Source organism: Eriocheir sinensis, chromosome 69 (genome assembly GCF_024679095.1).
Source record: "Eriocheir sinensis breed Jianghai 21 chromosome 69, ASM2467909v1, whole genome shotgun sequence".
Taxonomy (NCBI): Eukaryota; Metazoa; Arthropoda; class Malacostraca; order Decapoda; family Varunidae; genus Eriocheir; species Eriocheir sinensis.
The window spans coordinates 3,948,946-4,021,034 of NC_066577.1; the positions used below are offsets into that span (position 1 = coordinate 3,948,946).

The 72,089-nt window shown below is 44.5% G+C and overlaps 2 protein-coding genes and 2 long non-coding RNA genes across 10 annotated transcripts in view; 3 read left to right on the forward strand and 1 right to left on the reverse strand.

Annotated features, from left to right (window-relative positions):
* Nucleotides 1–34,209: 34,209 nt before the first annotated feature.
* LOC126988407 (uncharacterized) lies at nt 34,210–43,759 on the reverse strand. The gene is made up of 5 exons (XM_050846466.1): nt 43,669–43,759; nt 40,624–40,699; nt 37,246–37,429; nt 36,539–36,571; nt 34,210–35,390 (listed from the first exon to the last, which is right to left on the reverse strand). Exons 2-5 carry the CDS (start codon nt 40,678–40,680, stop codon nt 35,275–35,277), a joined length of 390 nt encoding a protein of 129 aa, XP_050702423.1. The 5' UTR covers nt 40,681–40,699; nt 43,669–43,759; the 3' UTR covers nt 34,210–35,274.
* LOC126988408 (uncharacterized) lies at nt 35,388–36,443 on the forward strand. Its single transcript, XR_007741909.1, has 2 exons — nt 35,388–35,533; nt 35,689–36,443. It is a non-coding gene; the product is annotated as an uncharacterized LOC126988408 (long non-coding RNA).
* A 220-nt stretch (nt 43,760–43,979) lies between the features above and the next one.
* On the forward strand, nt 43,980–45,876 carry LOC126988305 (uncharacterized). Its single transcript, XR_007741824.1, has 3 exons — nt 43,980–44,584; nt 44,837–44,906; nt 44,977–45,876. It is a non-coding gene; the product is annotated as an uncharacterized LOC126988305 (long non-coding RNA).
* Nucleotides 45,877–60,812: 14,936 nt separating this feature from the next.
* Nucleotides 60,813–72,089, forward strand: part of LOC126988409 (partitioning defective 6 homolog gamma-like) — an 18,207-nt gene continuing 6,930 nt past the window's right edge. For all 7 annotated transcript variants that reach the window (XR_007741911.1, XR_007741914.1, XR_007741910.1 and 4 more), the window contains exons 1-4: nt 60,813–61,219; nt 66,406–66,631; nt 67,704–67,828; nt 71,815–72,081. Coding sequence is in view for 1 of the 7 variants with exons in the window: in XM_050846468.1 (XP_050702425.1) it covers nt 61,157–61,219; nt 66,406–66,631; nt 67,704–67,828; nt 71,815–72,081 (681 nt within the window). In the remaining 6 variants the exon portion in view is untranslated. The remainder of the gene's footprint in view (nt 61,220–66,405; nt 66,632–67,703; nt 67,829–71,814; nt 72,082–72,089) is intronic.

Consider the following 72,089-nt stretch of genomic DNA (forward strand, 5'->3'; position numbering starts at 1 on the left):
ATCAACAGTGATGACGAGGATGACCTGTTTGTCGATGGTGATGAATGTTGAAGTAACAGCCTATGTGGTCAGTTATTTACATTATTAATCCACCCATCATATACTCGCTATCTATTTTTGTTTGCTATGACTTTTCAACATGTCTACATGAACACAGCGTATGGCAGTCTTTTCCTAACATCAGAATAAATTATTCATAATTTCTCCAATTTCGTTTCACGTTTTTACTCTGCAATGAATTCCCGCTTCAATCCACCCCTATTCCATTCCGTCTCTTACGCGATTTCTTATAAATAATCAAGCGTCAGCTACGTGCTTCATCCCATCATACGCTCAACGTAACCTGTGGGAAGGAGGGTCATATACTCGTACAACTTTCAATGGGTGTACAATTGCCAAACAAACCTCACACAGCACTTAAGCAACATTCAGTTACGCTGGAGCAGGAATCAAGGTCGTGTGCATAAAACACCCTATCATACTTATCCTATAGTTTCGAGTTATCCGCCATTATAGACAAGTTATATGTGTGCAACGCTTCACATCGCATGTATACCAAGAGAGAGAGAGAGGGGGGGGGGGGGGGAGAAAGAGGGCGGTGGGAGAGAGTGCGGGGAGGAGGAGGGAGGGAAATGGAGGGATGGGAGTAGGGGAAGCCAGGGGTGGAGGTAGGTGGTGGATACACGTCACAAATACGTCACGCCTCACCTGTTCGAATGTGTTAGTGGCTCACGCAAGTTTTGCCATCACAGTCAGGAGTAAACGCCATAATTAACCGCATCTGGCATTGCACAATAGCGTCAAAAATTAGCGGAGTGTGTGAAATAATCTGTGCCAAAGTCTCATGCTGATCCGAGTCATCGTTTGAAAGATATTTGCGAAAAACGGTGTGTCATCGGGTCTGATATGGATAGTAGTTGGCCGAATGTCGTGCTAACCCTCACGACTCCAGACTCCCGTCACGACGTCGGCGCAGCAATCGGCAACAGTCTCAAGACCTCTTTCAAGACATGCCCGACCCTTTCACATCAACACCCAAGACCTCGTGTACCCTAGAGTCGTGGGTTGTCGTGGCCCAGAGTCGGCACAGTGTGAACGGGGCTTAAGGGTCATGTTCTTAATGACAAGGCTGGGGCAAGTGTCCGTTCCATAGTATAGGGTTCATTGCATATGGTAATGATAATAATAAGAAGGATGCAAAAGGATATGAAGGAAAATACCAATAATTATATAGAGAACTCAAATGCATGCAACGTACCTGTTCAAACCTGTGGGGAAAAATAATATATAACACTAAAACAACAGATATATGATGCATGACATAACAGGAATAACATATGATGATAATGATAAAATGAAGAATAGGAAGTAGGTGAATGAAATAATAATAAGGGGAAGAATTAGAGAAGCAGAACAAATAGTAGTGGGCTAGAAGAAATAGTAGTAGTAGAAGTAGGTTATTCCAAGTAATAGTAGTAGTAGTAGTAGTAGTAGTAGTAGTAGTAGTAGTAGCAGTAGTAGTAGTAGTAGTAGCAGTGGTAGTAGTAGAAGTAGTAGTAGTAGTAATAGTAGTAGTAGTAGTAGTAGTAGAAAAAAGAAGAAAAAGAAACAATAAAACACAAACAATTCTTCAATTAGCACTTACTGTTCGTTGTCTTCGTGGTGGTGATGGTGGTGGTGACGACCCGCAACACACACAGCACGCAGGAAGCTCGTGAGGAGATCCCTGAACGCCCTCACACACACACACACACACACACACACACACACACACCAATTACTATTCCTACATACCTTACATAAATAAAATGGTGCAATATACTCTCATTATTATTCTTTGTCTCGGTTTTCCTGTTTAATGTGAAAAAAAGGAGTTACCATGTCTGCATTTGCCGAGAGAGAGAGAGAGAGAGAGAGAGAGAGAGAGAGAGAGAGAGAGAGAGAGAGAGAGAGAATCATTATCATCACCATATCCTCCTCCTCATCATTTATACATATTCTCCACTTCCATCTCCTTCACCACCATCATCACCACACTCACTCAATATTAAGCCACCATCACCATACCTTCACCATCTACACCATCGTCACCACATTCTCACTATTCAACCATCACCATATCCTCAACACACACACACACTCGCTCGGTGGTGTGTGAGGGCTTAAAACAGACCCCACGCTTCATCCCTTGCTGTGTGTGAGGCGGGCGATGGACTAGCCTAGCCTACTAATCCTGGCCCTAGCCCTGTGTCCTCTTCCTCTTCCTTCCTTTTCTTTCTGGTTACTGTGTCCGCTTCCTCTTTCTCTTCTTGCTTCCTCTTCTTTCTGGCTTACACACTCATTTCGTCTTCTTACTCCTCCTTTGTTTTCAGTATTTTTTATTTATATTTGCGTTATTATTATTTTTTTCCATGTTTGTCTTATCATGCATGTCTCACTTTATTTCCTTTCACTTTCTTCACTGTCGACACTTTCCCTGCAGTTTTTCCATCGACATTTCCTTCACTATCTATTCACTTGTTCTTTGCACTTATTCACTCCCTCCACGACATCTATTCACTTATCCTTGAACATATCCATTCATTTATATTTTCCACTTTTTCACTTCACGGTATCTAATTCTCTTATCCTTTGCACTTTATTTATTCACCTCAATTAATCTATCACTGCTTCGATCGTTTTCACGGCTTACACTAACTTTCAAATAGCCTCGTCTGATTCACACACACACACACACACACACACACACACAGTTTTAAGCCCCGTTCACACTGTGCCGACTCTGGGCCACGACAACCCAGCGACTTCGGAAACACGAGGTCTTGGGTGTGAAATGTTGATATGAAAGGGTCGCACATACTTTCCAACCATATGCGAACCTTCCACCTCAAGATTTCACACCCAAGACCTGGTATACATCGAGTCGCTGGGTTGTCGTGGCCCAGAGTCGGTAGTCGGTACAAAGTCCAATTGACGTACGAAGTGATAGACAATGGCATCACCTCTGATATATCTTAACGAAACGTACTATTATACATTAAAAACACTAATGGTCCATATTTTCTTCTCGTTATAGGAAAAAAAAACTGATGTATGCAGTAAAACACCACGGAAATATAAAACACAAGCAACTGGTATAGGGAACAAAACGTCCTTAAAAGAGAAAAGAAACCAATATAATTCTGTCCAGTCTGAACCACAATCAACGAAAATCTATATAATTACATGATCTTAAATATAAACATAATGAAGTATAAAAGATGTAAATTATGCGTGAATAAAGACGAAAACTATAAATGACCACACACACACACACACACACACACACATCTAAACTTCCTTCCTCTAATTTAACTCGAAATCCTTCCGCCGCCATAACAACCCGACGCTCGCCGCCCCGCCCCTCTTCTCCCCGCCGCCACCCTCACCTCCTCCTCGCCTTTTCCACGCTTCTTCAGTGCTACAAGCCTCGCCTTCGCCAGCGCCGTGACCTCCGCGGCGCAACACAAACACCAGAAATAAAAACTGCGCGGCCCCGCCATCAGCAGCCACGGCAGAGGCGACGCGGCGGGGCCACGGTTTCCCGCGTGGCCGCTCCGCCTTGGGACGATGAACACTGAGGGAATCGTCAACTCAAGTAGCGAACTTATCATATTTTTAGTGTTGTTTTATATATTATTTTTATTTATTTATATGTTGGTTGTCAGCAAAAAATGTTATATATCACGTGAATAAGAGAGAGAAGGGGGTAGCGAGCTCCTCAGAGGAGATGATGGGGTGATGTGGCAGAGCGCGGCGCAGGGGAGCCGTGCCTAAAGGCTCAAGTTAGATTCGACAGACTATAGTTAAAGGATATCAGGAGATAATTAAAAACAAATTATAATACGGAAGACAAGTAGAGCCATTTAATTGCCACACATATATAACATTATTAACCTTTGAAGCATAATGAAGAAACTCAAATTCTTACAAAACATAACTGATAGGAAAATTGTATAGGAATAAAAAAAATAATCTAATTGCCATAAACCTAAAATGAAAAACATTAACAAACAATAATTAACCCAAATTCTACGTAAATGAACACGTGAGGGAACCATCGCCCCGCCGCGGTGCATGGCGGTGTTGTGAGAAATAGCTCCTTGCAAAAATGAGTCGCTCCGCTGTCCAGCACGCATGCGCACTGGGGAACACAGAGCAGAAAAACACATTGATATGCCTGCTTTTGTTCTAGTTTGTGATCTTTATGGTGGTTGACATTGCCGCCAGAAGACAACACACCAGACCAATATGCCAAACAAGCCATAACTGAGTGACCATCAACGTGGGGTAATTCTTTCTATAATATTTTCCTTATTTGTTTGTTATAAAGCCCTCTCTTGATTAAAATCTGATGTTTGTGCTGTGTATTGGAGACGGAACAAGACAAGTAAACGATGGCGGTGAGGGAAATTCAGAAAAAGTAAGCAAGCTGAACCTCTCTCTGCGAGCTATTTTGCGGCTGCGAGTTGACTCCTATAACACAGTCGCCTCTGCCGTGGCTGCTGATGGCGGCGCGGCGCAGTTTTTGTCTTTGGTGTTTGTGTTGCGCCGCGGAGGTCATGGTGCTGGTGAAGGCGAGGCTTGAAGGACTGTAGCGTGGAGAAAGCGAGGAGGAGGTGAGGGTGGCGGCGGGGAGCGGGGAGAGGCAGTGTTGGGAGGGGAAGAGTGGCTGGGCGGGGAGCGTTGGGGTGGGATGGCGGCGGGAGGGGGTAATATTGAAGAGAGGGTATGCAGCCACTTCTTGCGAAGTTAATTCTTACACTATGGATTCTTTATTGGTCCTTGAAGGCTGTGCAGTAACAAACGACTTCCGGAAAATATAAGGGGGGTCGAGAGGGAGGAAGCCACCCATTGGGGGGTCCTGGGGCGCGAAGCCCCTCCGTTAAGGCGACCCCCGCTAGGCAGGTTAGGTTAGGTTTGTTAAATTTATTCGGCCTGCGATGTGGGGTGGCGGAAAAATACGCAACGCGGCCCACAGGACGAGACGAGGCGGCGGCGGGGATGGTCCATTCAAAAGTTTGGGTCCACCATTACGCTGGCTGGTGGTAACGGGTTTGAGCGGGGCGGCGCGGGTGTGCACTTCAGGCATTGAAGTCAAATTATTTAGTGATTTCCGGAAAAAAAATGTTATCTCCCTAGTAAAGAGCATCATATTTTGTCCAGAAATAAAGTCAATGTATCGAAATTAGTAGGCTACCCTCTCTTTAATAATTCCCGCGGAAGGATTTTTTTTTTTTTATCAATTTAAAGTAAAGGAAGGAGGTTAACATGTGTGTGTGTGTGTGTGTAATCCCCCACTGCTTGATGACGAGCTGGCCTCGTCATCGCCAGCAAGTACCTACCTCCCGAAAATAGCAAGGCTCATCTCATTATGATCTGTGGGCACCGTCGGGACCTGCACACGCCACACACCCCTTGGTCCCCTGTGCTGTAGGGGGGACAGTAACCACTCCTTGGCAGCAGATGATATCTCGCCCTGAGCGGGGCTCGAAGTCTCGAACCCCATGCCGCCAGGCTGGAGGCTGACGGGGCAGAGCCGTTTCTGAATCGGCAGAAGTGCGCGGAGATGGCCAAGATGCCCCCTGCCTGGTCAGCTCTTTGCACCATGGCGGGGGAACGCGGGGCCCAAGAGGCCCAGTGTGACACGGCTGTGTTTGTGTGTGTGTGTGTGTGAGAGAGAGAGAGAGAGAGAGAGAGAGAGAGAGAGAGAATTAGACGATTAGGCTTTTTGAAAATGAGTGTTAACAGTGAAAGTGATCGAAGTTCGAAGAGGTGATAGATAAAATCTAGTGAATCAATAAAGTGCAAAGAACAAGTGAATAGATCAAGTGAAGTGTCGATGGAAAAACTGCAGTGAAAATGTCGATAGAAAAGAAAGTGAGAGTAAGGAAAAAAAAGTTAGACATGCATGAAAAGACGAACATTGGAAAAAAATAACGTTAATATAAATAGCCTGAAAAAAGAAAAAAAATAAGAGGAGCGAGAAGACGAAGTGCGTGTGTAAGACAGAAAGAATAGAAAGGAAGAAGAGGAAGATGAAGAGGACATTGCTCAGAAAGAAGAGGAAGAAGAGAAAGAGGAGGACACAGGGCTAGGGCCAGGGTTAGTAGGCTAAGCTAGTCCATCGCCCGCGTCACACACAGCAAGGGATGAAGCGTGGGGTCTGTTTTAAGCCCTCACACACCACCGAGCGAGTGTGTGTGTGTGTTGAGAATATGGTGATGGTTGAATAGTGAGAATGTGGTGACGATGGTGGAGGTGGTGAAGGTATGGTGATAATGGCTGAATAGTAAGAATGTGGTGATGGTGGTGGTGAAGGAGGTGGAGAATACGTATCAGTTATGATGATAATGGTGGGGGTATGGTGTTGATAGTGATTTTCTCTTTCTCTATTTCAATTTTTTTAATTAACAGAAAACAACAAGAAGACAAATGCAGACATGGGTACTTTTTTTAAATTTTTTTTTTTAACAGGAAAACCGAGATGAAGAAGAATTAGAGTATATTGTAGGCTACTATTTTATGTATGTAGGAATATAAATTGTTATGTGTGTGTGTGTGTGTGTGTGTGTGTGTGTGTGTGAGGGCGTTCAGGGATCTCCTCACGAGCTTCCTGTGTGCTGTGTGTGTTGCGGGTCGTCACCACCACCATCACCACCACGAAGACAACGAACAGTAAGTGCAAGTTGAAGAATTGGTTGTATTTCATTGTTTTCTTCTTCTACTACTACTAGTTTTTGTTCTGCTTCTCATTTTTCATCTTGTTATTTCTTTCACCTACTTCCTATTCTTCATTTTATCATTATCATGTTATTCCCATTATATCATGTATCATGTTTCTGTTGTTTTAGTTATTTTTCCCAACAGGTTTGAACAGGTACGTTGCATGCAATTGACTTATTTATATTATTATCGTTATTTTCTTTCACATCCTTCCTATTCTTTTCTTTATTATCATTACCATGTGTTATTGTGCAATTGTTTCGATGTTATTTTCTTTCCCGAGAGGTTTGATTAAGCAGGAGTGTTTAATTGATTGATTAACCTTTACACGGTTATGACGTTAATGATTAATGTTCACACAAAAAAACCAGGACCACGATTGGTATGACGTTAATTAACGTCATGTTCATATTTCTAAACTGAGTACAATACTATCGCTATTAGATGATTTTTTAAAACTTCCTTCGTACGGAGACCTCTGTCAGTCACTCACAGCTCGGATATAATCATACTCTCTACTGGATTAAAATCCCTCCCTTCCCCGGGTGATGTGCGGGCGGCAAATGTTACGGTGCGCTTGTTTCCCGCGCGACGCGCTCATCAAAACACATGTATACGTCACCGTGGCCACCTCTGCCTCGCACTCTCTCCACTTTCTTAATTTTCGCCATGGAGGAGGAAGATCACGCAATGGAGGAATGCTTGTTTTCTCCCTCAACCCTTGAAGACTCCGATGAAGACCCTGACTACACCCTGTTGTCACAAGAGATGGACACATCGAGCGACGAAGATGAGCTATTGCAAATGAAGCGAGGCTGCCGGGATGGTGATGATGAGGGGATGGAGGATGACAGTGAAGCATCAAGTGAATTTGAAGTAGTACCAACCTGGCTGCTTCCTGCAAAGAGACAACGCGCTACCACATCTACACAGTCTGGGTCAGCAGCATAAGCGTGGTGCAACAGACACAACAGGTTAGTGTTTGCAGTTGGGCGTTTCCTCCTTTACATTGTGACATAATGTTTCCTTTGTGTTCAGACAAGTGTGGACTTAGGTGTCCTATTAGTTTTCTGTTAGCCAATCGAACTGTTCTGATAGATTGCCATGTTTGGGGAATTCCACAAAAGTTCACAAAACTAATAGGGATTCATAGAGTACAGTGGAGCACAAGATCAGGCAATTTATGAATTAATAATTATTTTCCTATAAATGTGCAAGTCTTCCAAATGTCTTGCACAAAATGATTATATACTAAATACAAGAGAGAGAGAGAGAGAGAGAGAGAGAGAGAGAGAGAGAGAGAGAGAGAGAGAGAGAGAGAGACACACACACACACACACACACACACACACATAGAACCTATTGGGAAAATTGTCATCGCCATGCTGTGGCGTCGCGTGGTGCCACAAAAAAATGCCCGTGTTAATGCGTCCTTAGTTTCGAATTTCTTCTGCATACGTTTATTGAATGAAACTAAGCTGTTATAGTTGTAGCATTTTACTCCTGCTAAGAACTTGCCACATAAATTACTCTACTATACTCCACCTCCAAAATGTCTGCTGAAAACTCGCTAAAGCTAATGTCATAGTGGCAGGTTAAGCAGGATCGTTTTCACCAATTGCCATCACTGCTGCACACTCGTTTGTCCAGGATCTGCTATGGTCTTCCCCCCGCAGCCCCGTGCCGCCCACATCACACACTGCCAACGGTGCCTCCCGCAGCCCCGTGCCACCCACACCCCACACTGCCAACGGTGCCTCCCGCAGCCCTGTGCCGCCCACACCCCACACTGCCAACGGTGCCTCCCTCAGCGCCGTGTCGCCCACATCGCACCTTGTCAATGGTGCCTCCCGCAGCCCCGTGTCGCCCACATCGCACCTTGCCAATGGTGCCTCCTGCAGCCCCGTGTCGCACACATCGCACACTACCAACGGTGCCTCATGCAGCCCGCACCTCCGGCACCGCACCCTGCCAACGATGCCTCCCGCACCCCATCAAACGCTCCTTCCACCGCCTCGGATACATCCTTTGTCACACCTTCACCACTAGCCTCGCCTGACCCCCCCGCTCTTTAATGCTGTACGTCGACCAGATTCTACCAATACTCTTGTCACCCTTCACGATCGTGTTGACCTGAGTAATTATGACCTTGACAGTGAAGACAGCGACAATGACAGTAACAGTGGAGAAGCTGACGACTCCGCGGTAGTTTATCATAGAAGCGTGGAACAGGAGCAGCATAGCAGCCAGCCTGCCGTCAAACGTCACCAGCAAGAAGACAAATGCCTCAAGACAGCGACAGTGATATGCATGACGAGCCCCGAATGCAGCAGCAGCAGCAGCAACCTGAACGCTTTTTCACTCAGACATTTTGTTGCACGCTTGCCTGCAAAGATTGCTGGCAAGCAGTCACAGCTTCGTTGCTACGTGTACAGCAACACCGGAGCGCTGCCGGGACACCAGCTACATATGTGAGGCTTGTGGCGTACCGCCGTGTTTGTTAGATTGTTTCAAAGACTATCACACACAACTTCAATTAAAAAAAAATTATTGCATATGAATGATGGACAGTGACAGAATCTTTCTCTTATTTTTTGTTTGCTCTTTGCTTCATTTCTATATACGGTACTTTTTTTTATCGAAGGTGGATAGTATATTTGTGGAAGGCATGTTAATTCATCTGTAAATACTTTCTGATACTCCTATCCCATAACTAACAAATATTACACGGTAGACTGGAAGATTATTGGTCTCCATAGGGATATTTTATCTCGAACTCTAGATTATTAGCAAATAAGGTTTCTTTTTCTCTGAACTTTTTTGTATCATTTTTATCAAATGTACTTACCCCCAGTAAATAATCTAAATGCTTTGTAAAGAAATCTCTCTCTCTCTCTCTCTCTCTCTCTCTCTCTCTCTCTCTCTCTCTCTCTCTCTCTCTCTCTCTCTCTCTCTCTCTCTCTCTCTCTCCTGGATCATGCTTCCAGCTTCACATCACACTTTTTTCTTTACTATTATCTACTTTTATACACTCTCCTTGTACACGTTGTTCTACTGTAATCTAACAGGGATTATTGTTCCATGAGGGAGGCAGCATGAATCATAACTAGGTACAGAAAAAAGTGATGATAAAAAAATGCACTGTGACATTAGCTTGTCTGGCAACAAGCGCAACAAACCACCACCTATTTCCTCTAGACTACAACATCTGCTAGTGGTTTCATGCTTAATTAATGTTACTTTTACAATATATATTTATTACTATTGTGTTCTTCCCAGCATTACATGTGTCTCTCTTGTTAGCATCATCATTGTTCTCAGGCTGAATACATATCATTCTTTATCACCATCATCATCATCATCACCATCAACAACTTGTCATTTTTCCATAGGGAGGAAGGAAGAGGAGAAAGAGAAAAAAGGGACACAAAGGACACAAAGGAAGAACAAACAACAGCAGACCTGCTGGTCCTTACGAGGCTGTTTGTGACAAGCTACACTAACTATCTAATCAAAGGTGGAAGATGAAGGACTGCAAAGGCGAAGGCTCCTCCCCACCCCCCCATCCCTCCAGCCAAAGCTGGCAGGAAAGGAAAAAGAACCATGCAGCATGGAAAAACTGCATGGAAATTATGTAGGAAAGAGGAAAGAACTACCAATACTGCTACCACTAACCGGGCGATAAAAGCGGACAAGGACACCAGTATTCGAAAGAACTTAACGTTATTACGACAATGAGTAAAATCTTAGTTGCTGGTTGGATTCAAAACACTTGTCTAATCTATTCTTGAAGGCCGTAACTGTTGCACTATCAACGACATCACAGGGTAGAGAGTTCCAATCATTAACAACTCGATTGAAGAAGAAGTGTTTAGCTTCTTGCGACGAGAATCTTTTACCACTTATCTTCAAATTGTGATTTCTTCTTGTTCTATTTGATCGATCAATTGTAAAGTAATCTTCCGCATTAATATCACTGAATCCTTTAATTAAACATTTTAAACACTTCTATTAGATCGCCTCGCATTCTTCGTTTTGATAGACTGAATAAATTTACTTCTTTAAGCCTTTGTTCATATGATAAATTTCTCAACCTAGGAATCATCTTTGTTACTCTTCGTTGGACCCGTTCCAACTTTTCTATGTCTTTTCTGTAATAGGGAGACCAAAACTGTACACAGCACTCTAGACGGGGTCGAACCGACGAATTATACAGTTTTAATATTACTTTTTCCGATTTATTATTAAAGACTCGTCCGATGAAGCCAACCAATTTGTTTCCAGTTTTAACTACCTCTGAACAATGCTGACCGGGCTTTAAATCGCTTGATATAGTGATTCCAAGATCCTTTTCTTTACTTACTGCAGAAAGTTGTTGGCCATTCATTACGTACCGAAGAGGAAGAGGAAGGGAGTGAGGTAGGAAGAGGAGGGAGTGAGGGAGGAAGAGGAGGGAGGAAGGGAAGAAAAGGAGGGAAGAAGAGGAAGGAATATGAGAGGAAGAGGGGGGAGTGAGGGAGGAAGAGGAGGGAGGAAGGGAAGAAGAGGAAGGAATGTGAGAGGAAAAGGGGGGAGTGAGGGAAGAAGAGGAGTGAGGAAGAGTAGTGAGTGAGTGAGGAAGGGGAGGGAGTGAGGGAGGAAGAGGAGGGAGGGAGGGAGGGAGAGGAGGGAGTGAGGGAGGAAGAGGAGGGAGGGAGGGAGGAAGAGGAGGAGGAAGTGAGGGAGGAAGGGGAGGGAGTTAGGGAGGAAGAGGAGGAGGAGGAGGGAGGAAGAGGAGGAGGAAGGGGAGGAAGGGAGGAAGAGGAGGAGGAAGGGAGGGAGGAGGAGGAAGGGAGGAGGGAGGAGGGAGGAAGAGAGAGAGAGAGAGAGAGAGAGAGAGAGAGAGAGAGAGAGAGAGAGAGAGAGAGAGAGAGAGAGGATCAGACACCGCTTCAAAAGGAATCGAATACGCTCAATTTCACCTCCTTGCCCATCCCTTACCTTCCCTTATCCACCCCATTCGGAGTCGCAACCTCAAAATTTCCTGGTGTCGGAGTCGGAACCTCAAAATATCCTGAAGTCGGAGTCGGAACCTCAAAATTTCCTGAAGTCGGAGTCGGAACCTCAAAATTTCCTGAAGTCGGAGTCGGAACCTCAAAATATCCTGAAGTCGGAGTCGGAACCTCAAAATATCCTGAAGTCGGAGTCGGAACCTCAAAATATCCTGAAGTCGGAGTCGGAACCTCAAAATATCCTGAAGTAGGAGTCGGAACCTCAAAATATCCTGGATTCAGATTCGAAGTCGGAACTTTCTCGATCCGACTCCACACTCCTGGTTACTAGTCATTACTTTCACCCCTAGCCAGCCAGCTACAAAGAACAAAGAACGGGATGCCAGAAGAGAGGTCAGTTTCACATTAGTACTTAGATAATAAAAAGATTTCCTGTGTGGTTTCCTAAAATTTCCTTTCTTTATCAACGCCAAACACTATACAAGGAATTTTCGTCGTATTTTGTGTTTGGTTGGCGAGGTGACAAACTTGATGTATTGGACTGTTGAGCCGGCCCTTAGGGTGCGGCCACACTGCACTCGGTTTGGTGGGAGGGTAGAGGGTAGGGGGACGCCTAGCGGGTCAGAGGCAAGAACAAACACATGTTATCTAATACGAGTGGCAATACAGGACGCGGGTAGCGGGTTCCCTCCAAGCTTACCCGCTACCCGCGTCCTGTATGGCCACTCCTATTAGATAACATGAGTTTGTTCTTGCCTCTGACCCGCTAGGCGTCCCGCTACCCTCTACCCTCCCAGCAAACAGCGTGCAGTGTGGCCGCACCCTTAGTCATTACTTTCACCCCCGGCCAGCCTGCCAACGATCCCCGCATGGCAGCCTCCCGGAAAGGATTCTCCTCCATAAGGTAAGACCGCACCTCGAGTATGCAGTGCAGTTCTGGTCTCCCAATTATAGAAAGGACATTGCTTTACTGGAAAGGATTCAACGACGCGCCACAAAGATGATTCCAACCTTCAGGGCTCAACCGTACGAGGAACGACTCAAGCGACTCAATCTCTTTACACTGGAGAAAAGACGCCTACGAGGGGATATGATTCAAGTCTTCAAGTATCTAAAAAAGTTCAATAACGTCGATTACTCCAAATTCTTTGAACTGCAAACCAACTCAAGAACTAGAAATAACGGTTTACCCATTCAGTCGAGTCGATGTAACACAGACATTGGAAGGAGTTTCTTTGCAAACCGAGTCATCCGCCACTGGAACAATCTTCCTTCAGAAGTAGTAAATGCGAATACCATCAACTCCTTCAAATATAGAATCGACCGTCATTTCGCTGCGTCGGGAGTAAACTGAATAACGAGGGGCTTCCATCTGCTCCTCAATATCGAGGTGCTTTCATCTGCTCACCAAGCCCCAAGTGGCGGTCGAGCAGATTAAATCACCCAAGCGGGCGACCTCGTAATGAGCCAATAGGCTTTCTGTTGCCTGCATTTCCATGTTTCCATGTTTCCATCTGCTGTCCCGTTCCATAAACCTTCCTATCTTAAGCCCCTCCCTGAGCCGCGTCTTGGCACGAACTTGCTAACATCCGACTTATAGACACTGCTGAGGCCCCCTTCACACTGTGCCGACTCTGGGCCACGACAACCCAGCGACTTTTAAAAAGTCTCCCTTCACTGTACCGACTCAGCATCCGGCGATCGTTTTCTAGACCTATTTCAGACCATGTGCGACCTTTTCATATTAATTTTACACCCGAGACTTCGTGTACTTCAGAGTGGTGGGCTGTCGTGGCCCAGAGTCGGCACAGTGTGAAGGGGGCCTTGGTCTACATATGCTGTCCCGCTCCATAAACCTTCCTATCTAAGCCCTTTCCTGAGCCGCGTCTTGGCACGGACTTGCTAACATCTGACTCACTTCCGCTGTTCTACTTCGTGTGTCAACCAGCGTGTGTATGTGTGAGGGGGAGGAGAAGGGGGTGTAGTAATTTATGGCGCCAGTACGCACCAAGGACCAATTTTTGGGTAATGAGCTGAACCCTTGACGTTGCACTCTGTGTAGTTTATTCGGTGCAACCTGATAATATGTAGGCGGCATCGTAAGCAAGTACAAGTCATGACCACCTGTCATATTTAGTACATACAAGTTTTACAATAAATGGAGGAATACTGGAGTAACATCTAAACTTGGATGCGGCAACAGCCATATCTCCTTCAATTCTACAAAGGGTTCGTCACATTTCCTACACATAAACAAGCCTCCAGCACGTATCCCACACAGACACTGAGTACCCAGCGTATCTCCCACACAAAACGGTGCCTCCGGTGAAACTCCTACAGCGATGCTGTCATATTTCACACAATTTTCTGATCACGTAAAATGTACTAAAGTCAAATGCAAACGAAGGCTAAGTTTCTGTAGATGAAACTGTTGCATTATGTACAGAAAGCTGGAGAATATTAAACAACTTACGTATATGAAATGAAACTGTGAAACAAGTTACAATTGAACTTCACGAGCACATTCCATTGCAAGTAACTTTTTAAATGAATACCTCGAGCCTGTCCTTAGAGACAGTAAAAGTGGACATTTTACAGGGCAATAAACTGCTGCTGCCACGAGAGTAACAATGCAATCTGCAGAGGAGATGGTAGTGGTATAGTCTTCAGGATGTTGGGAGGGATGGGACCAAGGGCGCAGAGCTTCTACGCAAGACTCGCCGAAACACGGGCGGATAAGAAACAACAGTCAAGAAGCAGTGTGGTTGCCTGGATGAGATGCAGGCTGTCCTTCTCCCTCCCAAGGTTAGCCTTGGTCTGCTTGAGAGAAACCAGGTCACTTGCACCCAAAAATACCCACATTGCCGACCTGGACTTTGAGGCGACGGTGGTTGATGGCCGTATCCACCACAAGCTTTGTTAGCTTAAGAACAATGTGTTTAATAATGTTTGTTTTTCTAAATAAAGTTGGTTGTCGGCCACAGTCATTGGCGGGGCGGGGCCAATGAATTGCTTTGTGAAAGAATATGAGAAAAGATATCTCTCACAACGCAACTCTGACGGATGGAGGCCGTATTAAAAAAGTAGTAGTAGTAGTTGTTTCTGTTGTTTTTCTTGTTGTAGTATATGCAATGATGATAAAACAAGGAGTAGTACAAAGGAATACAAAGAAAAAGCAAACGGCAACAGACCTCTTGGTCCTAACTAGGCTGTTTGTTAATGCTACCATCTACTCTAATCTACGAGTCAGAGACACAGAACAGCAAAGGCGAAGGGTCCTCCCCTCCCACTTGTTACTCCAGCCGAGGCTGGCATGAAAAGAAAGAATACCATGTAGTATAGAAAAACTACAATGGAATTTTACATGGACAGAAGGAAGATCATACACGACAACTAAGCTAACACTACTTTCTGTTAGACCGGAGCAAAATAGCGGATGTTCGGGCTAGCTTCTAAATATTTGTCTAGTCGGTTTTTGAACGTGCAAACAGTTTCGCTTTCGACGACGTTTTGAGACAGACCATTCCATACATTGATGACACGGTTGAAGAAGTGCTGTGATTCATTTGAGTTGAAACGCTTCCTCGTTATTTTGTATCCATTGCTTCTTGTTACGCTTGATTGAGAGACTGTAAAATAATCATGAACAGTAACGTTATCGAATCCCTTGAAAATTTTAAACACTTCTATAAGGTCACCCCTTAGCCTGCGCTGTGATAAGCTGAATAAGTTCAGTTCTTTAAGTCTGTCTTCCTACGGTTTGTTTCGCAGTCTACGGATCATTTTCGTGGCTCGACGCTGCACCCTCTCGAGTTTATCAATATCCTTTCGGTAATAGGGAGACCAAAACTGAACGCAATACTCAAGATGTGGGCGAACTAACGAATTGTACAGTGTCAATATTACTTTTTCTGATTTGTGTTCAAATGTACGACCAATAAATCCGATCAGTTTGTTGGCAGTTTTTACTACTTCTGTGCAATGTTGGCTCGGTTTAAGATCGTTCGAAATTATTACTCCAAGATCTTTTTCTTTGTTGGCTTCAGAGAGTTGCACTCCGTTAATTGATAATGAATACGATCGTTGTTGATTCCGACATGCATAACCTTGCACTTTTCAATATTGAAATTCATTCGCCATGTTCGTGCACAACTACTTAAACGTTCGAGATCAGCTTGGAAGTGTTCTTTATCCATTGTCGTAGTGACTCTGCTGGCTATTTTTGTGTCGTCTGCAAATTTCGATATTTTACACGGTAGCCCCTCGTCAATGTCATTTACGTACACTAAAAACAAAACAGGTAAAAGTAGGAGAAATAAAAGGAGGAGGAGGAGGAGGAGAAGATGGAGTAGGAGGAGAGGAAGGAGAGGAGGAGGAGGAGAAGGAGAAAAAGAAGAGAGGATTAGAAAGGGAAGAAAATAATGATAAAAGCAAACAAAGAAATAAGAAAGGAATGAAGGGAGAAGGAAGGAAGGAAGAAAAACTAGAGAAAGAAGGAAGAAGGAAGGAAGGAAAAACAGATCTGCGTGTCGGCAGGGCTGAAGAATCACTGTCCTGGCCGGGGTGACCGCAATACAACACAAGGCACCCAGAACGCCACCCCTCCTTACTCTGGGGAAAAGTTAGTGGCTTCCTTCCTTGCCCCACGAATGGAGAGAAGAATAGTGCTGCGTCGAGCATTAACTTGACTTGCCTGGGTCGGTATACTCAGACGCTTCCATCTCTCACATCAACTCTTTGCAAATGCCAATAGTGTGATCATTCGGGTCCTCATGAGTGCTTTTTTACATTCATGGTACAGAAGAAGGGTCACACTACCACCGGGGGCATTAAGCTACCCCTGGAAATGACCCGAACTTGGGCGCCGAAAGGTCCAAGAGTACGGGCCATGAACTCGTGACGTAAGTCTATATACACCAAGTCAAGTCATACGCAGGCTTGTGGGAGGAGACACGGCCGAGGCGCGGTTTATGCGTGACACTGCTTGGAGCCAAACTAGAGAATGTAGAAACAAGGATTTAGAGAAAACGAGGAAAGGCAGACTAATTTAAATCAATCACTTCAACATGTCCTCCCTCACACCCCACACCGCCGTTTGTAGTCACTGAAATTACAGTCACGCAATAGCACGATAAAAAGATATTTTTTCGTTAGTGGCTTGCCTGAACACCCTGTGAAAGAAGGCGAGAATGCTCATCCAGAGTGCACATACGGCCCCAACTTTAGTCACCCCTGAACTGGCGTTTTTTTTTTTTTTTTGGCTCCAAGTGACGTCATCCCGCTGCTCCGCCCCAAAACCGCCTCCTGTGCGTACCGGTCTCAGTTTTGAAGCAGAGTGACTTGACTTGGTATATATAGACTAAGCTCGTGACAAAGTGAACATTTCTCCCCACGTAGACTCAACTCATGGTCAAAATTTCGACTTGAACACGCTGCCTCTCTTGGCGTAGGAAATGTGACTGGAGCCCTGAACGAATTGTGACAGAATAGATGTTGATGTGTAGGAGATGTGCTGAGTGTGTGTGTGTGTGTGTGTGTGTGTGTGTCGGAGAAACAGATCTGCAAAAGATGTTACTACTACCACGATTTTATTAGAGAAAGAGGAAGCGGAGGAGGAAGAAGAGGAGGAGGAAGAAAAAATGATGATGATGATGATGATGAGGAGGAGGAGTAAGAAGAATATATAAGAAAAACAGATACCAGAAGAACTGGAGGAGGAAAAAAATGGAAAGAACGAGGAGGAAAAATACTTCGGCAGAACAGATATGAAGAAAACAAGAGAAGGAGGAGGGGAGGAGTAGGAGAAGGAGGAAGAAGAGGAGTAGTAGGAGGAGGAGGCTGAGGAGGAGGAGGAGGAGGTAAAAATAGAAGATAGAAGATTGAGGTGTAAAATTTTGAGTGGGAGATAGGGGAACACACACACACACACACACAGAGAGAGAGAGAGAGAGAGAGAGAGAGAGAGAGAGAGAGAGAGAGAGAGAGAGAGAGAGAGAGAGAGAGATTTACTAGGTAGGAATATATCTTTAAACTGTTCTTTCTTCTTCCTTCTTTCTCTCCTTCCTTTCTTCCCTCTTCCCTTCCTTCCTTCCTTCCTTCCTTCCTTCTTTCTCTCCTTCCTTGCTTCCCTCTTTCCTTCCTTCCTTCCTTCCTTGCTTTTATATTTATTTCCTTCCTTTCCTCGTAATTTATCTTTTTCTCCTCCTCCTCAGCTTCTACCACTACTACTACTACTACTACTACAGCTTCTACCACTACTACTACCACTACTACTACCACTACTACTACCAATACTACCACTAGTACTCCTCCTGCGTCTCCTCTTCCTCCTCCTACTACTACTACTACTACTACTACTACTACTACTACTACTACTACTACTAATAATAATAATGATAATAATAATAATAATAATCCGTTTCATTTCATTCCATCAACAAAGCGGGACTTTTGATGAATGTGACACCTCCGCATATCTAGCTCGTAAATACGTGAATATCAATTGTTGTGATTGATATTCAAGCTATGTTTATGTATTAAAAAAAACCTCAGTCCTTATAAATCCCAAACATGCTGATTTTCATTGATAAACCATACAAGCACACGAAAAGACAAGCTTGTATCAAACAGTGTAGTCAGATCATACTCGAACGATCTGTGGCCTTTGAAATTCCTATATATATAATTAATCTCATTTCAGGTACATAAAAAGACATCTGGCTCTGCAAGTGCAAATAAAGGGTATTTTAATTTACTGCATGTAAATAACGATTAATATTCGAAATAGCATGAAATAGTCAATAATAACTGTTGATTGTGATGTTCGGCAAATTATCAAAATTCCTTATGTAATGGCACTTGCAGAGTCAGATGTCGTTTTTTGTACTTGCAATGAGATGAATTATAGGTATGTGAAATACTGATCTCTAATATAACAGAGATCGGTGATTTGAAAGGCCATAGATCGTTCGAGTATGTTCAGAATATACTTTTTGATGCAAGTTTGTCTTTTCAAGTGCTTGTATGATATATTATCGATGCAAATCGGTATGTTTGCGGTTTACATAAGAGAGTTTGAGGGTCCTTTGTATAAACAAACATTCAAATATAGAATCAAAATTAAAAAGTTGATCTTCACGCAATCATGAACTAACAATGCGCAGGTGCCACTACTTTCGCGAGTGTACAGATGGAATGAAACAGACTCTACTACTACTACTACTACTACTACTACTACTACTACTACTACTACTACTACTACTACTACTACTACTACTACTACTACTACCACTACTACTGCTACTACTACTACTACTACTACTACTACTACTACTACTACTACTACTACTACTACTACTACTACTACTACCACTACTACTACTACATCCCTTATCTCATTCTGCACGTGAAACACACCAGGTGAAGGCCTTATCTAATGTCTTCCTGCCCACCTGTCTGAGAAAATTACAGGTAAGATGGAAGAGGAGCTGATAGGGGCAGAGAGCGATAGGGAGTGTTGTCATGCATAGGTTGGAAGGAAAGTTAGGTAAGAAGGATAAAAGGAGGGAAGGAAGGAAGGAAGGAAGGGAGGGAGGGAAAGCTGGAAGGATGAATGGAAGAAGGAAGGATGAAAGGAAGGAAGGATGGCAAGAAAGAAGGAAGGAAGGAAGGAAGGCTGAGAAAGAAGAGAAAAAAGTATGGTCGAAAAAAATGAAGGATAAAGATGTGTAGAAAGAAGGAAGGTTACACAAATAACGTCTTTCACTCGTTCCATACCTGTCAGCGTTTATCTTTTTTTTTCTTATGCCATCTGATTCATTCAACTCGCTGGGCTGAGTGCTTTGAGCAGCTGTACCCGGCAGATCATCCGAGCTAGCAGCTGCAACCCGTTGGGCCACTAACAGTAGACCGTTGACGAGACCCCACACTTTTGACGAGGTCAGAGATCAAGCCATCGACGAAAGCCCAGCCTCTCTTGACGAGGTCAGAGAGGCTGTGGCAAAGTTGAGGGGTGGAGTGGGGAGCTGGTAAAAGCTGGAGGTGAGGCCATGATCCGCCGGGTGCATGCAGTCTTGCCTGCCGAATCTGGTACCATTCCTCCTGATTGGAAGAGGGGGCTGGTCGTCCCTATCTGGAAGGGAAAGGGGACCGCCGAGACTGCAACAACTACATTCACCGTGTTATTATACTGCTCAGTGTGCCAGGCAAGGTGCTTGTCCACTTATTGCTGATGCGAATTTGCAGCCAGCTGCTGAAGCTGCAGTGACCTGCACAGTCTGGGTTCACACCTGGTAAGTCAACAACTGACCGCATCCTAGCGCTTCGTGTACTGGTGGAGAGCCGACGTGAGTTTCGACAGGGAAAGTGTCGCTGGTGGAACCGCGGCGGGGAACCACAGCCTCGACTCACGAAATGAACGTGAAGAAAACCTGAAAATGGTCCCCTCCAGAAGAAGTCAGATTCAGAGCATCACGAGGCACTCTGGGACTTCTGCGTCGCTGCGGGAAAAAATGTCCTCCCCTTCCCCGCGCCTGCATGGGGTCCTCCTCTGCAGGTGTTGGCAGCCCCTCACTCTCGCACCAGTAATCATAACATGGGGCACCTTTGTCCCCCCCACCTCGCTCTGGTTTCCAATGTCAGAATGTAGTAGCCAGTGTAATTATAGCCGCCACTCACGCCCCAACACTTTGGTAGACGCTTGGCCTACAGACTTAAGCACTTAATCCTGCGCGTCACAATGATGAGAGATGCCTGACTAATTTTGAACCTCGGTGACATGTTAAACCCCCAGTCTTAAGCTGATCCTGGGGCTGCACCATGTCCCGTCTTGCTGCAGGTGGTGTTGATAGTGGTAGTACCAGTAGTAGTAGTGGTAATAGTAGTAGTAGTAGTAGTAGTAGTAGTAGTAGTAGTAGTAGTAGATTGTAAATAAATGGAAGTACGAAAGGCGAAGGAGGAGCAGAAGGTGTAAGAGAATGAAGAGAAGGAAGAAGAGCTGTACGAGAGAGAGAGAGAGAGAGAGAGAGAGCGCTAGTGACGTCCTGGAAACCTTCAGGTCAGTTCTGATAAAAAAGTAATAACCAAGAGACGAAAATAAAAATATCAAGATGCCTACCTTATGATTAATGTTACTCGTACTACTACTACTACTACTGAGTCGAGGCCTTTTACAAGCTTAGTCCGAGAACGCCAACTCCGGCTATATGGGCACGTGGCGCGCCTCCCGGACGTCGATCCTGCCCACAGGGTTGTTTGTACGAGACAACCCTGCGTGGAGGAGGCCAAAGGGACGCCCACGTAATTCAGGCTGGGGCAAGGTGATCGATACTGGAGGGGTTTGGGATAGATAGGGCAGCTGCGTGGGGGCTTGCTCGGGGGGACCGTTAGGAACTGAGGCAGCGAGTGAGTGAAGCGACGCGCCTCCTGGCATATGATCCCTGTTAGTTAGTTAGTTAGTATCTGTTTAATCTCTCCCACCATATAGCCATTTTTTTATGTCTCTCTCTCTCTCTCTCTCTCTCTCTCTCTCTCTCTCTATCTCTATATATCTATATCTATATCTCTATATATATATATATCTATATATATATATATATATATATATATATATATATATATATGCCTGTCTCAAATAACACGATGATCAGATATAGAGGAGAGATTTATCCACACGTTCTTTATCTTCTTCTTTTTTCAGTTCTTCTGTTTCTTTTTATTCATCTTCAGCTTTCATTATTTCCCTTGTTGTTGTTGTTGCTGTTGTTGTTGTTGTTGTTGTTGTCGACGCAGGGTCTAGAATATTCCCCAAGCCTTCCACGAGGGCGAGAGTTTATCAGGCGGTGACGCGGCAGAAGATAAACACAAAAATATCTCCCCAAGGATGTAGTTGCAGGGGCGAGTAGCGGCACCTTGGTCCTGGTCTTGGTCTTGGGTGATCTTCTGTATCTTTTTGTTATATTCGGGGTTACTATATCTCTGCATTGTTATTGTTACTATTATTGTTGTTATTATTATTATCAAAATTCTGGATTTAGACAGATCTGTATATCAGTGTTTGTAGGAAGAGCTGATTTTCATGACGTTTTTATATATATATATATATGTGTGTGTGTGTGTGTGTGTGTGTGTGTGTGTGTGTGTGTGTGTGTGTGTGTGTGCCTTTCTATTTGTCTGTCTGTCTGTCTGTCTGTCTGTCTGTGTGGGAGAAAAAGGAAAGAGTGAAGATACACGTTAACTCTTGCATTAGGAAGCTGGACAGTGTACGGATGAACTGGAGAAGATGAAAGAGTGGAGATACAGATTAGCTCATGCATTAGGAGTTGGACATCATGGGGATAAGCTTAAGTAAAAGGGCATGAGAGAATAAATTGACAGCTCAACACTTGCATCACGAAATTGGACAACATAGGGATAAGGTTAGGTTGAAGGGGATGAAAGAACGAAGGTACAAGTTAACTCTTGCATTAAGAGGTTGAACAAAATAGGAATAGGCTAAGCTGAGCAGAAGGGAGATGAAAGAGTGATGATACAAGTTAACTCTTGCATTAGAATGTTAACAACATAGTAATGAATGAGCTTGAGTAGATAAAAATATGAAGATACAGATAAACACTTGCATTAAGAAGTTGGACAGCAAAAAGTTGAGTTAGATAAAAAGGTGCGAAAGTTCGAAGATATGATACATTAGGAAGTTGGACAGCATATAGATAAACATGAAAAGAAGATGAAAGAGTGAAGATACAAGTTAACCTATGCATAAAGAAGTTGGTTAGTATGAAAATAAGCTTGAGTAGAAGGGAATGAAGGAGTTAGATACAGATTAACTCTTGCATTAGGAAGTTGCACAACATATGGATGAGCTGTAGTAGATGATGATGGAAGAGTGGAAATAGCAGTTAATTCTTGCATTAGGAAGTTGGACAACATAGGGATGAGCTAGAATAGATGATGATGAAAGAGTGGAAATACCAATTAATTTTTGCATTAGGAAGTTGGACAACATAGGAATAAGCTTTAGTAGAAGAGGATGAAAGAGTGAAAATACAGATAAACCTTTGCATTAGGAAATTGGACAACATGGAAGTGAGCTCGAACAGATGATGATGAAAGAGTGGAGATACAGATAAACTATTATATTAGGAGGCTGGACAGCATAGGAATAAGCTTAAGTAGAAGAGGATGAAAGAGTGAAAATACATAATACTATAAACCCTCGCATTAGGATGTTGGACACACAGGAATGAGCTTGAGCAGAAGTGGATGAAAGAGTGAAAGTACAAGTTAACTCTTGCATTAGGAAGCTGGGTAGCTATAATAATGAGCTTGAGTAGAAGGGGATGGAGTTAAGATACAGATTAACTCTTGCATTAGGTAGCTGGACAACATATGGATGAGCTTGAGTAGATGATGATGAAAGAGTGGAGATACCAGTTAACTCTTGCATTAGGAGGTTGGGCAACATGGAGATAAGCTTGAGTAGGTGGGGATGCAAGAGTAAAGATACCGGTAAACTCTTGCGTTGAGAAGATGGACAGCAGTTAGCACATTCTGAGGAGCGGTTAGTATGAAAATACAATAAAAGATTGTCAGATAAGCAGTTCTAGGAAGCATTTCAGAGCGATAGGAAATGGTGGTCAGTATTTTTAGACGCTTCTGCCTCTCACATCAACTATTTTTAAAGGCCGAAAAGGCGATCAATCGGGTTCTAATGAGTGTTTTTTAGGTTCATGGTACAGAGGAAGGGTCACACTACCACCAGGGTCATGAAACTACCTCTGGAAATGCTTCAAACTCCTACGAAGGCCTTGTCAAATATGTATTTTTTAGATTCATGGTAAAGAGGAAGGGTCACACTATCACCAGGGTCATGAAACTACCTCTGGAAAGGGTCCAAAACCCTACAATAACCGTGTAAAATGTGTGTGCTTGGGCGCCGAAGTGTTTAAGAATATGGACCAATGAGTACGCGACAGGGAGTGGATGAGGAAACACTCGAGTCAATAGCTGGAATAGACGTTTGAACATTGACCGTCTGGGCCCGTATTCTCAAACATTTCGGCGCCTAAGCTCACGCATTTGACTCGGCTTTCATTGGAGTTTGGGGGATTTCCAGGGGTAGTTTCATGACCCTGATTGTAGTTTGACCCTTCCTCTGTACCATGAACCTAAAAAACACATACATGACAAGGCTTTCGTAGGAGTTTAGGGATATTCCAGGGATAGTTTTATGACCCTGGTGGTAGTGTGACCTTTCCTCTGTACCATGAACTTAAAAACACGTATTTGACAAGGCTTTCCTTCAAACGTGAGACTGCAAGCTGCCAAGGAGTGCATTGGAGAGCGTCCAAGATCTAGGAGTGGCTATACTTCGGTGGAGACGCTGGAGAATATTGAGGAAAGTCGCGCTGCCAGACTTGCTGGGAATCATGACCAATACAAGGCTCTGTCGCTTAGGACTGGAGTTCTCCTGAGGAGAGACAAGGAGAGATATGTCAGGGGTCTCGCTGAGGAAGTCGAGGGCCATTTAATTGCGAATGACCTCCGACCTGCTTACCGAGCCCTGAAAAAGCTCCGCTCCAAGTCTCCCTCTCAGGTGAGCGTTATCCGAACAGCTGATGGCTGACTCGTATCGGACATGGATGGGCAGAGGGCTCGTTGGGCTGAGTGCTTTGAGCAGCTGTACATGGCGGACCCTCCACGTGGGCAGCTTCCAGTTGGGTTGCAGGTGGCGGATGCTGACCCACCCATTGACGGAAGCCCACCCTCTCTGGTTGAGGTCAGAGAGGCTGTGGCAAAATTGAGGGGTGGAAAGGCACTTGGCACCTGTAACATCAGTGCGGAGCTGCTCAAAGCTGGAGGTGAGGGCATGATCCACGGGTTGCATGCGGTCTTGAATGCCTTATGGCAGTCCGGTACCATTCCTCCTGACTGGAAGAGGGGGTTGGTCGTCCCTATCTGGAAAGGGAAAGGGAACCGCCAGGACTGCAACAACTACCGTGGTATTAAACTGCTCAGTGTTCCATGCAAGGTGCTTGCCCACCTATTGCTGATGCGAATTCGCAGTCAGCTGCTGAAGATGCAGAGGCCTGAACAGTCTGGATTTACGCCCGGTAAGTCAACAACTGACCGTATCCTAGCTCTTCGCGTACTGGTGGAGCGCCGACGTGAGTTCCGACAAGGGATGCTTGCAGCCTATGTCGATCTGAAGAAGGCGTTTGATTCAGTGCATCGCGAGGCACTCTAGGATCTTCTGCGACTCCGTGGGATTCCTGCGAGGACTATTGGTTTGCTGACTGGCCTGTATTCTGGGACAGAGAGTTCTGTGAAGTGTGGGGGTGGGGGCTTGTCCAGCTTCTTTCCCGTGAATGCAGGAGTGAGGCTGGGCTGTGTCCTTGTCCCATCGCTTTTCAACAGTTGTATGGACTGGGTACTGGGCAGAGTTGTGGACCAGAGTCATTGCGGAACATCCATAGGCAATACCAGGGTCACTGACTTTGTTTTTGCCGATGATGCAGTAATCCTGGCGGAGTCGCTGGAGGTTTTGGTGATGGCTCTCGAGGCACTGCATGAGGAGGCGAAGCACTTGGGACTTCAGGTCTCCTGGGCCAAGACCAAGGTACAGGTGTTTGGAGGCTTGCTGGATGAAACAGTACAGTCTGTTCATGCGTGTGGCGAGGACGTTGAGATCTAAGAAAGTTTCACGTATTTTGGTAGCGTAGTTCATAACAACGGTGAGTCTCACCAGGAAGTCTTACGGCGGATTGGCCTGGCCCACGGTGTTGTGGACTCGCTCAACACGAGTATATGGCGTTGTCGATACCTGTGCAAAAGGACAAAGATCCGGATCCTCCAGTCCCTTGTGCTCCCTGTCTTACTCTATGGTTGTAGGACATGGACACTAAATGGTGATTTGGGGAGGCGGATTGATGCCTTTGGTAATAAATGTCTACGCAGAATCATGGGATATCGCTCGAATGACTTTGTATCAAACCGGCGACTACTCCGTGAGACTGATTGGACATTTATTTCCTGTATAGTCCGTCAGCGCCAACTCCGGCTATACGGGCACGTGGCACGTTACCCTGAAGCTGATCCTGCTCATCGGGTTGTATCTGTAAAAGACAATCCTGAGTGGAGGAGGCCAAGGGAACGCCCACGGAGTTCCTGGCTTGAGCAAGTCGATAGATCCTGCCGGAAGGTACTCGGGCTGGGAAGGGGGTCTGCATGGAGACTCGCCCGGAGAGACCCCCGGGCTTGGCGTCGTTGGGTGGGCAAAGCGACGCGCCCCCCGGCGTATGCCCCCACTGATTGATGATTGATTTCGTAGGAGTTTGGGACATTTCCAGGGGTAGTTTCATGACCCTGGTGGTAGTAGCCCTTCCTCTGTACCATGAACCGAAAAACACATATCTGACTCGACTTTCGTAGGAGTTTTGGGCATTTCCAGGGGTAGTTTCATGACCCTGGTGGTAGTGTAACCCCTCTTCTGTACCCTGAACCTAGAAAAACACTCATTAGAACCCGACTGATCACCTTTTCGGCCTTTGGAAATAATTGATGTGAGGGGCGGCAGCGTCTGAGAATACCGACCCTGGTTGAATGATTAATTAACTGACTGATTAAGTAACTGATTGACCGACTGATTGACTGATTGACTGATTTAGTATTTATATATTTTTCTTCCTCACTTTTGTATCTCTCTCTCTCTCTCTCTCTCTCTCTCTCTTTTATCTTGTCAGGAAAGTTCGCAGCTGATGCCAAACTGTTGACATCATCCGAATCTTATCTTGCAGCGTTGCAAGTCATCCGAGGCCTCTGTTCGTTGTAGCTCTTCTTCTTTTATGGATTGGTAACACTTGCGGCTGGTGGTGGTGGTGGTTTTCTTCTTTTTCTTCTTTTTTTTTCTTCTCCTTTTTCTTCTTCTCTTTCTTCTTTTTCTTCATCTTCTTTTTGCTCTTGTTCTTGTTCTTCATCTTATTCTTGTTCTTCTTTTTGTTCTTGTATTTCTTCTTCTATCTTCTTCGTCCTTCTGGTACTTTGATACTTCTTCTCTGCCATGAACATTAAAAGAACACTCATTAGAACCCGATTGATCTCCTTTTCGGCCTTTGGAATAGTCGATGAGAGAGGAAGCGTTTGGGGATACCGACCACTGTTCTGCCAGCCCCAACAGAAGGTACAGCAACTTGGCGCCACGTAAAATATCTAGGACGTTACGAAGGACTAAAAATGGAAGATGTAACATAGAGATAAAAGCGAGCGTCATGCATTTGTTGGCTCACAGAAGTTGAAGATGTAATGCACTTTAGAAGGTCCTATCACGCGTCGAACTCATTATGGATTCGGTGACACACAGAACTTGGAGATATCGCTGCATACTGCACTCTAGAAGGTCATGTCATGCGTCGAGCTGATAACAGAGGGACAACCCGCGATTAAACACGAAGAGGAAGATGTGACAGATACCAAGCGACCATTTTGTATTCAGCGACATACAAAAGTTGAAGATATATTCGTATAATTCACTCTGGAAAATCATATCATGCGCCGAACTGATAACAGATGAACGACCGATTTAACAGAGTGGCATTCCAGTACTTGTAGAGGTCTGGGCAGATGGAGAGACAGGTGGAGAGGAGGAGTTAGAGCCGGAGTGGAATGCAACACACTTAAACCAGAGAGAAGGAGAATATTTGGTTAAAGCAATATAAAACTCTTGCATTAGGAATTCGGTCAACATAGAGATAAGCTTGAGTACATAGAGATGAAAGAGTGAAGATACGGGTAAAACTTTTACATTAGGAAGTTGGATAGCACAGGTTGAGTAGAAAGAAATAAAAGATTTAGAATGCAAGTTGACCTCATATATATAAATATATATATAAATATATATAAATATATATATAAATATATATATATATATATATATATATATATATATATATATATTTTACGTGTACGCCTATAGCGCCGGTAGGCTCTCTTGAGGGGCCGGGATGGTAGTCGGCCCCAGCCCGTCATGGCGCAGGCAAGTGTTTATAGTGGCGCCATCTTCTCTATGTTAGGAATTGGGTCAGCATAGAGATAAACTTAAGTATATGAAGATGAAAGAGTGAAGATACAGATTTAACTCTTGCACTAGGAAGTTAGACAGCACAGGGTTAGGCTTTATTAGAAGGGAATGATAGAATGAACTACAGGTTAAACTCTTACATTAGGAAGTTCGACAACACAGAGAAGCTTGAGTAGAACTGTAGAAGGGGATGAAAGAGTGGACATACAGGTTAAATTCTTACACTAGGAAGTTGGACAGCACAGGGGTACGCTTGTGTAGAAGGGGAAGAAAGAGTGGTTAAATTCTTACAGTAGGAAGTTGGAAAACGCAGGAAGGTGTTGACTTTTCCTTTAAACTTATCAGTGTCAACAGGGGAAAATATCTAATCTGAAAGTTCATTCCACATTTTAATCATATTGGAGACAAACAAACGAGGATGTGCAGAGTTCGTTGAATTGTAATCTCGAGATCTGGCGACGCCAGTAAGTTAGGCTGAAATTGAGACGGTAACGCGTCGTGAAGAGGATGCTCAATACTCTTAACAAACTCAAGAAAACAAGGTCAAAGCACCAACCCAGTCGGCGATGAAAGTTGAATGTTGAGACTGGGTCGTAGAAACTTTATGAAGTAAAAAGAACGACCTAAAATTCTGAGATAAGATTGAGCTGCCGACACACGAACTGGACCACATCCCTCAAACAAGAGCAAAATGAAGGAAAGAAAAGACGATTGAACAAATATTGTCATCATTAAGAATAACCCTGAGTTGCCTTAACAGACCAACCTTCTGGGAAATTAGAGGAGTTTTCCTAATGTGATTCTCAAAGGTCAACTTGTAATCTTATGTGACTACGAGTAATTTTAAAGTTTCAAGAGGGGATTACTTGTTTGTCAATTGAGATTTTTTTTTTTTTACGTTGAGGCCTATAGCGCCGATAGGCTTTTTTTAGGGGCCCTGGTGGTCGGCTCAAGCAAGGATGAGAGACAAACTAAGGATACTTCAGTGAAACGTCATCAACTCAGCCATGACGTCATGTGTTCAATGACGTCACGGCGGTGACGCGCGCTGGAGACCCTCGCCAGAAAGAATCTTATTCGAATCTTGGTTTTACACATCATATATGAAGTATGGTGCTCTCTGAAACAGGTAATAGTTGTACAGGTAGTTTTAATATGATGTGGTATTAATATTAGACAAGAATTCTATAGATCTTTGGCAAAACACTGAGAGAAGGCGGGTGGTAGTGGTGGACCGATCGACACTTTTTACATATTGTTAAGCTGGTTAACAACTGCTAAAGCCATACCTAACTTCTGCTTGGATCTGTTCAGGTATTTTCCTTCATAAAGCCTGGGATATATTGTAACAACCCAGCACGGCACGTACAAAAAAAGGAGCACACCGATTGTGACTCCAGCCAAGTTCCACATCCTAACTCCATTTTTCCTCTTATTTCTCCATTTTGAGAGATTATTAAGGATTTGATGTACACATATGTTAATGTACATGCCTTATTTATACATTATAACCTAGAATTACCAATGTAAATAGTTATAACAAAAACATGTAAAAAATGATGTAGTTACTAGCTCAATTTTTCCTACCTGGTCCCTTTATTTCTCCATTAACAGTTCTTCTTAATGTTAGATACAAAGTTGAAAAGAAAAGTCCTTCATGTTTATTCATCCAAAAACTTTACATTTAATTTTTTTTTTTTTAAGAGGGATTATTAAGGTTTCTACTGTACTTATTCATTAACATATCACTCTTGTACATTCATCCGTAGGACGCATTATAGCCAATGCATTTCATGTCTCACCCATCCATTGCCTCATCTTACATTCCTCCATATGTCTACCTAACTTTTCTTTTCACGTCATTACACTTTTCCTGTATCTTTTTTGGTTCAGGTTTTAGTTCCAAATGACTATCATTAGGACTTGGTGTTAGTTCTCATTGATGATTACAATAACAAATTAAGCACAGAGAAAACCGTGACAATAAGACACAACTCCTCTCAGAATGGTTTATTATTTTTGTTGATTCCTCGTTATTTACTCTTGTTTTCACCTATTTCAGACAATACAAACCTTCCTTAATCTTTTATATGCCTTTACGTAGTTAAATACCCTCCTAAATAACGTAAAATAAGAAAAAGAACTGCACTGGAGCGATGTGGATCATACTGCTTACCTGGATCATTTTCCTGTTTTGGGAGAAAAAGGGAAGGTACAGCATCGGCCTTTAGTGATCTTGTTGCCTGTGGAGACTTGTTGATCAGCTTCCTCTTGATAATGTAGTGCTGTGTGTTGTCTGTCGCCTTGAAATGACTTGAACAAACTCTGGCAGTATCTGGATTTAACTTATCTTTACGACTTCACGCATGAATCCACTGCCTAACTAAGGACTTTGTCTTCGGAAAACGGAAGCTTTCCTAGCTTCTTACACCTGTTATTGTTATCACAGCCGTAAACAGCACACCTTGTCATTGTTCACTGCAAGAAACTTCAATCCAGTGACGTCTCTGTTTACATGTGACGTCACGAGCGCGGTGCATTGTGGGAAAAACAAGTGCTTAGCGATTTATCCTAATATGTCTCTCATCCTTGGGCTCAAGCCCGTTATGGTGCAGGCAAGCGTTTATAGTGGCGCCATCTATTCTTGGCTCATGCTTCCCCCTGGACCTCATTATTGATTCACTTGGACAGTTCTTCTATAGCCCGGGTTGATAGGTGGTCTTCAGGACAGCATGTGGGTAGTCTTAGGCCACTCGGCGGATTCGAACCCGCATCGTCCAGAACCCAGCGAACGCGGGACCCTCACGCTAACCACTCAGCCACCGTCTTGCCTTGAGCTACTAAATATGATGATGTTAGTCTTGGCAGGATTTAATTTCATGTCCCAATGCTGACACCTCCGCGATGCAGTGGTTAGCGCACCTAACTACGAATATGCGGGCCTTGACTCGAATCCCGTCCTGAACAGACGGAGTGCAGTCCACCCAGCTGTTCATCCTTTCGCGACGGAGGATAGATATGTACCTGGGGAAACCTGGGGGAGGTACACTGTGGTAACCCGGATGTCACACTGGCCCTGTGTCCCGGGATGATGGGTTCTCTTTTACCACATGCTTAGAGGATCAACGGGACGGAGATGGGCACCGCCGCCACGTGCAGCTGTAGAGTATGCTCCCAACTTTACCTTTTTTTTTTATCAACGTTAACACCTAGAAAAAAATAAATCAGTCGAGTGGTCACACGAGACCTACTTTGAAGATTAGGAATAGTGCAGGATAAAGAAGTACTGTCGGCATAGGGCCGAGGAAATGCCGCACCTCCTGTCACTAATATAGAAGATAAAGAGAAGCGGACCGAGAACACTGCCCTGAGGAAGAGGATGATGAAGAAGAAAAGAAGGTGATGTTGATAAAGAAGAGGAGGTAGAAGAAAAAGAAGAAGAAGAAGGAGGAGAAACAGCTGAAGATGAAGAAGAAGCAAAAGAAGGTGAAGTTGACTTAATAAAGCTACTAATATACCCATCAAGGGCAAAGAGCAAACGCAGCAACAACAAACTCCTCCGACAAAAGAAAAAAAGAGAGGTCAGTTTCGGGTGGAGAGGTGTGTTGATGCTCCTCTCTTCAAAGAGATCAAGTCGTAGACAGGAGGAAATACAGACGAAGGAAGGCTGTTCCAGTTTATCAGCGGGAAGGATGAAAGAATGAACATGCTGGGGAACTCTTGCATAAGGGATTTGGATAGAATAGGGATGAACAAGAGTATAGTCGTGTGCAGTGGGGCGGTGGGAGAGCGGGAGGTATGCAGTATTTAAGTTGAGAAGGGCAGTCAACGGGAAAATATCGATAGAAGATAGAGAGACAAAACTGCGGCGGAATTTAAGAGGCGCAAGACTACTAGTACGAGGAGGAGAGTTGATGAGACGAAGAGCTCTGTCTAGCAGAGCTGTGTGTGTGGAGTCCCTCATACGTGAAATGCATACTCCAAACGAGGGCGGACAAGGCATGTATATGGGCAGAACATGGGAGGGGAAAAAGAACTGCCGGAGACGATACAGAACGCCCAACCTCGAGGAAGCTGATTTAGCGAATCAAAATGCAGAGTCGAATGGAGAGGAGAAATCTAAATAAACAAGTCTAGTCTCCGACCTAGCCTTCAGAGAACTTTGAACCCGGTGCTCCAAGGTCAAGAGTGCATCACAGGTACCCACTTTTTTCTAAGACCACATTGGGTAACTGGTAACTAGTTATTTGAATTCAAGAAATGGGAGAGATGTTTTGCAAGTAGTCACCCCAACACTTTTGGTAGGACTGGAGTGATGGATACTGGCTGGTAGGCTCTGAGGGAGGTGGCAGCTGGGGATCCTTTAGGGCAGGGGTTCCCAACCTGGGGTACATTTACCCCCAGCGGTACATTTGCACTTCTCAGGGGGTACATTGGGTCCGAGAGAATAACCACTACTTTACAATACATGGTGTAGTAATCTGCATTCAAATTGCACAATGTCGGTTTTTTTTTCAATTTCCTCATTTTAGTAAGCAAAACTGTTATTCAAATTATATCATCAGTCCACACGTACAGATTTCGTTATAAAATAATATCAAAATATTACAATTTCATCGTTTTTTATCCTAAATTTTTAGGGGTAGACGGGAACCTATAAAAATGCCCAAGGGGTACAGAGGAACAAAAAGGTTGGGAACGCCTGCTTTAGGGGTAGGTGTAACATTTGCAGCACGCCAGCAAGCAGAAAAGCTTCTTTTTCTAATTAATATGCGAAAAATAACTGCTAATTTAGGGGATAAAATATTGGCAACACTTTATAAAAAATATAATAGACTTTGAGGATCCATACTTCCTTAGGATTTGAGGTCAAGCAACAACTTGTGAAGCTCCGAAGACTTAATTGTAAATGATGTTAGGGAAGGTTGGCGAAAACTCTTGTGAGGAGGAACAACCTTCCCATTACTCCGGTTTCTCTGATAGGTTAGAGGCAAATATCCCGTCTGGTTTACTGACAGGACCAGCGAAACCCACCAGTTATTAGACGACCAGACCTCAACGCAGCCCACGATTTATGATCTTGTGTGGCATCAATGAGGATATATTACTGAGTTTATCTTTCTGAGTCCTGATCAGAGCAGACCGATAAGGCTCATCAGTTATGAACATGTGTTCTGGTAATGAGGATTATCTCTCTGAGCAATGACCAAACAGACCAGACCTCAAACCAGCCCACCAGTTATGAGCTTGTGTTGTAACCACTGAGGATATCTCTGAGTAACGACCAAACAGAGCAGACCAATAAAGTCCACCAGTTATGAGCCTGTGTGGCACCAATGAGGATATCTCTGAGTAACGACCAAACAGAGCAGACCGATAAAGTCCACCAGTTATGAGCCTGTGTGGCACCAATGAGGATATCTCTGAGTCACGACCAAACAGAGCAGACCATTAAAGTCCACTAGTAATGAGCGTGTGTGGTACCGATGAGGATATCTCTGAGTCACGACCAAACATAGCAGACCATTAATGTCCACTAGTTATGAGCGTGTGTGGTACCGATGAGGATATCTCTGAGTCACGACCAAACAGAGCAGACCATTAAAGTCCACTAGTAATGAGCGTGTGTGGTACTGATGAGGATATCTCTCAGTCACGACCAAACAGAGCAATTATGAAGTCCACCAGTTATGAGCTTGTGTTGTAACCAATGAGTATATCTCTGAGTTCTCACCAAATAGAGCAGACCATTAAAGCCCATCACTTACGAGCTTGTGCTGTGCCAATGAGGCTATCTTTCTAAGCACATCTTGCTCAGCCATGACCAGACAGACCAGACCTCAACGCAGCACAGTAGCTATGAGCTTCCGTTGTATCAAGAGGGATGTCTTTCAAGCGGTTGGCATGATGCCTCTGCAGCCCTATAGACCCGCTCTGCAGTTCTACGAGCATGACAGTAGGTCTCCCAAGTAACACCTAAACGCGTGGGGGTCCAGGCTCCGTATTCTCAAACGCTTTCGGTTCTCATATCAACAATTTCCCAAGGCCACAAAAGAGATTAGTTGGGTTCTCAAGAACGTTTCTTCACGTTCATGGTGCAGAAGCCTTGTCAAACTATTACTAGGCTACTAACACTACCCATGCAAACACAGAACCTTTACGAGAGCCTTGTCAAATGCGAATGGGTCAGCCCGGAAATGTTGAGAATACAACGTGATTTCAAAACACTGTGAAGAGCTCTGAAGGCACGGCTAACCACAGCAGGTTTATGAGCAGAAAGGAGGGAGAGAGGAGAGGAGCAGTACTAAGGTGAAAGGCCAGGTAAAGGAGGTCACAAAAGAAAGGTCAGACACAGCGGGAAGGATATTCAAGAAACGTGGAAATGGTTGTGTTTGATTTATTTGTTGGAACCATAAGACTAACAAAATCATCCGGTCAATAATAATAATAGTAATAATAATAATAATAATAATAATAATAATAATAATAATAATAATAATAACAATAATTATAATAATGATATATAATAATAATGATAATGATAATAATTGAAACGTTGCTATTTAAGGATTATAAATATTCGGAGGGACTATGTACATTTCTACACACACACACACACACACACACACACACACACATGATCAACATAAGATGAGAACACCTTCTTCTTCGTCTTCTTCTTCTTCTTCTTCTTCTTCTTCTTTTTTTTCTTCTTCTTCTTCTTCATTTTCTTCTTTCATTGTTCTTTCTTTTATTTTAGAGTTTACGACGCAGTTCTCAAATTTCTTCCGCAGAAATGATAATGATAGTGACAATAATAACAACAATAACAACTGATAATAATGATGATAATAATAATAATAATAATAGTAATAATAATAATAATAATAATAATAATAATAATAATAATAATAATAATAATAATGAAAATAGTAATAATAATAATGAAAATATACGCTGAACATACATACAATAGGAGAGAGAGAGAGAGAGAGAGAGAGAGAGAGAGAGAGAGAGAGAGAGAGAGAGAGAGAGAGAGAGAGAGAGAGAGAGAGAGAGAGAAAGTTAGCCAGTCAGTCATTCAGTCACTCATTCATTCAGTCATCCACCCAATCACTCAGCCAGTCAGCCAGTACATCACTCAGCCATCCAGTCAGTCAGGTCATCCATCCATCCATCCAGCCAGTCATCCAAACGGTCACTTAACAAATAGCTAGTCAGTCACTCAGCCAGTCAGTCAGTCACGCAGTCAGTCAGTCATCCAGTCAGTCAGTCAGCCTGCCAGTCAGTCATCCATCCACATAGCCGCTCTTCAACACCTCAGCCAGTCATCCAGTCAAACAGTCACTCAACAAGCTACCCATCCATTTATCCAGTCATCCTCCTAACCATTCTTAAGCAGTTCATCCAGTCATCCATCCAGTCATCCTCGTAGTGCTCAGCCGCTCATTTGAAACACAGCAGGCTCTTGACCTTGAGGTAGTACACGCCGCCTGCAATGAGGGCCACGCCAGCGAGGGACCCGATGACAATACCAGCAATAGCGCCGCCAGAGAGGCCCTCTGGGTGGGGGAGACGGTGCTTGGTTAGTCAGGTTGGGCTTGATCAGGCTAGGATAGGTGAGGTTAGGTGAAGCTAGGTTAAATTAGGTTAGGTTAGAGGTTAGGTCTGGCTAGGTTAGTTAAGTCTGGTTAGGTTAAGTTAGGTCTGGGTGGGGGAGACGGTGCTTGGTTAGTCAGGTTGGGCTTGATCAGGCTAGGATAGGTGAGGTTAGGTGAAGCTAGGTTAGGCTAGGTTAAATTAGGTTAGGTTAGAGGTTAGGTCTGGCTAGGTTAGTTAAGTCTGGTTAGATTAAGTTAGGTCAGGTTAGGTTAGGTTAGGTTAGGTCAGGTTAGGTTAGGTCAGGCTGGGTTAGGTCAGGTTAGGTTAGAGGTTAGGTCTGGTTAAGTTAGTTAAGTCTGGTTTGGTTAAGTTAGGTTAGGTTAGGTTAGGTCAGATCAGGTTAGGTCAGGCTAGGTTAGGTCAGGTTAGGCTAGGCTAAATTAGGTTAGTTCAGGTTAGGTTAGAGGTTAGGTCTGGTTAGGTTAAAGTCTGGTTAGGTTAAGTTAGGTCAGGTTAGGTTAGGTCAGGTTAGGCTAGGTTCAATTAGGTTAGTTCAGGTTAGGTTAGAGGTTAGGTCTGGTTAGGTTAGTTAAGTCTGGTTAGGTTGTTAGGTCAGGTCAGGTTAGGTCAGGTTGGGGAAATTCAGGTTACGTTAGGTTAGATCAGGCTAGGCTAGGTCAGGTTAGGTTAAGTCAGGTTAGGTTAAGTTAGGTCAGATTGGTGTAGGTCAGGTTACGTTAGATAAGGCTAGGTTAGATCAGGCTAGGTTAGATCAGGTTAGGATCAGGCTAGGCTATGCCAGGCTAGGTCAGGTTACGTTAGGATAGGTTTGATAAGATTTAAGAGCGTGTGTGTGTGTGTGTTTGGCGGGGTAAGGGGATGTTTGTGTGTGGAGGGGGGTGGGGGACAGACTGTGTTGGCTTTGGTTAGGTTAGGAGAGGGAATGTGTGTTTGGTTAAGTTAGAAGAGACAAAGTGTGTGTGTGTGTGTGTGTGTGTGTGTGTGTGTGTGTAGGTGAAATTGCACATCATTATTAAAATATCAATTAGGCAGTCAACGAGTCACTCAATCAATCATTCAGTCACTCAATCAGTCAGTCAAAACTTGCCATTGTCTGGGTCTGGTTCTTCCGTGATGGGACCTAAAGAGAGTGAGAGAGAGTTATTACCATTAGTGTGTGTGTGTGAGAGAGAGAGAGAGAGAGAGAGAGAGAGAGAGAGAGAGAGAGAGAGAGAGAGAGAGAGAGAGAGAGAGAGAGAGTTACCATTAGTGAGAGAGAGAGAGAGAGAGAGAGAGAGAGAGAGAGAGAGAGAGAGAGAGAGAGAGAGAGAGAGAGAGAGAGAGAGAGAGAGAGAGAGAGAGAGAGAGAGAGAGAGAGAGAGAGAGAGAGAGAGAGAGACGAGACGAGACGAGACGAGACGAGACGAGACGAGACGAGAAAGAAAGAAAAATGAAAGAAAAGAAGAGAAAAGAAAAAGAAAGAATGAAAAAGGGAAAGAAATAACGAGAGTAATGAAGGACGAATGAAAAAAATATAGAGAAAGAAGGAAGGAAAAAAGAATGAAAGAAGGAAAGAATGACAGAAGGAAGGAAAGAAATTAAGGAAGAAAGAAAAACAAAAAAATGAAGGACGAAAGAAAGAATGAAACATATAACCAAATAACCAAACTAAACCTAAACTGGGTATCGGGCTTTTTTTTAACATTAACCTTTTTTTTATGCCCCTGAACTGACTCCTCTGCTGTAAAAAACAAAAACAAACAAACAAAAAAACAAAACAAGTCAAAAACATAAAACAAATCACGTATTCCTCACCGCCCGTGGATGGCTCGCTGCTCATGTCGTCTGAGGTCATGTCGTCTGAGGTCATGTCGGAGCTGACCGTGATGTCCGTGGTGTTCTCCCCTTCAGCGAAAAGGTTCACGTCCGCGTAATCATCATACGTGTCGTCGCTCCCACCAAAGCTCGGCAACCCTGCTAGGCTTCCAAGGGGCGGGAGCTGTGTGGGGACGAAGGGTTAGGAGTGTCAGCTAAGGTCATGTTGAATTAGGTTAGGTTACATTAGGTTAGGTTGGGTTAAGTTAGGTTGGGTTAGGTCAGTCTAGGTTAGGTTAGTCTAGGTTAGGTTAGTTTAGGTTGTGCTGAGTTTGGAAAGGTTAGGGAAGGTTATGTTAGATTAGGTCAGGTTAGGTTAGGTTGGGTTAGGTCAGGCTAGGTTAGGTTAGTTTAGGTTGTGCTGAGTTTGGAAAGGTTAGGGAAGGTTACATTAGGTTCGGTTGGATTAAGTTAGGTTGGGTTAGGTCAGTCTTGGTTAGATTAGTTTAGGTTGTGCTGAGTTTGGAAAGGTTAGGGAAGGTTATGTTAGATTAGGTCAGGTCAGGTTAGGTTGGGTTTGGTCAGGCTAGGTTAGGTGAGGTTAGTTTAAGTTGCGCTGAGTTTGGAAAGGTTAGGGAAGGTTACATTAGGGTTAGGTTGGGTTAGGTCAGTCTAGGTTAGGTTAGTTTAGGTTGTGCCGAGTTTGGAATGGTTAGGGAAGGTTATGTTAGTTTAGGTCAGGTCAGGTTAGGTTGGGTTAGGTCAGGCTAGGTTAGGTTAAGTTAGTTTAGGTTGTGCTGTGTTTGGAGAGGTTAGGGAAGGTTATGTTAGATTAGATCAGGTCAGGTTAGGTTAGGTTAGTTTATGCTAGGTTAGGATCGTCAGAAGTTTAGAATGGTTAGGGAAGGTTAGGGAAGATTAGGTTAGGCTAGGTTAGGTTTGGTCAGGTGTTTAGAAAGGTTAGGGAAGGTTAGGGAAGATCAGGTTAGGCTAGGTTAGGTTTGGTCAGGTATTTAGAAAGGTTAGGGAAGGTTAGGTTAGGCTGGGTTAGGTTTGGTCAGGTGTTTAGAAAGGTTACGGACGGTTAGGGAAGATTAGGTTAGGCTAGGTTAGGTTTGGTCAGAAGTTTAGAATGGTTAGGGAAGGTTAGGGAAGATTAGGTTAGGCTAGGTTAGGTCAGGTCAGGTTAGGCTAGGCTAGGTCAGGTTAGGTTAGGGCTAGGTTAGTTAAGGTTAGAGTGTATGGGCAGACAGTGACCATTTACATCCACACAAAGTTAGTCAAACGAACCTCTTGTCCAAAACCTACTTATGAATATATAGTTTTACGAAGAATCAGAATTCACTGGTCTTCCTAAAGCTGATTTCAATTTCGAATGATGGACTAACACCAGATTGTGTCCTGGTCTTCGTCAACACTACTGTGGCAGCTTTGTCGTTTCTGAGCCGTTTTTCAAGGCGTGGTGAGTTGGTTTTGTTGATTTCTCTATATAACTTTTTACGACTGAGTTTCTAATGTGTCGACTGAACTCTGAAAACCCAACACTTCTGACCAACAACATCGTCCAAAAAACGGAAGTAAAAAGTCAAACTAGCCACAGGACTCTTCATAAATACTAATAATAATACAACCACTAGTTACCAAGGCCACCAGAGAGTTGAGTCGGGTTCTCATGAGTGTTGTTCACGATCATGGTACAGAAGCGTTGTCATACTACCACCAGGCTCATAGCACTACTAACTAAATACTACTAACACAACCTCTATCGAAGCCTTGTCAAATGTGTGCGGATGTGTAAGCCCAGAAATGTTTGAGGATATGGGAGTGAGGCGCGTATTCAACGGGGAGTATACGACAGGAGGTGCGTTGCTTCACTCACCCGCCACCTACAACCCAATGGTCCTTCCGAGCAAGCCCCCACGCAGTTACCCTTCCCATTCTAAGCCACTCCCCAGTCATGTTACGTGGGCGTTCCCTTGGTCTCCTCCACTCTTTTTTTTTTTTACGTCTTGGCCTATTGCGCCGGTAGGCTTCTTCCCGGTGGATCATGATGGTCGGTCCAAGGCTTCTTCCTGGTGGGGCCTGATGGTCGGCCCAGCCCGTTCTGGCGCAGGCGAGTGTTTTATAGTGGCGCCATCTTGCATGGGGTTGTCTCGTACAAACAGCCCTGTGGGCAGGATCGACGTCCGGGAGCCGCACCATGTGCCCATTTAGCCGGAGTTGGCGTTTATGGACTAAGCTGGTAGCAGGCCTCGATTCAGTTTCACGGAGTAGTCGCTGGTTCGACACGAAGTCATTCCAGCGATATCCCATGAATGTGCGAAGGCGCTTGGTGCCAAAGGCATCGACACGAATCTCCAAGTCACTGTTCATTGTCCATGTCTCACAGTCATACAGTAAGGCAGGGAGCACAAGCGACTTAAATATTCGAATCTTTGTCCGCCTGCATAGATATCAACAACGCCATATACTCGTGTTGAGCGAGTCCATAACACCGTGGGTCAGGCCAATCCGTCGAGTGATTTCCTGGTGAGACCCACCATTGTTATGCACTACGCTATCAAAGCTTGTGAAGCTTTTGGTGACCTCGACTTCCTCACCACATACATGGACAAACTGAACTGTGTCATGCAGCATGCCTCCAAATGACTGGACCTTGGTGTTGGCCCAGGAGACCTTCAGTCCCAGAGGTTTCGCCTCCTCATGAAGCACTTCGAAAGCCAACACCAGGACCTCCAGCGATTCCGCGAGGAGTGCATAATCATCAGCAAACACAAGGTTAGTGACCTTGATGTTGCCAACAGACGCTACGCAACCACTTTGATCAGCAGGTCTGCCTAACACCCAGTCCATGCAAGTGTTGAACAGTGATGGAGTAAGGATGCACCCCTTCCTCATTCCAGAATTAACAGGGAAGAAGCCGGAGACGCCTTCCCCACACTTCACAACACATTCAGTCACAGAGTAAAGCCCAGTCATCAGATCAATATTCCTTGCAGGAATCCCACGGATCCCCAGAATGTTCCAGAGTGCCTCACGATGCACTGAGTCAAAAGCCTTCTTGAGATTGACATAGGCTGTGAGCAACCCGTGCTGAAATCACGTCGGTGTTCCACAAGGACGTGAAGTGCTAGGATCCGGTCAGATGTTGACTTGCCGGGCGTCAACCCGGATTGCTCAGATGAATTCGCATCAGCAGCAGATGAGCGAGCAGCTTGCCCGGCACGCTGAGCAGTGTAATGCCGAGTGGGGCTTGGGATGAAAAGGGTAGCCGCGTGGAGGCTTGTTTGCTTGTGGAGGGTGAGTGAAGCAACGCACCCCCGGTCGTGTGCCTCCCGTTAGTTAGTTATATCTTTGCTCTGGCTGCCTGGTACTTACCGCCGCCACCGTCGCCATCGCCGCCGCCAAGAACATCAAAACATAGAGTGTCTTCATGATGGCTGGCCGGTTGTTCCTATGGAGAGAGAGAGAGAGAGAGAGAGAGATTGATTAATTAATTGTGGCTAGGTTCAAATACTACTACTACTGCTATTACTACTACTACTACTACTACTACTACTACAATTACTACTACTACAATTACTACTACTACTGCTACTACTGCTACTACTACTACTACTACTGCTGCTGGTGCTGCTGTAACTTGAGCGCTTAAAAAGATATAATGTATAGCTAGAGATTCAAATGTAAATGCAGACTAAAGAAGAAAAAAATAATAGTAATAATAATAATAATAATAATAATAATAATAATAATAATAATAATAATAATAATAATAGCAATAATAATAGCAATAATAATAATGATAATAACTATATTAATAATGATGATCATAATAATAATAATAATAATAATAATAATAATAATAATAATAATAATAATTGTAATAATGATAATAATTATAATAATAATAATAATAATAATAATAATAATAATGATAACAATAATAATGATAATAATAGTAATAATGATAATAATAGTAATAATGATGATAATGATAATAATAATAATAATAATAATAATAATAATAATAATAATAATATTAATAATAATAATAATAATAATAATAATAACGATAATAATAATAATAATGACTATTTATTTATTTACTTCTGAGGACTTTGGGAAATCTAATAATATAGGTAAATATATGATGTGTGTGTGTGTGTGTTTGTGTGTGTATGTGTGCATTGTCGTAAAAAGAGATCGCTTTCCTACGGTCTAGCGTCTCATATCGCTTATAGTGTGTGGTGCAGGCAAATAAAACACACACACACACACACACACACACACATACACACACAGCCCTCTTGGACAGAGTGGAGGCTCTGTCTCATCAACTCCCGTCCTCTTAATGACAGTCTTCCACCTTTCAAACTCCGCCGCAGAGCTTTCTCTCTATCCTTCAGCGAAATTTTCATGCTGAGTGCTCTTCTGAACTTGATAGCTGCATGCCTTCCCCTTCCCCCTTCCGCGGCCCCGCTGCACACGACTTTTTACTCCAATCAATCAATAGAAACATGTGCCGGGATGCGCGTCGCCTCGCCCCATCTCCCCTCCGCCGCCAAACCAGGGGGTTCCTCCGGGCATGTGTCCCTGTAGGTCCCCTTCCTTCCCAAGTACCCCGCGACAAGATCAATAGACCACGAGCTCTGTGGGCGTCTCCTCTGCCTGCTCCAAGCGGGGTTGTCTCTCACAGCAACATCTCTGTGGGCAGGGTCGGCTTCTGGTCAGCGAGCTGAACGGAGTTGGCGTTTTTGGACTATGCTGGTAACAGGCCTCGAAGCAGTCTCACGGAGTAGTCGCCGGTGTGACTCAAAGTTATCCCAGCGATATCCCAAGATTCTGCGTAGACACTTATTACCAAAGACACCAATCCGCCTCTCGATGCCGCTGTTCGGTGTCCATGTCTCACAGCCACAGAGTATGGCAGTTTCCTTGTCTCACAGCCACAGAGTAAGACAGTGTCCATGTCTCACAGCCACAGAGTATGGCAGTTTCCTTGTCTCACAGCCACAGAGTAAGACAGTGTCCATGTCTCACAGCCACAGAGTAAGACAGTGTCCATGTCTCACAGCCACAGAGTATGGCAGTTTCCTTGTCTCACAGCCACAGAGTAAGACAGTGTCCATGTCTCACAGCCACAGAGTAAGACAGTGTCCATGTCTCACAGCCTTTCCTTGTCTCACAGCCACAGAGTAAGACAGTGTCCATGTCTCACAGCCACAGAGTAAGACAGTGTCCATGTCTCACAGCCACAGAGTAAGACAGTGTCCATGTCTCACAGCCACAGAGTAAGACAGTGTCCATGCCTCACAGCCACAGAGTAAGACAGTGTCCATGTCTCACAGCCACAGAGTAAGACAGTGTCCATGCCTCACAGCCACAGAGTAAGACAGTGTCCATGTCTCACAGCCACAGAGTAAGACAGTGTCCATGTCTCACAGCCACAGAGTTAGACAGTGTCCATGTCTCACAGCCACAGAGTAAGACAGTGTCCATGCCTCACAGCCACAGAGTAAGACAGTGTCCATGTCTCACAGCCACAGAGTAAGACAGTGTCCATGCCTCACAGCCACAGAGTAAGACAGTGTCCATGCCTCACAGCCACAGAGTAAGACAGTGTCCATGCCTCACAGCCAGAGTAAGACAGTGTCCATGTCTCACAGCCACAGAGTAAGACAGTGTCCATGTCTCACAGCCAGAGTAAGACAGTGTCCATGTCTCACAGCCACAGAGTAAGACGGTGTCCATGTCTCACAGCCACAGAGTAGGACAGGGAGCACAAACGACTTGAAGATCTGGATCTTTGTCCTTCTATGCAGGTATCGACTGCGCCATATACTCGTGCTAAGTAAGTCCATAACACCGTGGGCCAAGCCAATCCGCCGTATGACTTCCTGGCCACATCCAACGTTGTTCTGAAGTACGCTACCAAGGTATGTGAAATGTCCTCGCCACACACATGCACAGACTGTACTCTAGTTCTACCTCTAGTTTCTACTTCTCTTGCTCACCCCTATTTTGTCCTAATCCTTTTTGCAAGAGTTAACCAGCATCTATATTCTGTCATCCCTTTGGCTGCTAAACTCTGGAACAGCCTTCTTTTGTCTGTATTTCCTCCTGCCTATGACCTGAACACTTTCAAGACGGGAGTATCAGGACACCTTTCCACCTGAAACTGTCCTCTCTTCTGACCTATCCGGTTTGCTTTTGCGGGAGCAGCGCTTAGCTAGCTTTCTATGTTTTGTAATTTTGCCCTTTAAGTTGCTTTCGTTACTGTAAACACACACCCACGCCCACACACACACACACACACACACACACACACACACACACACACACACACTCTGGCTGGCTGGCGATCGCGATTCCAGCACGTGATCGAGCCCAAACAAGACAAAGGGAGATAGCAACACTTACTCTTTGAATGGCGTGTCGTGTGCCGAGGGTGGGAGGGAAGCGCAGACTGAGGTGGCAGGGCGTGTGTGTCCAGTTAAAAGCAGCCCTCACCCTTTATCTTCAAACCTGCTATCACCTTTGTAAGCCGTGACGTCAGGGAGATTACAGCTACAGGCTTTCATTTCGTCACACAAAGTAATGAGTGTGCATGTGTGTGTGTGTGTGTGTGTGTTTGTGTGTGTGTGTGTGTGTGTGTGTGTGTGTGTGTGTGTGTGTGTGTGTGTGTGTGTGTGTGTGTGTTTGTGTGTGTGTGGGGGGGGGGGGGGGGCAGGGTCAAACCAGTGCATTTAATTCCTCGGTCAATCCATCAACAGGAATCATTACAACATTATGAAAGAGGTGACAGCTTAGATTATAGATAGAGGTTTAATTTCGTCACGGGGTAATGAGTGTGTAGGTATGTGTGTGTGTGTGTGTGTGTGTGTGTGTGTGTGTGTTGGGGGAAGGATGTGGCAAAAGCCAAACTAGTCATTCAAATAATCTCAATCATTTTAGGGTTTACACACTCACATTTGACAAGGCTTTCGTGGAAGTTGTGGGTATTTCCATGAGCAGTTTTTATGAGCCTGGGAATTGTCTGACAAGGCTTTGGTAGAGGTTGTGTTAGGTGAATTTCCATGAGCAGTTTTTATGAGCCTGGGAATTGTCTGACAAGGCTTTGGTAGAGGTTGTGTTAGGTGAATTTCCATGAGCAGTTTTTATGAGCCTGGGAATTGTCTGACAAGGCTTTGGTAGAGGTTGTGTTAGGTGTATTTCCATGAGCAGTTTTTATGAGCCTGGGAATTGTCTGACAAGGCTTTGGTAGAGGTTGTGTTAGATGTATTTCCATGAGCAGTTTTTATGAGCCTGGGAATTGTCTGACAAGGCTTTGGTAGAGGTTGTGTTAGTTGTATTACCATGGGAAGTTTTTATGAGCCTGGGAATTGTCTGACAAGGCTTTGGTAGAGGTTGTGTTAGGTGTATTTCCATGAGCAGTTTTTATGAGCCTGGGAATTGTCTGACAAGGCTTTGGTAGAGGTTGTGTTAGATGTATTTCCATGAGCAGTTTTTATGAGCCTGGGAATTGTCTGACAAGGCTTATGAGCAGTTTTTATGAGCCTGGGAATTGTCTGACAAGGCTTTGGTAGAGGTTGTGTTAGATGTATTTCCATGAGCAGTTTTTATGAGCCTGGGAATTGTCTGACAAGGCTTTGGTAGAGGTTGTGTTAGTTGTATTACCATGGGTAGTTTTTATGAGCCTGGTGATTGTTTGACAAGACTTTGGTAGAGGTTGTGTTAGTTGTATTACCATGGGTAGTTTTTATGAGCCTGGGGATTGTTTGACAAGACTTTGGTAGAGGTTGTGTTAGTTGTATTTCCATTGGTAGTTTTTATGGGCCTGGGGATTGTTTGATAAGGCTTTGGCAGAGGTCGTGTTAGTAGTATTTCGATGGTAGTGTTATGAGCCTGGTGATGGTTTGACAAGGCTTTGGCAGTGGTCGTATTAGTGGTATTTTCATGGGTAGTGTTATGAGCCTGGTGATGGTTTGATAAGGCTTTGGTAGAGGTTGTGTTAGTAGTGTTTCCATGGCTAGTGTTATGAGCCTGGTGATGGTTTGACAAGGCTTTGGCAGTGGTCGTGTTAGTGGTATTTTCATGGGTAGTGTTATGAGCCTGGTAATAGTTTGACAAGGCTTTGGCAGTGGTCGTGTTAGTGTTATTTTCATGGGTAGTGTTATGAGCCTGGTGATGGTTTAACAAGGCTTTGGCAGTGGTCGTGTTAGTGGTATTTTCATGGGTAGTGTTATGAGCCTGGTGATGGTTTGGTAAGGCTTTGGTAGAGGTTGTGTTAGTAGTGTTTCCATGGCTAGTGTTATGAGCCTGGTAATAGTTTGACAAGGCTTTGGCAGAGGTCGTGTTAGTAGTATTTCCATGGCTTGTGATAAAATGGCCCTTAGTAGCTCGGCCCACGCAGCAACAGAAAGTATTGCAACATAGTCAAATGGTTGAAAGCTCCGTGCGGGGTCTTGCGTTAGGAGGTGGGGCAAAACGCTTTCCGATAAGGGAGTTTGACAGCGATACAAAAATAGGTTTGGGGAAATTCCAATGTCGATATTGTTAAGGGGAAGACACCCATCGTCTGATTTTTTTTAATGTATTAGTCTCTCTCTCTCTCTCTCTCTCTCTCTCTCTCTCCCCCCCCCCCCCCCCACACACACACAGCCTAATCATACACCCTTACACTCTTTCGTCTAGTTTTTCTAAACTGTGAATGTTTTTATTTGAGACTTTTCAAGGCGTGGCTAGTTGGTTTTGTTGTTTTTTATATATATTTTTCACGGGTGAGTTTGCAATGTGTCTACTGAACTACGTCCCAATGATGGAATTAGAACCCAACCTGGCCGCAGAACACTTTAAATAATACAATACTAAGGTTGGTATTATAAGACACTTGCACTTCTCACATCAGCTGTTTCTAAAGGTCAAAGAGGGGGTCAGTCTGGTTCTAATGAGTGTTTCTTTAGCTTCACGGTACAGAAGAAGGGTCAAACTACCACCAGGGTGATAAAACTACTCCTGGAAATGCCCACAACTCCTACGAAAGCCTGTCAAATATGTGTTCTTGGGCAACGGATTGTCTTATGATATTGACTTCGCTTCTAACATCAACTATTTTTAAAGGTCAAAGAAGGGGTCAGTCAGGTTCTAATAAGTGTTTCTTTAGCTTCACGGTACAGAAGAAAGGTCGAACTACCACCAGGGTGATAAAACTACTCCTGGAAATGCCCACAGCTCCTACGAAAGCCTTGTCAAATATGTGTTCCTGGGAGGCGGAATGTCTTATAATGCGACCCATAGTATGACGTTTAAAGAAGCTGGCGATAGCACAGGTGTAATGCCCCCACAATCAGGTAGTTAGGTAGGTTGGTAGGCAGGCAATCAGACAAGACTTAGAAAGTGATTGTTTGCTTGAAAGGATACAAAGTGGGGTGGAGGAAGACAGAGTGAGTGGGGGGAAGGGATGGAAGACAGGTGGGAGTGGAAGACCAGTGGAAGAAGAGGGGAAGGAAGACAGAGTGAGTGGGGGGAAGGGATGGAAGACAGGTGGGAGTGGAAGACCAGTGGAGGAAGAGGGGGAAGGAATGGAAGACAGGTGGGAGTGAAAGACCAGTGGAAGAAGAGGGGGAAGGGATGGAAGACAGGTGGGAGTGGAAGACCAGTGGAAGAAGAGGGGGAAGGGATGGAAGACAGGTGGGAGTGGAAGACCAGTGGAAGAAGAGGGGGAAGGGAAACAGAGTGAGTGGGGGGAAGGGATGGAGGACAGGTGGATAGTGGAAGACCAGTGGAAGAAGAAGGGGAAGGAAGACAGTGAGTGGGAGGGAGGGATGGAAGACAGGTGGGAGTGGAAGACCAGTGGAAGAAGAGGGGAAGGAAGACAGAGTGAGTGGAGGGGAGAGATGGAAGACAGGTGGGAGTGGAAGACCAGTGGAAGAAGAGGGGGAAGGGAAACAGAGTGAGTGGGAGGAAGGGATGGAAGACAGGTGGGAGTGGAAGACCAGTGGAAGAAGAGGGGGAAGGGAAACAGAGTGAGTGGGGAGACAGGTGGGAGTGGAAGACCAGTGGAAGAAGAGGGGGAGGAAACAGAGTGAGTGGGGGGAAGGGATGGAAGACAGGTGGGAGTGGAAGACCAGTGGAAGAAGAGGGGAAGGAAGACAGTGAGTGGGGGGAAGGGATGGAAGATAGGTGGGAGTGGAAGACCAGTGGAAAAAGAGGGGAAGGGAAACAGAGTGAGTGGGGGGGAGGGATGGAAGACAGGTGGGAGTGGAAGACCAGTGGAAGAAGAGGGGGAAGGGAAACAGAGTGAGTGGGAGGAAGGGATGGAAGACAGGTGGGAGTGGAAGACCAGTGGAAGAAGAGGGGGAAGGGAAACAGAGTGAGTGGGGGGGAGAGATGGAAGACAGGTGGGAGTGGAAGACCAGTGGAAGAAGAGGGGGAAGGGAAACAGAGTGAGTGGGGGGAAGACATAGACTAAGAATAGTTTTTTTTTTTTTTTTTTTACAGCAAAGGAGACAGTTCAAGGACGTAAAGAAAAATATTGAAAAAAGCCCGCTACTTACTGCTCCTGAATAGAGGTCAAAGGAGTGGCCAAAAAGAGAGGTCAATATCGGGAGGAGAGGTGTCCTGATACCCTCCTCTTGAAAGAGTTCAAGTCGTAGGCAGGAGGAAATACAGATGAAGGAAGATTGTTCCAGAGTTTACCAGCGTGAGGGATGAAAGAGTGAAGATGCTGGTTGACTCTTGCATAAGGGGTTTGGACAGTATAGGGATGAGCATGAGTAGAAAGTCGTGTGCAGCGGGGCTGCGGGAGGGGGGGAGGCATGCAGTTAGCAAGTTCAGAGGAGCAGTCAGCATGAAAATATCGATAGAAGATAGAAAGAGAGGCAACATGGCGGCGGAATTTAAGAGGTAGAAGACTATCAGTAGGAGGAGGAGAGCTGATGAGACGAAGAGCCTTTGACTCCTCTCTGTCAAGGAGAGCTGTGTGAGTGGAGCCCCACCACACATGAGATGCATACTCCATACGAGGGCGGACAAGGCCCCTGTAAATGGATAGGAACTGTGCGGGGGAGAAGAACTGGCGGAGACGATACAGAACGCCCAGCCTCGAGGAAGCTGATTTAGTAAGAGAAGAGATATGAAGTTTCCAGTTGAGATTTTGAGTTACGGATAGACCGAGGATGTTTAGTGTTGAAGAAGGTGATAGCTGAGTGTTTTCAAAGAATAAGGGATAGTTGTTTGGAAGATTGTGTCTAGTGGATAGGTGGAGAAACTGTGTTTTTGAGGCGTTGAAGGACACCAGGTTCCTCTTGCCCCAATCGGAAATAATAATAAGGTTCGTTCTGTTGCCTCCAGCCTTAAATCGTTAAGTTCCTGTCTGGAAGAAAAGATCAGTGAAAAGGACTTACGACAGCGGAGGATCGAGGTCAAAGCGGCCGACATTAGATATTAGATAGTTGGGGAAGTGGAGGGAAATGAAAGAAAGAAGAGGAGAAACAAAGAACTCAAAACGTTAGAGGAAGAGAAAAGAAAGGAGATAAAAGAGGAGGAAGGCAAGGAACATGAAGTAAGAGGAACAAAAGGAGAGGAAAGAAGAAGAGAAGGAAAACACATCGGTAGAAAGAAGTGAAAGAAATGAATGAATGCGAGGAAAAGTAATGAAAAAAGAGAAAATAAAAGGATGAGGAAAAAGAACAGTAAAGAAAATAAAGGAAAACAAACAAAGAAAACACGACATCAGAAGACAAGGCAGAAAAAAAAGATGAATGAAAAGAAATGATAAAAGAGGAAAGAAAAGGATGAATAAAAAGAAAACTATTGAACTAAAGAAAAAAAAAAGACAATGAATGAAAACAAAACATACGGTTAAGAAAGATACAAGAAAGCACACCTGTGAGCCAACTGGTTACGGAGTGTCTTCCCATCCAGCCGGTCGTGGGTCAGCATATCATCAAACCTTTCGGCGCCCCAGCACACATAATTGGCACGCTTTCGTAGGAACTTTGGGCATTTCCAGGGGTAGTTTAATGGCCCTGGTGGTAGTTCGACCCTTCTTCTGTGCTACGATCGTGAAAAAGCACTCATGAAAAACTGATTGATCCCCTTTTTGACCTTTGGAAATAGTTGATGTGAAAAATGGAAGCGTCTGAGAATACTGACCCTGGATTAATTTATCGTGTATTTCGTGACACGCGGAGGTCGTGTGGAGGTGTAGCAAAGTGGAAGTTTAGCGCAACACACAGGCATCTATAATCAAGAAAGAGCAAGTGTCAGGGCACCCAAGAAGGAGGGAGGACAACAAATGGACAATATTGAGAATTTCCTTTTACAGTAACGGAAGCAACTCAAGAGAAAAAAAGTAATAATGAGAAGAAAAAAAAGCCCGCTAAATACTGCCCCTATAAAGAAAGAGTTGAGAAAAGTGACCAGAAGAGAGGTCAGTTTCGGAGGAGAGGTGTACCGATACTCTCCTTTTGAAAGAGGTCAAGTCATAGGCAGGAAGAAATACAGACGAAGGAAGATTGTTCCAGAGTTTATCAGCGTAAGGGATAAAAGAGTGAAAATGCTGGTTAACTCTTGATATGGGATTTGGACAGTATAGGGATGAGCAAGAGTGTAAAGTCGAGTGAGCGGGCCGTGGGAGGGGGGAGGCATGCAGTTAGCAAGTTCAGAAGAGCAGTCAGCGTGAAAATATCGGTAGAAGATAGAAAGAGATTCCAATGAGGGACGGAATCACTCAGAGCAGGAGAGTGTGGCTACCCTCACAACCGCCGTGTTGTTACCCAAAGAGCCGTTGATTTACGCTGATGCAATAGTGTTTGTTTTGTGCTCTGGGTGTGGTCAGGATCTCGAACAAGTACCCAGAGCACAAAACACACTATTGTATCAGCGTCTGTTGGAATTTCTCGCGGCTCTTTGGTTAACAACACGGCGCCTGTTCTGAAGGTGACTACTCTCTCCTATTATGTGGCTCTGGGCATAATGATAACAGAATAGCACATGCCGCTACTGGATAAGAACAAAGTCAAAGTTAGATAGAATAAAAGCTAATGAAAGCAATGGCAACAATTAGGAGACATTCGCCCATACTTTCAAACATTTCGGGTCTCACACAGTGACAGTTGACAAGCCTTTTGTAGAATGTGTGGGTATTTTCGTGGGCAGTTTTTATGGTTTTGGTAGAGGTTGTTTTGGTTCCATGGGTAGTGTTGTGAGCCTAGTGATAGTTTGATATGACTCTGGTAAAGGTTGTTTAATTAGTATTCCCATGGGCAGTGTTATGAACCCAGTAATAGTCTGACAAGTCTTTGGTAGAGGTTGTGTTATTGTAGTTCCATGGGTAGTGTTTTGACTTGTGAGCCCAGTGATAGTCTGGCAAGGTTTTGGTAGAGGTTGTGTTAGTAGTATTGGCATGGGTAGTATTTTGAGCCGAGTGATAGTTTAACCAGGCTTCTACACCATGGACGTGAAAAACACTCATGAGAATCTGACTAATCTCCTTTGTGGCCATGGAATATATTTACTGTGAGAGCCGAAAGCATCTGAGAAAACGGTCATTATGTAAGAAAAAAGAGAACAGTTGAAGAAGAGCGACAGACTGGAAAATATAACATCAAAAGACACAAGGTAGATCGTTAATTAGATTGTTAATGTTGGGGCTGTACACTAAAGCTGCGCGTGGCCTTACTGCTCATCTCCGTCACCATCGCACTTGAGCTTGTCAATCAATCAGTCAATGGGGACATACGCCGGGGGGCATGTCGCCTCGCCCACCCTACTACGCCAAGGCCGGGGGTCCCTCCGAGCGAGTCTCCATGTAGACCCCTCTTTCATCCAGAGTGTTTCCTGGCAGGATCTATCGACTTGCTCGAGCCACGAACTCTGTGGGCGTACCCTTGGCCTCCTCCACTCAGGGTTGTCCCTTACAGAAACAACCCAATGAGCAGGGTCACCTTCTGGGCAGCGTGCCACATGCCAGTATAGCCGAAGTTGGCGTTGACGGACTATGCAACAGTGGTGGGCACGGTTCCGCTAATCCGCTAACCGCTAATTAGCGAAGCTAACTTTTTCGTTAGCTGATTAGCGTTTTCGTTAACTTTGGAAACAGTTAGCGAACCAATTAACTTCCGCTAAATGTAGTTCCTCCTCCGCTAAATTTAATTCCACTAAAATATTCATACAGGTTTGTTCTTGTCCGTTGTGGGCAGACTCAGCACCAGTTGAGCAACATGGCGCAATAATTCCAGGGTTTCCCTTTTTGGGTAAATTACGCTTTAAAGTACGGTAATTGGACAGTAATTAGGGAAACTTTTTGTCTAAGCTACAACATATTGAAATTTCTTGTCACTAGGTCTGTTTTCAATGGTTTTAGAGCCCAAATACTAAACCGAAGCTAAATCCATAAAAAAATCAGCGGTTAGCAATTAGCGTTAGCTTTCACTAATTTCTTTATCAGTTTAGCTGTTTAACGTAAGCGAAGCTAAGTTTTTAGTTAGTTGATTTCGCTAACTTGTCGATTAGCGGTGCCCACCACTGCTATGCAAGTAACATATGTCGAATCAGTCTCACGGAGCAGTCGCCGGTTTCACACAGTCATTGCAGCGCTATCCCATTATTGCTGCATCATTGACAAAAACAAGGACAGTAACTCTGCTATTGCCTTTAGATGCTCCACAATGACTTCAGCTTGTGTTTGATAAAATTAAGAAATATATTGACGTTCATATCGAGGCAGGAAAGTACAAGCCTTTATAGATATATAGGTAAGGGTAAAGTTGGGGCATACGCTATAGCTGCGCGGGGCTTCGGTGCTCGTCTCCGTCACATGAGCAACTGAACTTGTTGTGTGATGACATTAAGAAGTGTACAGACGTTTACGTCGACACAGGAAGCTAGAGGAACATGACAGAGGCCCATTTTCTCAAACATTTCGGGGCTTACACACCCACATACGACAAGGCCTTCGTAGAGGTTGTTGTAGTGTTAAAATTGACAGTTTTTTGAGCCTAGTGGCCCAGCAGTGAATGGGTACCAGGTATTAATCGGGGGTTGTGTCCCGTCTCCTGGAATCTGTTCCCTTCTCTTATTATTCCTTCCCCTCCTGTCTCTCTCCGGCATATGACCACAGATGTTGCGCCGACTAAACCAAACTTTCCAACTTTGGGCCTAGTGGTAATTTGACAAGGCTTCTGCACCATGAACGTGAAGAGAACCCTGGTGGGAACCCGATGCATCTCCTTTGTGGCTGTCGGAAATATTTGTTGTGAGAACCGAAGGCGTCTGAACATGCGGACCGAACACAGATGAACACTGGAGGAGCCTTGGCAACTATGTTCGGTATTCCTTGACGCTTCCTTCTCTTACAGCAATAATTTCTGAAGGACAAAAAAGAGGTTAAACGCGTTCCCATGAGTGTTTATTTAACGTTCACGGTGCAGAAACTCAAAACTACCACCAGGGTCACCCATGGAAATGCCCACAAATCATATGAAGGCCTTGTTAAACGCGTCTTTTTCCTTTTCTTTTCATATCTTTTCCTTTCTGTTCTTTTCTTTCCTTTATCTTTTTCCTTTCCTCACGTCTTTTTCCTTTACCTGGGCGCCGAAGTGTTTAAGAATACGGCCCTGGATGTCACTGAATCTATGTCAATCTTCAGACACTCCTAAAACACCGAGGAAAGGGCCGGCCAAGGAAGGGAAGGGCGAGAATGAAGTAGATGTACGAACGCCGTGTATTATGTGTGCTTAGGGGCCAAAGTGTTTAAGAATACGGCCCTGGATGTCAATGTGAATCCATGTCAATCTTCAGACACTCCTAAAACACCGAGGAAAGAGCCGGCGAAGGAAGGGAAGGGCGAGGGGGAATTAGGTACTAGCGCCATGTAACATCCACTTAACTGATGGCTTAGTAAGAAGATAACGCTATAATTGCCTCAGTGCTTATCTCCGTATCACTAAGTCGCCACACATACACACACACACTCACACACACACACGCGCGTATAAAGCCGATTCCTTAGTCTTTTATTCTTGCTACTTTTTTTTTAACTTTTTTCCACTTCGTCATCCTCCTCCTCCTCCTCCTCCTCCTCCTCCTCCTTCCTCTTTTTTTTCTTCTTTTCTTCTTCTTCGTCTTCTTTTTCTTCTTCTTCTACTACTCCTACTACTACAACTATTACACTCCTACTATTACTGTTGCTATAATCGTGGTGGTGATAGTGGTGATGGTGGTGGTTATGGTTGCAGTGGTGGTGGTGATGGTGGTGGTTATGGTTGCAGTGGTGGTGGTGGTGGTGGTGATGGTGGTGGTTATGGTTGCAGTGGTGGTGGTGGTGGTGTGATGGTGGTGATGGTGGTGGTTATGGTTGCAGTGGTGGTGGTGGTGGTGGTGATGGTGGTGGTTATGGTTGCAGTGGTGGTGGTGATGGTGGTGGTTATGGTTGCAGTGGTGGTGGTGGTGGTGGTGGTGATGGTGGTGATGGTGGTGGTTATGGTTGAAGTGGTGGTGATGTGGCAGTTGTAGTCATTATCTTTGTGCATTCCTGGTAAAGATAACTCTCTCTCTCTCTCTCTCTCTCTCTCTCTCTCTCTCTCTCTCTCTCTCTCTCTCTGATACAGTCGTCACATGAATGATAACAAACACACGTAAAACCAGACGTCACAATTTCATTATCTTTCACTCTCTCTCTCTCTCTCTCTCTCTCTCTCTCTCTCTCTCTCTCTCTCTCTCTCTCTCTCTCTCTCTCTCTCTCTCTCTCTCTCTCTCTCTCTCTCTCTCTCTCTCTCTCTCTCTCTCTCTCTCTCTCTCTCTCTCTCTCTCTCTCTCTCTCTCTCTCTCTCTTTGTTTTATAAGGAGAAAGTCTTCAATTTAGACACACATAAATCAGTGTTGCGCGTACCCTGTAGTCTGTAACTGGCGCTACTTTGGGTGCGGTCTAGCCCAGTATCTGTAGTCTAGGCTACATAATGAGCTGACCTGTCTCACGAGCTCTCATCTGTTGTTGTATTGTTACTTGAGTGCTCCTGACCTGAGTAATGACCTGAACAGTCACCGTGGTATCGGGACACCTCTCCTCCCGAAATTGACCTCTCTTTCGGCCACCTCTTTTGATTCTTTTTTGTAGGAGCAGCGAGTAGCGGGCTTTTTTTCATTATTGTTTCCTTTTTTTGTGTGCCCTTGAGCTGCCTCCTTTGTTGTAAAAATAGAAAAAAAAAGCCATGTGTCTCCGGAGACCTCACCTTAGGCCGCTAGGGGCAGTATAACCCTGTCTGCTACCTGCAATGCTGTTTAAGATGTCTACAGACGTGTCATTTTGACGGAGGATACAGCAGTTGCATTTTTACGAGAAAACAATCTTCTGGACACGCCATAAGAAGCAGAGCCTTGCAATCGATGTGGTAGTGTCATGCGAGAAAGTTGAAAGCGCGACGGAGGTGGGGAATTCCAGGAAATAATACAAGTTACATTACAATCTGGATTTGTTGGAAATTTTGGAACTGGTGTTAATGTTTGTACTGGAAATATCCATGAATACAGCAGTGACGCTAACAGGAAGGTCTGCCAGTACGATAAATGGCTGGTATAATATGTGCCGCGAGGTGTGTGGAGCCATCGCTGTCCACCGTCCACGACGCAAGATGACTGGAACAGACAAAAGATGGCTGTCTCGAGAGAGACCCACAGCAGATCAAGAGGTGAATTACACACACACACACACACACACACACACACACACACACACACACACACACACACACACACACACACACACACACTCACCACACACACACCACACACACACACACACACACACACACACACACACACACACACACACACACACACACACACACACACACACACACACACACACACACACACACACACACACACACTCACCACACACACCCACACACACACTCACACACACACACACACACACACACACACACACACACACACACACACACACACACACACACACACACACACACACACACACACACACCACACACACACACACACACACACACACACAAACACACACACACACACACACACACACACACACACACACACACAAACACACACACACACACACACACACACACACACACACACACACACACACACACACACACACACACACACACACACACACACACACACACACACACACACACACACACACACACACACACACACACACACACACACATATGTATATATATATATATATATATATATATATATATATATATATATATATATATATATATATATATATATATATGTGGTAGACTGCATGTGTGTGTGTGTGTGTGTGTGTGTGTGTGTGGTGAGTGTGTGTGTGGTGAGTGGGTGTGTGTAAAATTCACCACCTCTTGGTCTGCTGCGGGTCTCCCTCGAGACAGACAGCCGTTCCCCTACGGAAGAGCACAGAGCTCGTAGTACCGATCTTTGGGTAGGACTGAGACCACTCACACACAACACACCGCGACAACGAGGTCACAACTTGCCATACGTCGCGTACCTACTCACTGCTAGGTGAACAGGGGCTACACGTGAAAGAAGATAACCCCGGTCCTTCTGGTTGTAAGGCAGACGCTCTAACCACTGAGCTACCTGGCCGTTTTGTGTGTGTGTGTGTGTGTGTGTGTGTGTGTAATAATGAAGATGATGATCATAATAATAATAATAATAATAACAATGAAAGGTTAATATTCTTTGGCAGCCGATAGTCTGAAAATTCACAAATATTGTCTCATGTCTACTGTAAAGATAGATTGGATGGTTAGGGAGGGCGGGGAATACCAAAATTGAAGAAAAATGAGCTGCGGGGTGGCGTGGTGGGGGCAGGGAGGATAGCGGAGAGGTGCTGATCCCCACCACGGCCCTTTGTGTTGACAGGGCTATCTACTCAGGGCTTCTACACATTTTATAATGCACACTATCGCCGGCACTGCACTGCGTATTTAGCGGTCGGTGAAGGAAATAAAAAAACAAAGAAAAAAGTGAACGGAAGAGAGAGAGAGAGAGAGAGAGAGAGAGAGAGAGAGAGAGAGAGAGAGAGAAACATATTTTCAAGTGAGTCAGATTATTTACGTGTGACACGCGGCACCACCGTCACTGGCGGCCGCTATACAGGGGTGGGCCACGGGTTCCATCGCCCACAGACACACGGCTCACCACACATTTCATGACAATTTTAACTGTTGCTTTGATCTCTACACTTTTCCTATTGACTTCCGGAAGTTTGAAGGTCAGCAGAACATACACGACAACAAAGGAGTAGTTAGTGAAGTAGTAAACGAGATATCAGCGCGTTAAGAATACCAGTCTACCCAGGCCACCTCTTTTAATTCTTTTTTGGGAGCAGCGAGTAGCCGGCTTTTTTTATTATTGTTTTCTTTTCTTATGCCCTTGAGCTGCCTCCGTTGTTGTGAAAAAAAAAAAAAACCCGACCTAACATGACCTGACTACGCCTTATCCAGCACGGTGATGTGTGGCCCTGTGTTGGCACCCCAGACACCCTACCCGGCACTGTACTACTGTGTGTTGGTACGTTCTTCTTCTTTTGAGCCGTTCCGCTTTGTATCGCTTCTTAGGGCTTCTTCTTCTTCTGGGGACGTATTCTCAGGTAGATCGGCGCCCTAGAACACATATTTGACAAGGCTTTCGTAGGGGTTAGGGGCATTTCCAGAGTTACTTTTATGACCCTGCTGGTAGTTTGACCCTTCTTCTGTACTCTGAACTTAAAAAAACCCTCATGAGAACCAGATTAATTTCCTTTTTAACCTTTGGAAATAGATGATGTGAGAGGTGGCAGCGTCTGAGAATACCGACCCTGGCGTGTTTAAAGGTTGGTTAGGCTGTGTGACCACGACCTCAACCCCATCTTGCTCTTGCTCTTGCTGTACAGGTGACCCGTTGGAGAGTCAGGCCTTCGCATCGGCACAACCTGTAAAAATAAAACAACACAAGCAGTATCCATTACAAATCTTCCAATTCCCTATTTCTTGCACACCACATCTTTTCCAGAAAACTCTTCATGGCTTCTATAATTCTATCATTTGCTTCAGCACTCAGTCCCAGCAGCAGCAGCATCCATTCCCTCTCTGTTCTTGCAATCCTCCCATTCACATCCCAGCCCATCAGTGCCACCCTCATCATCTCCGTCCTTTCTCTCCGGTACCTCCCACACACCAGTATCACATGCACGACAGTTTCATCCACACCCCTGTCACACAGTGGAAAGGGAAGGGAAGGGCTTGGCCTTGGCCTTGGGTTCTACTGTTCAGTAGTTGATAGGGCGAAGTTTGGCCTTTGTAACAGCACATCTGCCTTCTGGTTTGATTTCTCTTCTTTTTCAAATTTCACGCGTGAATTCTATTTATTCCTAATGCTTTCTTTACCGGATAGAAGCTTTGGAAAATATCATTTGGGTTTCCCTCCTAAGGTTGCTGGAATTCTATGTTTGTTCAAAACGGATTTTAGCATTTTCACAATAATCACGGAAAATATCATTGATACTAACTTAATTTACACATTTTATATAAATTTGATTGACAGCACACTTATCAAAGGATCATGTTGAAGCGTTTTGGGGTTAATTTACCATAAAGCATTTTGGGGCCAAGACTCATGAGCCTCGAGTGTGTCGGTGGTGTTAGATGTACAATGATTATCCATGCCGTATGTTGATTATATGATTGATTGATTGATAGTTTATTGTTGCAGGTAAACAACAAGGGAGAAGGGAGGAACATGCCATCCCAACCCCCAGGCAGGACAGAGTGTGATTATACAACTATTAATACGTTTGTAGGTAGCACCAGGAAACTAAAAAGATTGCATGATTGATTGATTGATAATTGATTGTTGCAGGTAAACAACAAGGGAGAAGGGAGGAACATGCCATCCCAACCCCCAGGCAGGACAGTGTGTGATTATAAAACTATTAATACATGTGTAGGTAGCACCAGGAAACTAAAAAGATACAATGGTAGGTGGGAATACTTAGGACGAGGGCGAGAAAGAAGCAAAGACTATGAGGGATGTGTGTATATGGGACGAGGATTCCAATGTTAGTTAGTGAAAAAATTGCACCTGGAAATGATGTCAAGAATGGAAGAAGTGACAAAGGAACGACAAGAGGACAGGGGAGAATGGCAAGACGGAGGATAAGGGTGAGGCAGGGAATGCACAACAAGGGAGGGTGGCGGTTCGATGGTAGGAATGAATGAATGCACAAGAAGTACTTTCCCTTATTATCCATGTAATAATGCAACGATTCGCATACGCTTGCACCTCATAAAATAACTTGATATAATTACAACAAAACAGCTAGTATAACCTGAAAATATAAACTATACGATAACTACGAAAATTAGGCTAAAGTGTCCATAGCTGTTAAGGCGATATCAGTAACATTGAATTATCCTCCCTACACGTTAATTAGCGTAGAGACAAATATTAAGTGAAATTCTGACTGTGTGCTGACTGATGTAATTTTCATGGTAAACAGAGACGTGAAGTACAACAACTTTGGCTGAGAACGAGGATGATCATGATGACGTCACTAATGTACGGGCCGGAATGGATACATGTACCGTCGAATCACTCGGCCTTGGTCTTGATCTTGGCTCGGGAGTTGTATAAGTTAGGCGAGATAAGGATAGGTTCAGATAGATAAGAGTTAGGGTAAGTTAGATGAGGCTAGACAAATGCATGTACACACATACTTCACCTAACTTACCGTAATTAACTCCTACAGCAATACCAGGCATATCATCGGTCGCTGTATCCATTCCAGCACTGGTACCGCTAGTATCAGTACCGGTGATACAGGCACTTAAAGGTACCGGTACTGATACACTTGGTACCGATACTAATCAATCAGTGAGGGCATACATCGGGGGGCGCGTCGTCTCGCCCACCCCACGACGCCACGCCCGGGGGTCCCTCCGGGCGAGTCTCCATGCAGGCCCCTTCCCAACCCGAGTATACCTCCCGGCAGGATCTGTCGATTACTCAAGCCACGAACTCGATCCGTGGGCGTCTCCTTGGCCTCCTCCACTCAGGAATCCGATGAGCAGGATCAGCTTTAGGGTTACGTACCACGTGCCCATATAGCCGGAGTTGGCGTTAACGGACTATATGCGGGTAATATATGTCGAATCAGTCTCACGGAGTAGTCGCCGGTTTGATACAAATTAAGTCATTCCAGCGATATCACATGATAGTGCGTAGACATTTATTACCAAAGGTATCAATTCGCCTCTCCAAGTCCCCATTTAGTGTCCATGTCCTACAACCATAGAGTAAGGCTGCGCTCATCCTCTGATGACGATACGCACTAAGACTGAATTTACCACCATCTTTTCATTGAATGGTTACATCATGTTATGAACGTTAAATATGATATATTAATTACTGTTTGCGTGTTGTTTAAACACTTTACTAAGTAATTCAACTAGCTGGTTGACGCTGGCTGCCTGCGCCGACAAGCTCAAACAGGTTTCATTCAGTTACATGGTGATATTCGAAAACCAGCGTTCGTTGTGCGCGCAGCCTTAGACAGGGAACACAAGGGTCTTGAAGATCCGGATCTATGCCCTTTTGCACAGGTATCGGCAACGCCATATACTCGTGCTGAGCGAGTCCACAACACCGTTGGCCAGGCCAATCCGCCGTAAGACTTCCTGGTGAGACTCGTACCGTTGTTATGAACTACGCTACCAAGATACGTGAAACTTTCTGAGATCTTAACGTCCTCGCCACACGCATGAACAGACTGTACTGTGTCATCCAGCAAGCCTTCAAACACCTGTACCTTGGTCTTGGCCCAGGAGACCTCAGGTCCCAAGTGCTTCGCCTCCTCGTGCAGTGCCTCGAGAGCCATCACCAAAACCAACAGCAACTCCGCCAGGATTACTGCATCATCGGCAAAAACAAGGTCAGTGACCCTGGTATTGCCAATGGATGTTCCGCAATGACTCCGGTCCACAACTCTGCCCAGTACCCAGTCCTTACAAGTGTTGAAAAGAGATGGGGCAAGGACACAGCCCAGCCTCACTCCCACATTCACGGGAAAGAAGCTGGACAACCCCCCCCCCCCCATCCTTCACAGCACACACTGTCCCAGAATACAGGCCAGTCAGCAAACCAATAGTCCTCGCAGGAATCCCACGGAGTCGCAGAAGATCCCAGAGTGCCTCGCGATGCACTGAGTCAAACGCCTTCTTTTATTTAATTTGAGATCGACATAGGCTGCAATCATCCCCTGTCGAAACCCACGTCGATCGGCGCTCCACCAGTACGCGAAGCGCTAGGACGGTCCCTCAATACCTCCATGGATACGGTCAGTTAATTGTTGACTTGCCAGGCGTGAACCCGGACTGCTCAGGTCTCTGCATCTTCAGTAGGTGGCTGCGAATTCTCATCAGCAATAGGTGAGCAATCACCTTGCTTGGCACACTGAGCAGTGTAATACCACGGTAGTTAATTGTTGCAGTCCTGTTGGTCCCCTTTATTCCTTTTCCAGATAGGGACGATCAACCCCCTCTTCCAGTTTAATGGTGAAGCATATTAAGCAGCAGAGAGGATCAGGAAGAGGAAGACCTACGAAGCGATACAGAAATATATAGGTCAAAAGCAAAAGGAGAAGAAGTCTGCCCTGGAGTTCCGCACTCTTTGGACAGCAGCACGATCAGTTAATGGTACCGGTACTTATTCGCTGGCACCAATACCACAAACAATGGTACCACTATTACCGGCACCAGTACCGCTAGCACCATTGTTTACTTCCTCACAGGAGCAGGAAGGGAAGGCTACGATGCTCCACAGCACGCCACAGAAGGCCCCGACACCGTCTCTCTGAGTCACAGCGCGCCACAGTAACACGGCAACCATGTCACGCAGCTCCAAGATACACAATAGGCCTCCCAGCCCCCTGGTGGAGGTGAAGAGCAAGGTGAGGTTTATGTGGGGGTGTGGACGTGTCTGTGGGTCACTGTACGTGTCTGTGGGTTGGTGGGTGTATCCGTGTACATTTTTGTGGGCGTCTGTGTACGCTTCTGGGTATTTCTTTATAAGAAGTCCGTTTCCCCCTCCGCCACCCCGGCCCCCTACCCCCAAAACAAGCCTGGGGACCTGTGGGAAATTTGGACTTCAGGGGAAAGGCAAGTTGACTGAAACATGGGTCTCCAAAATTTCCCCCAAACAGGGAAAGTTACCTAGTCCTGAAACTTTAGGGGAAGTTCCCTAAACCTAGTGTCTTGCAATCTAATCTAACATAACCCAGCCCTACCAAGCAGCCTGTGGTGCGCCCACCACCGCCCTGCTCCAACCTGATACCAATGACCTATGTAGTGGACCCGCCGCTGCCCCACTCCGTTCCGCGCTGTGTATTTCCGCCAGCCCACACCGCATGCCGAAGAGATTTAAACTAACCTAATGTAATCTACCTAACAGTGGGGCTTCACCCCCCTCATCCCCCCTTCCTACAGATGAGCTGCAGCAACGGATACCGCTGCAGCCGGTTTCTTGACGAGTGTTGGGTGTGTCATTGGATGGCCAGCGTAGTGGACCCACCCCTGCTTTTGCCACCCCATCCTTTTTACGCTGCCTATTTCTGCCGGCCCACACCGCATGTCGAATATATTTAAACTAATCTAACCCAACTTTACATACTGTAACCTATGCTGAAGTTAAGGCTAATTGGCGATCTTGGCAGCTTGTGGGTAATCTTCCGCCACTCGGCAATGCTTGAAAGTTGTCAGTGTGCATCAATGGGATTGAACCCAGGTTCATGGGCTCACCACACCCGCACGCTAAACACTCGGCCACCGCTGTGGGATGCGGAAAACTGTGTTGGTGTAGAGTGTGTTTGTGGGGTGGGAAGTAATACCAGAGTGATGATTAGCACACTAAAATCCATTGGTAAGAAATGTCACCCACTGGAGTAAGTTGGGTGTAATTTTGGAGTAATGTTGTATTGTGAGTTTCTCAAATTATATCATTATGAAATGGTTTGATTGTAAGCAAACGCCCAGTAATAACAGAGATTGGTGTTATTAACACGTTGCCTGCATCTTGAGCCGCAGTTGCACCATAGATTGCATGCCTTGCTTGGGAGTTGGCACGGTATTATTCTAGTGTTTGCCCATACTTACCCCTTGCAACCAAAATTGGCTAGGGGGCCATTGAGACTCTGGGGAATGCGGTGGTAAACATGAAATGCGTCGCAAATGCATAGTTTTTGAGTTATGAGGGGTTGAAAAATACCCTAGATGTAGGGAAATTCCTTACAATTACTTAGATGTAGGGAATTTTCATACGTTCCGTGTTTTTTTTACAACGTACAAACCACGCAAGGTAATTATTAAAAAATCACTCCACACCTCAAAAATACGATATTACGCCTCCATGTTGTACTTAAGGGCATATTATACATACGGACGATGTGTTTACATGGCAACGCCATTGCTATATGAGCAGCGTTGCCAACGATCCGGTTAGCAATGATATGCTAGGTGAGACCAGGTCCACCATGTGTGGTTATTTATTATTATTTTTTTTTTTGGAACACGCACCTTTGCCTAATACTATTTCAGATGGTACGCTAGGTTAGCAATGGTACGCTTGGTTAGCCATTAGCCCACGCATGTGAGACCAGGTCCACCACACGTGGTTATTTTTTTTTTAGAACACGCACCTTTACCTAATACTATTACCGATGGTACGCTTGGTTAGCGATGGTACGCTTAGTTAGCCATTAGCCCACGCATGTGAGACCAGGTCCACCACGCGTGGTTATTTTTTTTTAGAACACGCACCTTTAAGAGGGGGGGGTCCAGGGAGGGGCGCAGCCCCCCCTTGGTTAGCAGGGGGGTCGAGGGGGGCGAAGCCCCCTCATTAGCAGGTCGTAAAGTTCGGTTGGAGTAGTTTAAATATGCTCCCCCACCCAAATACCCCAAGCTCACGGAGGTCTCCCAAGATCGTTGGGGGAAGGGGATTAATTCGGCTTCTTTACTTTTAAGTACTTTTTTTTTTTTTTTACAATGATATATGGAGGCGTATTATCGTATTCTGGAGGCGCGGAGTCAATATCCACAATCACCTTGTATACTGGGAATACGAGCCCGTGAAGTAGATTCAAAATCCGGTCAGTAAGGATTCACATATTCGAACAGCTCGGGCAAGAGGTTCGAGAGCCTGCACTTCCTGCACAAGCCGCAGTAGTGTTAAAGGTGCGGTGTTGGATGGATCCCGGCTAGCTGATGGTTTTACTTGTGTCAGTGATAAACAATGAAGATACACTGTGTTTGGTGCCACGGACTCTACTTGGAGGACAGAAACCTTGCGATGAGGTGACAACCTACTAGAGAGAGGGGGCATGAGTGTGGTGGAGGCGGTTTATGTGAGCACAGATGGCCGCCGGTGCCATGTCAGATGGTGAGGTGAGCATCGTTTGGTGGGTTCACTATGCTTCTCTCCCAAAACAAGCTTGGGGATCCACTGAGTGCGTGGTTTTCGTATGGGAAACACTAAATTCGTCGCAAACGCTTATTTTAAGTGGTGGTGGGATGAAAAATTCCCTAAATTTAGGGAATTTCCCTAGATCTAGGGAGTTTTTATCCCCCCTCCCCCCACTAAAAAATACGCGAATGCGACGGATTTTGTGTTCCCCACCCGAAACCCCGCATTCCCACCAGGTCCCCAGGCTTGTGTGGGGGGGAGGGGGGAGTATGGGCAAACACTAGAATTTTACCGTTGGCACAATAATGATTCAACAAAAGTTAGCATTCACTGTCATTTTTCACCTCTATTATAAATGCTGAATGGACACTCACATTTGATGCTCTTCGTGGGAGACACAAAGGAAAGCATAAGGAAACATAGTGTGGTAAGTGCTTGTTTATTTTCTACCATCATAATGGAGCTCTAAGCTTAACCCGCAAAGGGTTTCCCATGCCACATGATGTGCTATCATAGGGTGTGCATGTAGGATTCACACGTCACATGATGTTTTTCTTTTAATTGTTTTTTGCGCTACTCATTTATCTTGTATTATATAGGTAATAATTATTTTCCCAGGAGTGTCTGGCACATCCCCCTAGGGGCCTAGAAGATATGGGGCTTGGGTACTCTCCTTGGTCATTGAAGAGGCGAAGGGAAATCATGCCAGTAATTGGGCCTCAAGCAGCCAGGGTTGACGTAGTCCACACAAACAATCAAAGAGCCCTGCTGTTGTTTGGAAAGATTAATGTGGTGTCACTCCTCTCTGCCACTCATAACCCCTCTATGGTTGACAGTAGGAACAGATTCACACACATTTACCAATCATGAAGTCTGAATGTGTAACTGATGCCACTTGTTGACGAGTCAGATGCAATTATTTCGTCTATAGGTTATACTCGCAAAATGCTGAAATTGTGTAATAAGTTAATTTTCCATTTTGACGTCACCATGGCGAATGCACACATACAGCATGTGCAAAAGTCAGGAAAGAAAGATAACTAGAGACACATATTCTTGAAGTAATACGTCAGCTCCAGGGTGAACATGCAGTGGAATGGCCTGCACCTGGCCCTCATTCAGCTTCTACAGACACTGCACGCCTTACTGGAGGTCACTTCATACGATCCATGCAAGTTCCATCTGATTCCCAGAAACAGCGAGTGCAGAGAGCTTGTTACTCTGCGAACACGCAACACACCATTAGCGGCAGTGCCAAGACACTCGCTACCGCTGCTGAGAATGTGCCGTTCCTCTCTGCGTGGAGCCGTGTTGTGCAGAGTGTCACACTCTGGCGCACTTCTAAAACATATCAAAGTGTCATTCCTCGAAAAATGTAAATGAAAATAGTATAAGTAAGGAGAAATATTGAAAGACATAGTGTAAGAGAGTGTAAGCACATACTCTGGGCACCTCATGCGAGTTGCCAGGTTGTAACAAAGAAGATGTGTTTGGTTCATATATATATATATATATATATATATATATATATATATATATATATATATATATATATATATATATATATATATATATATATATATATATATATATATATATATATATATATATATATATATATATATTTTTTTACGTCATGACCTATTAGCATGGGTAGGCTTCTTCAGTGGATCCTGATGGTTGGTCCAAGTCTTCTTTCCGGTGGGTCCTGATGGTCGGCCCAATCCGTTCTGGCGCAGGCGAGTGTTTACAGTGGCGCCATCTTTCATTGGCTCATGCTGCCCTCCCGGAGCTCATCTTTGATCCTAGAATCTAGAGTCCATGTTGATAGGTGGTCTTCTGGACAGCCTGTGGGTATTTTTAAGCCACTCGGCGGCGGCTGAAAAATCCCAGCTTTGTGTCTATATATATATATATATATATATATATATATATATATATATATATATATATATATATATATATATATATATATATATATATATATATATATATATATATATATATATATATATATATATATATATATATGGTTTTGTGTAAAAATGGTTTCTATGGTTGATGTATATATTATTACCTAAGAAAATAATGATCACGTGTGAAATATGTGGCTGAAAGGCTGAGTGTGTCTGTAGGTGCGGGAGTACATGTGGCAACAGTGCAGGAAGCCTTGGTCTGGCGCGCCTGCCCTAGAATTTAAAATATGACGAGTTGCGCCGTTTAAATGGTTTCATGGTGTTTCCAGGGTGATTTTGAGTTTGAGATGGAAAAAAAATAGTTTTTTTCGTAACCTGTGAGGATATGTTATGTAAATTAACGTAACACTTAACGGGTTAATGAATATTTTTCATTTACACACAAAAAATGCAAAGTACATTAAAACACTGTCCTGTTATGAAGAAGTATAGCTTAGAAATAGAAAACCACTTTCATTTATATTATGAGTGAATAAACTTATCATAATTCAACTTCTACAAATTTACATTTATATACTGGAAGACATTTGAACAAGCTGCTCTTTCTCCGAACCATTCCACACTTAGTTTGATGGTAAGAACACATCCAATAATAATAAAACTAAAAGCAACATCACTGGTGAAATAATTTTCACTTCTAACAAAACAAATATCCTTCCGACACCTCACACCTCTCTCACCCTCTCTCTCTCTCTCTCCGCAGTTTGATGCAGAGTTCCGGCGGTTTAGCGTGGACCGAGAAAAGTATGAGAGGCTTGAGGACTTCCGGCAGCTGGTTGAGGACCTGCACCGACTGGCCAACACCGCCTTTGTGCTGGCCTACACCGACCCCAGGGACGGCGACCTGCTGCCCCTTACCAATGACGACAACTTCCGCAAGGCCCTGCAGTGTGCACGGCCGCTGCTCAGGATCATCGTGCAGCATAAGGGTGAGTTGGTAACGCTGTGTACTGAGGGAGTGTTGGTAGTGCTGTGTGATTTTGGGTTGGCAACTCTGCAAGAACCGACTGCCAGGCATGTGTGGGGAACAGCCTCGCGAGGACTAGCAGGTCTGTTGTGTTGTTATGTTTTCCTCTAACTCCAGTCGATGGTATTGGCTGTCAGCTCACAAGAGGGACGCTTCAGCCTTTGTTTACCAACTTTTCTCAGTCTGGGTGGTGCCGCTGCAGCACCGTGTGTGTGAAGCACTGATTTGAAGACTGGGACTCAAAATAACCACGCCTTCAGAAATAATACTACCCCGCTAACATCAAATGAAATTATCCTGGAAATGCTGAAAAGCAATGAACAGCCATTTGCGACACCCAACTTCAAGTTCAGTGTGGAGTGTTGACGAGTGCTTACATTCAGCACTCACCGGTTATAAACCATTGATAGACACAAACCTGCAAGCCTGCAAGCAAGGGGTAGTTTTCCCTCTTTCCTTCCTTCCTCTCCTCCCACCTTTCTTTTTTTCCCTCCTTCCTTTCTTCCTTCCCTCCCTCCTCCCTTCCTTTCTTTTTTCCTTCCTTCCTTCCTTCCTTTCTTTTTTCATTCCCTTCTTCCTTCTTTCCTTCCCTCCTTTCTTTTTTCCTTCCTTCCTTCCTTCCCTCCTTCCTTCCTTTCTTTTTTCATTCCTTCCTTCCCTCCTTTTTTCCTTCCTTCCCTCCTTCCTTCCTTTCTTTTTTCATTCCTTCCTTCCCTCCTTTTTTCCTTCCTTCCCTCCTTCCTTTCCTCCCACCTTTCTTTTTTCCCTCCTTCCTTCCTTTCTTTTTCCCTCCTTCCCTCCTTCCTTAACTCTCCTCCCACCTTTCTTTTTTTTCTTCTTCCTTCCGTCCTTCCCTCCTTCCCTCCTCCCTTCCTTCCTCTCTTCCTTTCATCATCAGTGTTTACGTTTGCCATATAAGAATGAGTCCACCCGGAAAAGCACCTCTGTGACAGTTCCCCGTGTGGCTGCATGTGGCACTGTAACACCAACACCTCCATTCACTCGCTCACCTCCCCTTCCTCTTCCCCCCACAGGCAGCCTGGAGCACCTTCCCAATGGGTCATCGTCTGCCAACAAGATGATCCCCAGCATTCTGTCCCCCTTCGTCACGCAGCCCAGGAACAAGCTGTCAATATCCTACCCTCAGGACTTCAGACAGGTGTGTGTGTGTGTGTGTGTGTGTATTTACCTAGTTGTAGTTTTATAGGGCCTTGGCTTATGCTTGTGTGGTCCCGTCTCCATATCTGTATCTGTCCAGTTTTTCCTTAAAGTTGTGCACACTTTTCGCCGATACTACATCCTCACTTAGTCTATTCCAAACCTCTATGTTTCTTTGTGGGAAGCCATATTTCTTTGTCTCTCAAGCATCCTCCTTTTCTCAATTTTTTACTGTACTCGTGTGTTGCTGGTGTTTCTTCCTTCTCGTAGTAGTAACTCCTCATTGTCTACTTTTTCCATTTTATTCCATAATTTATAAATTCTAATGTTGGCAGGATCATTTCCTTTAAGGGGAAAGTTTGCTGTTGATTAACATTGCATCTATGGTCATGAATAATTAATGTGTTGTATATATTAGTACCTTTATTATCATATGAAAATTTCAAGCTGATCAGATGATATGAAAATTTAAGAAAATTATTTTTCATTGTTTTTATGAAAATTTTGAATTTATTTTTCTCAGCCATTTTCTTACTGAATTTCTTGTGACACGCATATCTGATAATTCATTGTTATTCTAAGAATTTATCAAGATATTTTTTTAAACTGTTTTTGTTAATCTGTAAAAATGTTTTTAAAGTATTGAAAATTGTTTTCGAAAATTTCCCCATATATCGAAACTATGCTGTTTTTCAAAACAAACATCTTGTAGAACTTTAGTATGATAAACGATGTTGTGTGTCCTAAAATTTCATGAAAATCGTGCAGAACATAAAAACAAAAAATAATTTTGTTCATTTTGTACCAGTTTTGAGAAAAACTTGATTAAGGTTTTGCTTAAGTTCTTGGGCCCAGTGATTTACATAGATTTACATAGAAAATCAGACCACACAGACCCCATGGTCCAGACTTGGTGGTCTGTCCTTAAACCTAAGTGATTTTACATTAATCAGAAGACTCCAAAACGTTGCATTTATACTCTAGTTGATATTAAGTTGATGTAAGAGCTTATTTTGAAGGAGTCATTACACTGGACCACTGATGGTGGGAGCTTATTCCATTCTCGCACTATAACGTTGGTGAAGAAAATTTGGTGCAGTCTGGGTTACTTTTGTACATCATCTTTTTTTCGCCATTTGTTCTCGTCTTAAAGTGTCATCGATCATAAACAATGTTGATCTGTCTACATTCGTGAAACCATTAAGTATTTTAAAACATTCGATCAGTTTTAGGATTTGTTCAGGAAGGGATCATTTTTTCGCGTCTGACGCTGAACACCTTCTAATTTAGCAATATCCTTTGCATGGTGGGTCTGACTAAACTGTTGAGCGGCGTATTACATCTTTATATTCTTGAACACAAAGTTTTTTTTAATGCCCCCAACATTCTGTTCGCTTATTTGCTGCATCGATGCATTGCTGTGAGAATTTGAGGTTTATTCGAACTTCTTATTCCTCGTCCAATTTGAAGGACCTGGCACTTGTCTGAAATTTTGTGCAAATCCTCTTGGTCCAACATCCACGCGTTTGATGTATGTAATGAAGAAGCACTGGCCAAGGACCCTGAGTTAAATCCGTCAATCACTACTCTTTGTTGTCTGTTGCTCAACCAATTCGCGATCCATTGGTTTACTTGACCGTCAATACCTATTTGCTTTAATTTGTAAAGTAATTTATGATGCGGGTACTATACTGTCAATGCTACTTTCATATGAATTTTATGGGATCAGTAATCACATATCAGTGAGTGCATAAAAGGATCAGGCACCTTGTCCCCCCTTGTAAAGGTATTAATTGCTCAAAGGTGAGGGTGTCAGGGCACGCAACGCCCCTCGTTGTTGCAAGGTTCTGTCAGTACTCTCCAGGTGCATAGCTATCGGTTGGAATTCCTATGTCTGTCTTCCTCTTCTTCTTTATTGTCTTCTTCGGTGTAATTCTTCTCTTTTCTCTCATTTCTAATCCCTTTTCTTTGTATTCATTTGTTCTAAACATTTTTTGTGAGCAGGTTGCACTTTTCATATCCATAATTGAGTTCCAAAACTGTTACATGGGTTACAAACTTCAGCCTGAAGATTGCTGCATGTTTGATTTTCCAACACTTATTCCATATTCTGGCATGCCAGCTAATGTGCCGCAGGCAGCGTGCGACACCCACGCAGAAGCCATTTAAATCTCCTCGCTTTTGGCATTTAAAATTTTGTCTGACTGAAAAAAATCTGCCATTTGAAAGCCAAAGGATTGGGTGTTGCCATAGACCATATAACTCAATCTCGTATTTTTTATTAATTATTTTCATATTTTCACGGTGGACTCTCCCCTTAACCTTTCTTCATATGACAGTCCCTTAAGTTCTGGAACCATTTTCGTTGCCATCCTTTGTATTCCTTCTATTTTGTTATGTTTTTCTTCTTATGGGGAAACCACACAGTTTCTGCATATATCAGTTTTGGTCTAATCATAGTGGTTATTATCTTTTTCATCATATCCTTATCCATGTAGTGGAATGCTATTTCTATATTTCTTACCATTCTATACGTATCACCGAATATCCTATTAACATGACTCTCAGGCTGTTGACTATCTTGTGTTGTGTGTATGTATGTATGTGTGTGTGTGTGAGTGAGAGTTATTTGTCTCTGTTTTTGCATCTCTTTCTCTCTTTTTCCTTTTCTTATTTCTTTTCTTTTTTTTTTTACTTTTTTGCCTTTGATAAATTTAGTTCAGAAGAGAAGGAAGGAAGGATGGGAAAAAGAGAGGAAGGAAGAAAAGAAGGAGGAGAAGGAGAGGAAGGAAGGGAGAAAAGAAGGAAGGGGGGAAGATTTTTTTTTCTTTTCCTCCCTTTTACTATATTCCTCTTTCTTACTTTACTCTCAATGTCTTTTTTCCCTTCCTTCCTTTCCTCCTATTTCCTTCCCTCCATCCTCCATCTTCTTTCTCCTCTCTTACTTACTGAATTTGATACTGTTTGCTGATGACACGGTGCTTATTGCAGAAAATGAAAGTGACCTACAAAATTTGTTCATTGTGTTTGATAGTGTCTGTAACAGGAGAAAGCTGAAAGTAAATGTCAACAAAAGTAAAGTGATGGTTTGTGAGCGAAGTAGAAGTGAGGTTGTAGATTTTATATGCCCATATAGAGTGGGAATTGAATGTGAAAAAGAATGCAAAATAATTTTGAATGGTGAAGAAATGGAGGAGGTCAATGAGTTTAAGTACCTTGGATCAGTTATGTGTAAGCATGGTGGTACAGAGGGAGAGATAAGAGAAAGGGCATTGCAAGGAAGAAGGGTGGTAGGGTCTTTGGGACGAATCATGAATGGCAGAAGTGTGAGCATGGAAGTAAAGGGGGATTTGAGAAATACAATAATAGTACCAACCCTCACATATGAAACGTGGGCCTGGAATGAAAGTCAGAGGTCTAGAGTGCAGGCAGTGGAAATGAGTTATTTGAGGAGTGCTTGTGGTGTGAGTAGAATGGATGGAATGAGTAATGAAAGTGTGTATGAGCGTTTTGGAATGTGTCACAGGGGTGAAGGGAAGAAGAGTGGAGTGGTGGAAGAAGTGACGCGACGGACTTTAAAGTGATTTGGCCACATGGAGCGAATGGAGGAGAGTAAGATGACCAGAAGGGTGTATGTGAGTGATATAGAGGGAAGGAATGCTAGAGGACGACCTCCAGTGAAATGGAGGGATAGGGTGCAAGAGTACGTTAGGGAGAGGGGGGAAAGATCCTTGAGAAACTTTGAGCAGGCAAGGAGGGAGTGTCTGGATAGAGAAAGTTGGAAGCTCTTCTGCTGTGGCCATCCCCTGGTGGGAGCTCCTAGGAGCAGGCGTCGATGAAATGATGATGATGATACTTCTCTCTTCCTTTCTTCCCTGTCTGTCTTTTTCCCTCTTTTCTTTCTTTCCACACACACACACACACACACACACACACACACACACAAACGCATGCACTAACACTCTCCCTGTCCCCCCAATTAAACAGGTCGCCGCCATCATCGACGTCGACGTGGTTCCGGAAGTCTGCCGCCGCGTCCGTCTCCTCAAGCACGGCTCAGACAAACCTCTCGGCTTCTACATCCGCGACGGCACCAGCGTCCGCGTCACCCCCATGGGCCTGGAGAGAGTGCCGGGCATCTTCATCTCGCGCCTGGTGCCTGGGGGCCTGGCGGAGAGCACGGGCCTGCTGGCGGTGAACGATGAGGTGCTGGAGGTGAACGGAATTGAGGTGAACGGGAAAACGCTTGACCAGGTGAGGAT

Coding starts and splice junctions, on each gene's coding strand:
- LOC126988407 (XM_050846466.1), bottom strand. CDS start 40,680: ATGAAGACACTCTATGTTTTGATGTTCTTGGCGGCGGCGATGGCGACG. Junction 37,430..40,623: donor CGATGGCGACGGTGGCGGCG/GTAAGTACCAGG, acceptor GTCCCCACACAG/CTCCCGCCCCTTGGAAGCCT. Junction 36,572..37,245: donor CAGCGAGCCATCCACGGGCG/GTGAGGAATACG, acceptor CACTCTCTTTAG/GTCCCATCACGGAAGAACCA.